Below are 72,089 nucleotides of genomic sequence, written 5' to 3'. Positions count from 1 at the left end.
GTCGAGCAGTTCTCTTCCTCTTTGCTCGAAGGCAAGCCCCGAACGCATGAAACCCCTATGTTTTCCAAACTTGCGCATGCCTTCTGCATCTTGTTTGTGCATTTACGTATAGGAGTTGTTTGCAACCTTAGACGCATGACTTAGTTTTTCCCATGATCTGAACACTAGCTGTTGGACCGGGTAGCTACTTTGCTTAAATAGGAAGCGGTAAAAGTCGAGTGATTTCCTGTCACTCATGAGTTGTAGGAGTTGGTTGTCTTCCTTCTATTACAATTGTAAGGACGATGGAGGGGCAGGGTTTTGGGTAACTCTTTGATGGTCAGTTGATCGCCCCGTCTGTCTATGAAACTTGCTAAGGCCCGATAGTGGTGGTGTTCGTGATCAAGTGTTTGAAAGTACTAACCTCATACTTAGTATGGGATGAGGAAGCCTAGTACCGGATTGAACGTAGACGTGAGCGGTCGCCACATTGTTCTTGGAATGGAGTTTCCCCTGCTAGCTGTCGCACGTGGTGGCAAGCGTGGTCACAGAACGGCAAAGGCCGGGTCTGTGGAGCCTTGCACCAAAGGAAATGGGCCCGACACGGGTTAGGGGATTGATGGGGAAGGCCGACACAGGAAGCGACCTTCGTGGTGCACGGATGTCGTGAGGTTAGGTTCACCATGCATGGTTAAAGAACTCGAATCGATTCGTCTGCCTCTCACAGTTTGAGACTGCTTGATCGCTATGCTACCCTGAGTAAGAAGGAAATATAATGATGACATGATCTTGATGACATATATACCTTTTGGTTGGTTCTATGTTTGCTCGGAGTAAGTTGCTAACTTAGACCGGATAATGAACTTAGAACCTGAGCTAAAACTTGAAAGTAGGGATCTATATAGTGCTTTTGGCAAACAAACCCCTCAGCCAAAGAGCCTTGCATGTCTAGAATTGGTGGAGTAGCTTTACTCCTGTCGGTTAAGTCTTGTTGAGCTTAGTAGCTCAGCCTTGTTGTGGCTTTTCTTTTCAGGTGAAGTTGCTGCTCCCGAGCCTTCTTCCGTTGGCACTTGGCCGCCCCAGCTCCCTCCGGGGTGGACGGTCGAGTGGGATCCCTCCTCGGACGGCGAGGAAAAGGATCACTGACGTCTTGGCTGGCCTCACCAAGGATGTCCGATCCCCTGCGTTTAGCTTCCGCTTGCTGTTTTACCTTCTGTTGTTTTCTTTTGAACCTTGTAAAACTCTGATGTTTGTTTTATAACCAAACTAAATGGTTAAGTTGTTTAACTCGGTGGACTTGTTGTATTCGCTGGAACCGCTCACCTTCGTGTGGGTTTGCTAAATGGTCCTGTTCAAGTGGTTAAATCGGATGAAATCCGATGGTACTTCGTGTTAACTTGGCTTAGGCATGGGTGTCGCATGTTAGGCGACTTAACCCTGTTTAATCAAGTTAATCCGAAGTGGATCCGCCACAGTAAGGCCACCGGCTACACTCCCTTCTTCATGGTATACGGCTCAGAAGCTATCCTACCATCATATGTGGCCTTTGGTGCTCCATCCAGTACTACGAAGAAGACGAGGTAGAAAGAAGTTGGCAAGTTGACATAGACAACCTTGAAGAGCATCGCGTGGTAGCTCTCTGTAACGACCCTGGTTAAATCATTTTAAAATCTTAATTCGAGTCCCCAAATTCCTCTGTCTCAGCTCTTCCCGAGCAGGAGTGCTGCACCCCAGTTCCCGATCCCGACCCCTGAAGACTCCAACTCACCCCGCTACTTCCTTCTAAGTCTCAACAACAGTGTCCCTCTCAATCTGGAGCAGAGGAGAACCCGAGACTGACGGGTGGACCCGTAATCTTTTCGCCGGATCTCCCGAGGCAGACGCACTCAAGCGGCCTGCACCGCTTCAGAGCTCCCCCATCGCGTGGCTCAACTTCTCCGACGCCCGCTGCTTCGCCCAGTCGCCGGCCACGACAGAATGGATTCTCGCGCCCTCCTCCCCAATCGCAGCGGAAGCCCCTCTGCAACCCTTTTCGCAGCGCCTCGTCCCGCTCGCACCCTCACCGGCCGCGCCTTGGTGCTCCGTCGCCGCTGTGGCAGAGCTTTGCCGCCTGCTGTGTCCAAACTGCCTCGCGGCTCGCGCCCATCATCTCACCGGATGCCTTCCGGCTTTTCCGCCGCCTCTCCATAGTCGGGCCGCCCCCGAACTCGCTACGCGACGATTCCTCCACCGCCAACCCCAACTCCGGCCGCGATAGTTCCTTGTCCGCCTTGCTAGAACTATGCCCGGCAAACCGCTGTTTCGCGCTCGCCCGCGCAGCCGCAGCCCGCCTGTCTTTTCACCTGTTGCAACCTCGCTTGTAGCGCCATTCTCCCTGTCACACCCATCAGATCCGCCGCATGATGACGCCTGCCTCCGCCAAACCTCAACCCCAGCAAAATCGCGCCTGCGCCGCCTTGTCTCCTGTGCCCAATAGCCGAGGACGCTATCTCCGAAGTCCTGTTCCGCCGCCCATTGCCGCTCAATCGCTGCCATAGCAGCGCACTCCATCCTTTTCTTCCGGTCTTCGTGCTACTCCAACTCCCTCTCTCTTTCGTGCAGCTATAAAAGGGAATGCCAGAGTCCTACTGGAGATCCCTTCGCCATCGTTGCCTCACCACCTTGTTCCTCTGTTTCGTGCTCGACCGCCACCACCTAAGTTCTTGAGGAACTCTCCTCTCCGCTCAACACCCACCCGTCCCAATCCACCCAGCCGCCTGCTCCTCCTCGCTGTGCTAGAGCTTCCTTATTGCTCACAAGAAGCTCCACCGCCGCCGGAGCACCGCTGGACATCGCCGCCACCAAAGCCTTAGTGCTTAAGACCTTCCGCTCAAGCCTACTCTTTCCCAACCCCAAAGCTTCACCTATAAACCAAAGGTAAGGTGCCGACCCCTGACTTGTTCGCCCGACCCTATCTGTTCGCCCGACCCCTTTTCCGTGTCGCCTGACCCTATCTGTTAGCCGACCCTTATCTGCCTCGCCCGAGGACTCGGCTGTATCTTTTTCCTTGACCCGAGGGTATCTGTGTAAGATTTCGGGGACTTCTCTGTAATAGATCTAAGGACCCCAAACACAGTTATCCCTTAAAGTTTAAGGGTCAAAGCATAAGTTTCTCTCGATCCGACCCTTGGTCTTGTTCTCTATCCACTAAAGCCTGAACCCCCACACTTTTTCCGTAGCTTTGCTACAAGTTTCTGGGCTAAGACTTGCGAGTGTTGCTGTTGAAATAACCGTCTAAACACTAACTCCTGCATTGCATTCGTGTAGAGTTTTGTCTTGCTGACGGCGTCTACGAGCTACACCCGGTGCCAGAAGACGGAGTTGTAGCTGAGCTACCAGTTCCAGAAGCCGAAGTCACCCTAGCTGAAGACAAGTTCTCCTCCCCTCCGCTTGAAGGCAAGCCCCGGAGCATGAACCCCAAAGTTTCCCAAACTTGCGCATGCCTTCTTTCTCATGTTTGTGCATTTACGTATAGGAGTTGTTTGCAACCTTAGATGCATGATATAGTTCCTTTGATCTGAACACTAGTTGTTGGGCCGAGTAGTTTCTATGCTTAATTAGGAAGCGGTAAAAGTCGAGTGATTTCCTGTCACTCGCGAGTTATAGGAGTTGGTTGTTCTCCTTCTGTTACAACTCTAAGGACGATGGACGGGGCCGGGTTTTGGTTAACTCTTTTGGTGGTCAGTTGATCGCCCCGTCTGTCTATGGAATCTGTTAAGGCCCGACAGTGGTGGTGTTCGTGATCAAGTGTTTGAAAGCACTAATCTCATACCTAGTATGGGATGGGGAAGCCTAGTACCTGATTGAACTAGGGTGTGGCTTATACCCCTGCTGTCCCTGGAACGAGGTTCCCATGGTGCATCATGTGGGTGCAAGTGCGGTCACAGTACGGTAGAGGCCGGGACTGTGGAGCATTGCAGGCCAAGGGAAGTTTGGACCTGACACGTGCCTGGGAATTGATGGGGACGGCCGACACAGGAAGCGACCCTTGTGGTGCGCGGATGTCGTGAGATTAGGTTCGCCATGCATGGTTAAGAAACTCGAATCGATTCGTCTGCCTCTCACAGTTTGAGACTTCTTGATCGCTATGCTACACTGAGTAATGAAAGAGTCTGATGATGACATGGTCTTGATGATGAGCTTATATACATGAAGTTGGATCTATGTCTGCTTAGAGTAAGATGCCAACGTAGACTGGCTAATGAACTTAGAACTTGAGCTAAAACTTGAAAGCAAAGACCTGACATAGTTGCTTTTGGCAAACAAACCCCTCAGCTAAGGAGCCTTGCATGTCTAGATGTGGTGGAGTAGTTTTACTACCGGTCGGTTAAGTCTTGTTGAGCTTAGCAGCTCATCCTTGTTTGTGGCTCTCTTTTCAGGTGAAGTCGTAGCTCCTGAGTTTGCTCCTATTAACACTTGGTCACCCCAGCTCCCTCCGGGTTGGACGGTTGAGTGGGATCCCTCCTCGGATGGCGAGGAGAAGGGATCACTGATGTCTTGATCAGCCTCGTCAGGGACATCCGACCCCGGCGCTAGCTTCCGCTAATTTACCTTTCCGCTGCTTTTGAATCTGTAAAACTCTGATTTCATTTTGATGATGTAATAAATGGTCAAACTTGTTTAACTCAGTGGATCTGCTGTATTCTCTGGAACCACTCACCTTCGTGTGAGTTTGCTAAACTCGGTCCTGTCAAGTGGTTAAATTGGAGGAAATCCGACGGCACTTCGAGTTAACTTGACTAAGGCATGAGTGTCGCGTGTCAGGCGACTTACCCGTGCTTTAATCAAGGCAATCCGAGGTGGTTCCGCCACACTCTCTTGTAGCATGCATGCCATGAGCAGCAGATATGGCATTACCATGACCGCAACGTCAAGGAACGGTCCTTCAACGTTGGCGATTTGGTGCTTCGCTGAGTACAATCAACCAGGGACATGCACAAACTGGCCGCCCCTTGGGAGGGCCCCTTCATTGTCAAAGAGGTCATCCAACCTGGCACATACTGACTCCAATGGGCAGATGGATCTGGCGTCCCAAATCCATGGAATATCAAACATGTGTGATGATTCTACCCTTAACATATATAGTATGTACTCTATTTCTTTCTTTCATATTGAATAAATCAGTACCCCTGCGGCCTCTTCTTTTTTGCGTACCTACTGCCATAATGCTTTTTCCTCTCTAAGCTACGCTACACGCTCGGGGGCTGCTCGACTTGCTCAACAGCCTGTGTGCTCTCAAACTTAGGGGCTTCCTCTCACTAACCTCTTGGTCACCAACTCTTCCTTCCTCCCCCTCTTGATGTTTTACAACTAACACATGCGGTCAGCGTCCCAGCTAATGAAACCTAGGGAAACCTTGTGTTCACCCCTCCTAAGCTCAAGATCCGCTCTCAGCAGGACGCTAGTCAGGCAAGGCTAGGTACTCGTGGCTGCAAGCCACGACCACTGATAGTCCTGCCATACATGCCAAAAGCGGGATAGAATTTTTCCATTATCAAAACATAAATAAATTCATTCTAACATAACACAAAAGCAGAATGATACATCTTAATGTTTTATCCTACATGTCAAGATCATTTGCAATCGCCTACGCCGTATCATGATATTCCTTGGCCACCTCTGGAATCTTGTCTTCTTCAAAGTCGGCGGCAATACCACTTGTAACCCGCTTAAAAGGCATCATTGGGGAATGTGAAACCAATAGTGCAAAGGTTTTTTTAAGGCACTCCACGGTGGTGTCCTTTAGCAGCTTCTTCAAATGAACTAGTGCAGCTCGGAGGTGATCAAGAAGAGGTGTAGGCCTGGTCGGGTCAGCATCGGCCTTGATCATATCCATTACATAGCTGGCCGAGTTCCATAGCTCCTCCAACTCCACCTTCAACCCTGCAATTGTATATTGGTCACTCTGGAGGGCACCGCAATGTCCTCTAAGCAGCGCTCGAAGTCCCTGCGGGCATTGGCTTCATATACCAACTTTCGGGATATAGCATACTCATGATTCACTGCTGGATTGTGTTGCTCCTGGAGGCACTCGTTGGCGTCTTCACACTCCTTCAGATCCTATCACAGTTTCACCTCTCTACTCTTCAAAGTTGCTCGGCCAACCAAATTTATATAAGTGCATTAATAATGAAGACGAAGATGGTCTTGCAAATCAACCAAACTTACTCTCCAGCTCCGAGCTGATAACCTCTTTTTCTGCAACGAGGCTAGCCTCGTGGCACACACTAGCATCCTCTCTTTCCTTCATGGTCCACTTCAACCTTGCAATTTGTGCCGAGGAGTCTGCAACACAAATAGATTAACACCTAAGACTGAAAAAACAATAGCTTATCAAGACAATTCAGGGCATCACACCTTTCATCATTGCATCATGAGCTGCCACCTCAATGTCATGGTGAGCTCGCACATTTTGCAAAGCCTTCTTCGCCTGCTCGAGCTTAGCCTCCAACTGTGACACCATCTTACGAAAGCAGTCACAATGGTAGACCATATCTTTTCTTTTTTTGGGCATGCTCAGCCAACCCCTATTCAAGCTCATATAATCAAGAACTCCACAAATGAAAAAGAAGATCTACCATAGATACAAAAGTTGATTGGCATACTTACGCGAAGATACTCCGTGATCTTGACCTCGGCCTCCTGCAACCCAGCAAGAGCTTCCCTATCCTTCTGATCGTCCTTCTCAGCTTTGGCATCAATTTAGAGGACATCGTTAGATCCATGCGCTTGGTGCGCAGGCGGCACATCATGCTGAGGTGGATCATCCCATTGGCGGTTGGCCTTGGTCCCCTCCTTAGCCTCGTCCTCCAACACCATGTTGCCACGTACAGCTACCCGACCTCAGCATCATCACGAGCCACATCCTTGGCCCTGACATCCCCTTGGACTCCATCATCCACTCCGGCAACCCTAAGGACAAACGGAGACTTTACCCCATGATCTTACACATGTTGATGAATTTTAGGGTAAAGCATGTTGTCGGGCCTACACCCCAAGTCCACGAGTAGACCTTGGACAGCCCACCAAGGGACGTACTCGGACAAGATCAGAACAAGGATGGGCGTATCCTACTCGGATTAGTCTTGTATGTTTATGGAAAACTACTTGGGCCATTACCAAGTAGAACTCTGTAATAGTACCCGACTAGGACTCAGACTTGTAACCCTGCCCTCCCGTGTATTTAAGGCCGGGCAGGGACCCCTCTCAAACAGCCCCGAACAGAGAGACATCATCTCAACATACATCAATACAAACCAACACACAGGACATAGGGTATTACGCGATCTAGCGGCCCGAACCTGTCTAAATCGTGTTCCTTGCGTCACCATTGATTCCTTGATTCTCGACAACCCTTACCGTACAAAAGACCACCTAGGGTACTATTGGGATACGAGGTAGGCTACACTAGCGCAAATCAAAAATTTCTACCGCGTAAACCAGGAAAACTACCGTATAAGGATCACGGGATTACCACTTGACGCACTACTGGTGCGGAAGATGTAGATCCGCGTTGATGCAGCGAAGTCGATCAACGTAGTCGTACGTAGTCGATCACGTCAATGTCCAGTAGCTCCTCAGCAGCTTGTCCACGTGCAGCAAGATCTCCCTCGTGCCGCGGCTCATCGTGGCTCGTCAGCGGCACGTCCAAGTGCTGCAGGCGCAACACCTCCAAGGTATCCACACGTGCAGGGAGGAAGCGTCGCAAGCCGGACTGCTAGATCCTGAGTTGCAACAGGCGAGGCGTGGGAGGCGCGGCAGATGAGTTTCGCCAAAAGGTGTAAACCCTGGGGCGCCCCCACCCCTCTATTTATAGAGGTTCCTAATGGGCCTCTGGGTCCAAGGCCCATTAGTATTTCTAAACCTAATCAAACTCGGATCACATCCGAATTGGGCTTCCAGCCCCTTAAATGTGTGACCCTATGGGTTCGGATACGTATAGACATGGCCCGAGTACTCCTACTCGGCCCAATAGTTGGTAGCGGCCTCTAGCAAGACGTGCCAACTCCTATATGCACACGAAGATCATATCAGATGAACGATCACAACATTATATACATGCTATTCCCTTTGCCTCACGATATTTGGTCTAGCTTCAAGCCGACTGCTCTTTCTCGATCCTGTGATTCGGAATCCCTTTGTAGGTTAACTCTTAACCGTACGTAGCATGGCCATGCATTTTCGAATCCGATCACTCGAGGGGCCCAGAGATATCACTCTCAATTAGAGAGGGGCAAATCCCATCTTGATTGACCATGTCTCATAGCATGCTTCTTGACAAACCCGAAAGCTACCTTTATAACTACCCTGTTACGGCGTAGCGTTTGATAGCCCCTAAGTAAGTCGATCCACATCTTGAGTACATGCGACAATCTCAGGTCTAAGGACAAAGCGTATATGTTGTGTAAAGAGAGAACTACTTCTCGTGTTGGGTCAGTCCTAGCACATGTCTCCACATGTGCCCACATTATTAGTTCAACATCTCCATGTCCATGACTTGTGAAACATAGTCATCAACTAATACATATGCTAGTCTAATATTCATGTGTGTCCTCACATGAACTCCGACTAGGGACAACTTTAGAATAACCATACAACTAAAGAGTTTCACACACAATTTACATAATTGCAAATCAATTCAAGTAGCCTTTAATGGATATTCACTGAACACAATATAAATCAAGGATACCAATGGAATGTCATCATCTCTATGATTGCCTCTAGGGCATACCTCCAACAGTCTCCCACTTGCACTAGAGTCAATCTAGAAGGTACGTAATACCCATAGCTCTTACATGCGCATCATGCTTAGCCTGCGGGAGTGGTTTTGTCAACGGATCAGAAATGCTCAGATCCGTGTGTATTTTGCATATCTTGATCTCACCCCGGCTAACGAAGTCTCGAATGAGATGAAATCGCCGCATTACGTGTTTGTTCTTCTGGTGGTTCCTTGGCTCCTTTGCTTGCGCAATTGCCCCATTGTTATCACAGTAGAGATTCAATGGGCTGGACGCATTCGGGAACACACCAAGCTCAATGAGAAAATTCCTTATCCAAACACCCTCCTTCGCGGCTTCCGAAGCCGCGATGTACTCGACTTCTGTCGTAGAATCGGCCACCGTCTCCTGCTTGGAACTCTTCCAACTAACAGCACCACCATTTAGCGTGAACACAAATCTTGATTGTGACTTTGAATCATCTCTGTCAGTTTGGAAACTAGCATCGGTGTAACCTGTTACAACGAGATCCTCCTCACCTCCATAGACGAGGAACATATCTTTAGTCCTTCTCAAGTACTTAAGAATGTTTTTCACCGCTGTCTAGTGACTCTCACCTGTATCAGACTGGTGTCTGCTTGTCATACTTAGCGCATACGAAACATCTAGGCGAGTACTTATCATTGCATATATGATAGATCCAATAGTCGAGGCATATGGCACTCTACTCATGCGATCCCGCTCATCAGCAGTCGAAGGACACTGAGTCTTGCTGAGATGTATGCCATGTGACATAGGCAAGAACCCTTTCTTTGCCTCTTCCATGCTGAACCGCTTCAACACTTTATCAATATAAGTATCTTGGCTTAATCCTATAAGCCTTCTTGATCTATCTCTTTAGATCTTAATGCCCATTATATATGCCGCTTCCCCTAAGTCCTTCATCGAAAAACTATTTTTCAGTGAAGTCTTTACAGACTCAAGCATAGGAATGTTATTTCCAATCAGCAATATGTCATCCACATATAAGATTAGAAATACTACAGAGCTCCCACTAACCTTCTTGTAAACACAAGACTCTTCTTCATTCTTGGTGAAGTCAAACCCTTTGACCACTTCATCAAAACGAATGTTCCAACTCCTAGATGCTTGCTTCAATCCATAAATGGATCTTTGAAGCTTGCATACCTTTCCAGCATTTTTCGGATCGACAAAACCCTCAGGCTGTATCATATACACTTCCTCAGCTAGGTTTCCATTCAGGAAAGCTGTCTTGACATCCATCTGCCATATCTCATAATCGAAATATGCAGCTATAGCTAGAATAATCCGAATGGACTTAAGCATCACTACGGGCGAGAAAGTCTCATCGTAGTCAACTCCTTGAACTTGTCGAAAACCTTTTGCGACAAGTCATGCTTTATAGATGTGAACATTTCCATCCATGTCCTTTTTCTTCTTATAGATCCACTTGCACTCTATGGCTTTAACACCATCAGGCGGGTCAACCAAGTTCCAAACTTGATTGTCTCCCATGGACTCTATTTCGGATTGCATGGCACTCTACCATTTTTCGGAGTCTGGGTCCATCATTGCTTCTGCATATGTCGCAGGCTCATAATTGTCCAACAATAATATTTCCCGCATTTCGCGGAGCCTTGCCGACCTTCGTGGTTGTGGCGGTGCTTCTCTTGCCATGGGTATCTCAACTTGTTCTGCTACGTTAGCATCATTTATTGATTCTTGCCCGATCGGCTCATCTTGAACTTCTTCAAGATGCACTGTCTTTCCACTCTTTTCTCCTTTGAGAAACTCTTTCTCTAGGAAAACCCCGTTCCGAGCGACAAACACTTTGCCTTCTGATCGGTTGTAGAAATAATACCCCAAAGTTTCCTTTGGATATCCCACGAAAATGCACTTATCCGACTTGGGTGTGATCTTGTCCGACTGAAGTCGCTTGACAAACACTTCACATCCCCAAATCTTTAGAAAAGACAAACTAGGAACCTTTCCAGTCCACATCTCATATGGTGTCTTAACTACGGATTTAGATGGTACCCTATTAAGTGTGAAAGCTGCTGTTTCTAGAGCGTATCCCCAAAATGACAACGGTAGGTCCGACTGGCTCATCATTGATCGAACCATGTCTAACAAAGTTCGATTACGTCGCTTGGACACACCGTTTCTCTGAGGTGTTCCAGGCGGCGTAAGTTGTGGAACAATTCCGCAACTCTTTAGATGATTGCTAAACTCGTGGCTCAAATACTCGCCTCCACGATCAGATCGTAAGGCCTTAATTTTCTTGCCACGCTGATTTTCAACTTCATTCTGAAATTCCTTGAACTTTTCAAAGGTTTCAGACTTGTGCCTCATCAAGTAGACATAGCCATATCTACTAAAATCATCAGTGAAAGTTATGAAGTATTGGAATCCTCCTCTAGCCGTCGTGCTCATTGGTCCGCATACATCACTATGTACGAGTTCCAACAAGTCTACTGCTCTCTCAGGAAATCCTGTGAAAGGCGTCTTGGTCATCTTACCTAGCAAGCAAGCCTCACATGTCTCGTATGATTCAAAATCAAACGAAGTTAGAAGTCCATCAGAATGGAGCTTCTTCATGCGCTTTTCACTTATATGACCCAAACGACAATGCCACAAGTAGGTAGGACTCAAATCATTAGGCCGAGGCCTTTTAGCACTTATGTTACAGACAGGCAAACCATCAAGATTTAAAACAAATAATCCATTCACAATGGGTGCAAAAGTCATAAACATATCATTCTTAGAGATCACACAACCATTGTTTTTACTCGCAAATGAATAACCATCCTTCATCAAGCATGAAGGAGACAAAATGTTTCGACTTAAACTAGGAACGAAATAATAATTATTCAACTCCATAATAAATCCTGACGGGAGGTGGAGTTGCATCGTCCCGACGGTCAACGCAGCAACTCTTGCATTATTGCCCACGCGGAAATCAACTTCTCCTCTTTCCACGCTTCTACTTCTTATCATTCCCTGCATCGAATTGCAAATATGAGAAACCGATCTGTTATCAAATACTCAAGAATTAATAATTGTATCAGCGAGAAAAATGTTGTCTATAACATTAACAACAAGTGTACCTGAGGTAGAAGTACTCTTACTTCCACCATTCTTCAACGAAGCTAGGTACTGCTTGCAGTTTCTCTTCCAGTGACCAGGTTCGTGACAATAAAAGCACTCTTTATCTGGAGCAGGTCCAGCTTTAGCCTTGGGCGCTGGGTTTGGCTTGGACACTCCAGCCTTACCCTTCTTCTTCCAAGAATTGCCCTTCATCTTGAAGGTAGGCTTGTTCTGTACAACCATCACATGGCTGGTACTAGCGCTTTTCTTAATGTCTACCTCTACTGTCTTGAGCATACCACATAGTTCATTCAGACCCTTCTCTGTCCCATGCATATGGTTGTTCGAGATAAAGTTCCCATAGCTAGGCGAAAGAGATGAAAGAATGAAGTCAGTGGCCAACTCTTTGCCCATTGGGAAGCCTAGCCTCTCCAATAGCTGAGTGTAACCAACCATCTTGATTACATGTGGTCCTACTGCTGCACCTTCTGCTAGTCTGCACTCCAGAAAGGCTTTGGACACATTGAACCTTTCAGTCCTAGCCTGTGTCTGGAACATGTCCTTGAGCGCCACGATCATATCGTGTGCCTCATGATTTGTTTCGAACTGCATCTGCAGCTCGGGTTCCATGCAAGCAAGCATAAGGCAGCTTACCTCAAGATTAGCATCAAATGCCTTCTTGTAAGCAGCCTTAACGGAAGCAGATGCATCATCAGCAGGTACTGGTGGTAGTGGGGTGTCTAGAACATCTTCCTTTTTATCGGCCCTAAGAACAATTCTCAGGTTACGGATCCAATCCGAGTAGTTTGTTCCATTCAACTTGTCCTTCTCAAGGACCGAACGCAAAGAAAATGGTGTGGTGTTGCTAGGTGCCATTTAATCTACAACAAAAGTAATGCAAAATACACTAAGACAAATGTATCGATGATAGAGCAAATCACATTAAACTATTTTAACAGAATCTAGTCCCACTAAAATCAATATCCCTCTATTGATACTTAGTGATTCAGGTCCACAACTAACAAGTCTACTAGTGAGCTTTAGCATCACCGCTAGCAAACAAGGTAGATCGGTAAGCAACTTTTGCTAATCATATCACATATGACTCCTGTTGTTGGGTGACATCTCCATGTCTCAGGGCCCAACCTTTATGCCCCAAGGTCCTTAACCGTTAAGTTAACCTTATGCGTGTAAGTGTCCGACACAAACCCGTCTAATCAAGGAAAACTAGTGGCACCCTAATTTCATAGACCCACCACTAATTGTACAAGACATGGGACGGTGCAAGTTTTAGTTGGGAGGGCATACTAACTTAAACTTTATGAGGGATTGTTCTACTTCTAACACACAGCATGCAGAAAGTAAAACATAAACAAAATAGCATTCACACAGTTGTGACACATTATGGCTCGTTTTCATATGGTGATCTCCATCTCCATAGAACCTGTTCACCATGGTGATCTCCATCTCCATGTTCCATGTGCGCCATCCTCCTGGTGAGGAGTCCTCCAAGAACTAGAACATGCTATTACGCCTAATAGCTAGTAAAGAAGCTAGTAATGAAGATTACATAGTTGCTTGGATCATCACAGATTGGTACGCAGACCATTAAATACATTACTGTGACAACACATATGGCTCCTGCCGTGTTGCCGTACGCGCGACACGCACGTCATGAATGAGTTACACACATGCATCACATACACAAAGGGGCCATACTGATCACAAGATACATACATCCTGCAAAACAGAGTAAAGTGTCCTAACGTTCCAAACTTTGGAGGCCCGAAACTTTATCTTCCAAGCTGAATTTGGGAAATTTAATTTCACCAAAAATGGTGAAGCGGTTGAATTTCATGTGTAAGTTTTTCTGTAGATCAATTTTCATATAAAATTCGACCCGATCCGAGATCATACCGAAAAGTTACGGCTGATTTACCAAAGCATACGCACACCTTCATTTTTGGATCCTGGCTTTGTGTCGCCGAAGGCTCGGGATCGTTCCGGCACCAGATCGTCGACATCCAGGAGAAGAAACCAGAAAATCTGACCAGAAAAAACCAAGATTTCAAAGTCGACGAGTTCAACTACGCGTCGGATTCGACTTCGCCCCGGACTACTCCAACCCTCCGCTCAGGGGTCGGGCGCACCCGACCCCAGGACTCAAGGTCGGGGGAGTTCCACCCTCAAGGGGCCGGACGCATCCGACCCCGGGACTCAGGGTCAGGCAATCTGGAGTTTCACACACAAAGGGTCGGGCTCAGCCGACCCCAGAACTCAGGGTCGGACTCGCTTCGGACTCGTCGATCCCAATCAGCATCCAAGTCGGTTTCGACTTCAAAGCGGTTCCCGCACGGACTCCGCAACACAACCAAAGTCCACCAAGGTTTTCTTGCTCGAACCCAAGTCGAACTCGGGCATGACGAAGACGTCAACTCCGACTCATCCTATTCACCAGAGATACCATTATTTGGTCCAGCCCAAGGGTTGGTAATAACTTCGACATCAGAAGGAAGATTCGTCCACTGGCCGGGATTGCAACCACCTCTTCTCAACCGTGACTACGACTCGCGCCTCGTCACCCATATAGACAACCTACCATATCAAGAAGGCGTTCCACTCAACCGCGAGGAAAGTTACATAGAGATTGCAACATCAAGCTCCGGAAGCTACTACTTGGATAGGGAGATACTTGTTATTACTCAGAATAACAACCCAGGTACTAGCTAGAACAGAACCCCCAGGCGATTAGCACAAGTCGACAACATCTCCGAAGATGAATCTACCACTGACGCCCCTCACGGTGAAACCTCCGAGCAGCGCAACCAACGAAGGGCGCGCAATGCTACTCAAGCCGAGCGACGACAATTGATGGCTACAAATATCCCCATTACAAATCTTGAAAGGGCTTTCAACGCAGTTCAGGCTCAAGAGCACAATACTCCACTCACGGCTGTTACCTTCGACGCACGTTGCTAGAACCTCCGTGCGCCCGCTGAAGCCCAGACCTTCGTTAAGCTCTTGTAGACCAGCCGGCAATCTCTCACCTACATCATAACATTTAACTTTCAGCCTTACATGATCCTCATAACTAACCTCGCCAACCTCCCCCATAGTTGTCTCCAAGTCCTTCAAAAATGACGCCGAAGCCCGCCCGCAATCAAAAAATTGAAGCTTCGGCAAAACCACCTCTACATGCTTACCAGATCTAACAGCCTCGGCACTAGCACCTTTAGGATCAGACAAAAATGCGTCCACAAGCTTCGCCTTTTCAACAGCTACCCTCTCCTCATGTTTCTCGGTTGGAACAACAAGTGACTGCGCGCCTTTAACCTTTAAGCTCGTAGAAGAAGGTGCAATCTTGCTACTGGCCCCCGAAGACGCATCGGCCTTAGCACCCGGTACAACAACTCGTGCAAAACGAGGTTTATTAGCCCCTTTCTTAGTCCGAGCGACAGGGCCCACGGACGAAGGCGCATCTGTAGGAGGACGCACAGAAATAGGCACAACATATGCCAGCCTGCTCAAGTCAACAGACGAAGCCATCGACCCAGACGGTAGCATGGCAGACGAAGCTCCCGCAGTAGCATCTTTCCGCTTCTCCGCCTCCAAGTTAAGGGTTTTTTGCTTCGTCTTGGCGGCTGGTTGTGACTCAACAACAAGCTTCGTAGTGCGAGCAGAATCAAATTTCACCTTCTTCCTTTGCTCAGCACCAGCACCCCGACGACGCCTCTTACCCACAACCTTGGGACAAGGCGGCACTGCGATGTCAAGCAGGTCAAAAATCCGATTGACACGACGCCCGTGTCTCACAACAGATTCAAAAGAGCGCCTTTCGGGCTGGGTCACCGGACCCAAAATCTCGTAAGCCATGTCTTCTACTGACTGTATAAACAAGTCCAAGTCGCCAACCTCGTTCTTGTTAAGCTCAAAACAAGGGAACGACATAGTTTTCTCGCTCCAAGATACCTTCTTCTCAACTAGCTTAAGTGGTTTAGCAAAATCAGCAGACAAAGGCCACACTCGGGCAGTGACGTACTCCTCCACAAGATCACACCCAGATATCAAGGGCCCAGCAACCCTATAGGTAGCTTCACACTTCGTCACAATGGCTGTCTGGATGAACGAAGGAGTTGTTACACATCCATCGGCCCAAACTGCGCATAGAATGGAAATCCAGTACCAAGACCGGCCATTTCAACTTTCACATAAAACCAATGCGTCAGCCATGCGTCGTCCCAGTTGTTCCTCTGCGCGAAGGTAAGTTCTACCCTTGGCAGATTCCTCTTAGCATTCTTCCGACGCGGCATGAAGGTACAACATCCAAAATGATTTTCGCAAACACCCTGGCCATCATCAGAATTAGTCCTCTTCTTCTGAATGTGAAGCTCATGTAACCTCATGAACCCCTCCACATCAATGCTTCCACCAAACGTGCGCTGCACCCAATAGAACTTAGACAAGTTCACGATGGCGTTGGGGGTCAACTGATGCAGCCTAACACGATAGCGATCCAATATAACCGGCAGCTGCCTATCGCACAGAAAATGAAGCCCCGTAGTAAACAGATCCCTAAAGACAACAGCCTCGCCGACCTCGGGCGTCGAAACTGCCTCGCTCCCGGGGGCTCTGCCCATTCCCTTAGGGAAAAAGTTGCTCTCCTCAAAAAGTGTAATATCTTGCGAGGTCACCTGGGAGCGCCTAAAATAAAGAGTAGGAACGCACAGAACCTTCCCCCCGACGGATGCCTCGGGCCTCACTTCAACCTCGGCATCCTCCTCCTCCACACCCTCAACCTCGTCGGCATCCTTACCCTCTTCCTCGTTCGAGGATATGGCATGAACCTCGGTTCCCCTTGTACCTTTCGAGACTTTCCCCTTTCCACCTTCGCCTTCGCCACCATCAGAGGACCAATCTGGCAAACTGCTCCCCAAAGATCCCTCTTCTACAGAAACTAGGCCATCCTTGGTATAGATTCGCTTCTTTGACCTTTTCCCCTCAGACTCTCCACTGCTCGCAGACACTAACTGTGAAGTAGGACTACCTCCACCACCAGGGGCAACCTGAAGAGCCAACTCCTCCAAACACATTGTCTGCAGCTCTACTTGGTGCTAACTACCGTGAAAACGAAGTCAACACCCCACCAAGAAAACGGAGCCAACAAAACAGAATGAGGCCGCGTAGCGAAGGCAAAAGTGGCGAAAAATGCAGCTCGAAAGCGACAGCGTAAAAAATGGCCCGCCTCCGCCCGGCAAACCTTATATAGGCATGGTAAAAACCGCCTCGAAACATTAACTGCCACATAGAAAATGACCTTACTACCCCCACATAACGGTAAAATGCCTCAGCCCGCGCCGCCCTTCAGGGTGACGTTTTGAGGGCGTTTTTGGACTTTTCGTGGGATCGGTCGACAGCGCCTCGGACCTCGCCCACGAAGGGGCTGCTGTTGGGGACCACCCCACAACACACCCTGAACGGCGCCGGCGGGGACCCTCTCTCAATCGACTCCAATCTCATCACCTTCCCCCTTACGAGGTCAACAGTTAACCGAAGTCAACTATCACGAAGGTGTCCACTCTGTTGTTTTCCAAGAAAGGACTCATGAAGTTAAAGCCCACACGGAGCTCTCGGTGGTTTGGCTTCAGGAAGATTCCATGACCAGAAGCTAAAGTTAACTGGCTTCGACTAAGGAAGGCAGGAAGTTTATGAAAGCTTGCTCGATGTCGACGAAGCTTGCGAATGAAGAAGAAGGCAATCGAGACATCCCTGGGACCACTCAACAGCAGGATGGCATTGTAATAAGAATCTTGTAAAAGGTTGAATGTGTAGTTCTACCATGAAAGTGACATTTTGGGCAAGAATCAAGTTACCATCCTGTATGGAATATTCTTAGGATGTAGTGGTTGGATATGGGTATAACGGGGATGCGGAAATGTAACTTTATGGCCCTATAAAGGGAGATGAATTGTCCCCCCGGGAAGGGCATTTATCACTGATAGGATAGCTACTGTAATGTTAGTCTGAACAGCTTCTACCTTCGTTTGTCAGAACGCTCTTTCTTTTGCTTGGGTGTACTCCAACATAATCCTCTACATGCTATATAAATTTCAGTCTAAATGGACAATGTCTCACCATCCAAACTGGCCTACTACCAAAACTGTTATGTGCTGAAACTGTAGTGCCCTAAACTAACATAACCTCTCTCAAATCTACAAATTAATCCTTTGATCCCCCACTTGTCTTCAGTCCCTTAAGGAAGGGGATTCACCGAATAAGCTTCAATCTGAAGAGATTCTTTGTGAATCTCTAAAGAATAACCGATAAAACCATCTATCCAAACTCAACCCAAACGCAGCCTAAAGAACCATCCACGCATTAATAACCCCTCAGATATACCACGGCGGCTGGTGTGCCTTGGCCACCCGTACATATACGTGGCTTGACGCTCGTATACGTAGGGTGTATACAAGTAGAGGTGTTGTATATAATTGCGTGATTTTTTTAATGTTAAATTTAATGTAAGTTTCATGTAATAAATTTGTTAGTGGTGTTGTAAATTTCATTTGTCGAATACAAGATGGGTGAAGGTAGTGCGAATACAGTTCATGTCAGTGTTTCCAATGCTAGCAAAAAGGAGTACCATCATCGTCTAGGGGAGGTGGTTACATCACTGCAATTGCCAAATGGCGCAAGATGGAACAAGACCTAATTGATTGAGATATCGTACCAGCAACTATTGACTGGCCCAATCAATCGAAAAATTGGTATTACGCTCATGGAGGCAACCTGAGCCAAGAGGATGGAACACTTATCTTCAATAAAACAAAACATCAGAAGGCCAAAAGGCTTATCAAAAACATTGAAGATGCTAAAGTTGGGAGGTTGAAGGTGGATAGAGAGAATGATTAGCTCACATTGGCACTCAGGAATCCCGAGCACCCAGGACATTGCTGAGGCTACAGGATCATTTCGTGGAAGTTTGCTTTCCGAAGGGACATCAACTCATACAGAAGCCACAAGCGAAGAAAGGAACAACAAGAGGAGAGCTGGCGGCGCATGTTAGAAGCTAAAGTGCATTTGCAAGAAGTTAGAATGCAGGAGGAAATAAATCATTGAGTGGCCCTAGCAGTTATCGAGATGGCCCAATCCGGAGCACTGTCGGATCCCAACGTCACCAGCCCTTCTCAACACCAAAGCAGTTGTGCTTTCACATGGGTCCCCAATGAGCAGATGCCAAGATTACCCATGGACTAACACGGCACCCTATGGATGACATCACTCAACACACCTCATGTGAGCTGCATAGACCATTTGGTAACATCACTATTAAGGTATAAATATACATAATTTATGCAATATTCTCAATTGATTCATGTCTTGGGAGTTTAATAACTTCTCTATTTTTCCTATATGTATAGGTGGCGTATGGGAGTGATTTACCAATCTTGCCAGAGCAGACCAGCCATGGCATGGAGATTCCACCTGGCTACTCCAGCGTCATCCTAGAGCAGATTGTTGATAGTCAATATGAAGGCTTAGAAAGTGGTCTTCAAGTTGTACTGTCCCCCAGCTCGAGGATCTACCAGATAAAGATGCTAAAACTATACGAGCAATGCCCTTAGAACAACAAATCAGAGTCATTGGATTTATGCAAGATACAAGTATGTCTCTTGCTGAAGTTCTAGGGCAAGCTGAACTGCCAGCTCCAGAGCCAATTGTACCTAAATGGCCCTTTGTGGTAGGCAAACCTCTAGAAAGGCCTAAATTGGTATGAATTTCATGAATGGTACATGAAGTAGTCTGCCAACGAGAGGCTCATGTTCGCTCTTCGGGTTAAACTGATTGATTTTTTCGGCAAAGGTGAGAAACTCCTGTGGATGGAATTCAAGGATATATATGAAGTGTACCATCAAGATGCCCTTGACGTCTCTCTCATCAATGCCTGGGTTATGTAAGTGTCTGTTTTATTAATATGTAAATTTTGGCTCAAATCATTATCTTTTGTCTGTGCCTCGCCCTACTAACTTTGCCTTCCATTTCATGTAGGATGCTAATTCAGAGGTGCCGCAGAGAAACGTACTTCAATATTGGCTTAGATACGGGATCAGCTAAAGAAAATATTGGAGGCGGTATACAATTTCTTGGACAAACAAAATTACAAGGAATACATACTACTACCATACAACTTTAAGTAAGTATGGGTACCGTCTATTTTCATTTTCTTTTTCCTTACCTAATTAATGTTAGTTAGCTCTAATCTGAATATTTATGTACGCAATTTCCACTAGATCCTCCTAATAATTATGATTGATAGAAGCCATGTCGCTGTGTTCGATTCGTTAAGGAAACCACCGAAGGAGTACCAAGACATTCAAGACATGCTAAATTCATAATAATTCTGGACCTTTATCTCATTGCAAAATTTGGTTTCCTAAATTATCACCTAACATTGTATCATTCATTATTTTAATCCGTATGGAAATGATTCCTTAAGACTCACCGTGGTAACTTCAAAGAAAAACTTACATTCAGAACAGACTTCCCGGTACGTATAAAGTTTGCACATTTTGTACATTTTATAACATGAATATTTCATAACTTGTTTTTTTTCCACTAAAGTGCTTGAGATATGAACAAGGCAATAATCTATGTGGATACTATGTCTGTGAGCACATGGACAGTTTTGTGCATGGCAAGGTGCTGTCATTGCATGATCTAGATGTACATAAAATAACACTATAAATAATTAATTATTTTCTAGCTTCTTATATTTAATTATTTGTGTAACATTCCAAATTACAGATGTATAATATTCAACTAAAACTCTTGGAGAAGAAGAGGATTTTGGCCATATGTGAAGGTCTCATTGGATTCCTGATGGACGAGGTGATAAATCCAGTGGGACAATTTTATTACGACGGACATTGAATAGCTGCATCGAGCAACACCACGGTAGGAGGGTCCTCTGAATAAAGTGGACAAATTATTATACATATAGTAATTGTATAAATACTAGTTTGATTTGTATAATATACTAAGAATTGTATATATATATACTACTGCCATGAAGTATATATATGACTTCCATACAATATTAATATGACTTGCATACAATATTAATATGGAAAAAAATTTTAAAAAAGTCTTAAGGGGTACGTGCAGGCGCGCATGCAAGCGTATGCACGTGCCCTCTTTAGTCCTGGTTGGTAAAACCAACCGTGACTAAAGGGGCGATCAAAACCAACCGGACTAAAGAGGCCGATGCTGCACCTGGTGTGGCCGACCCTTTAGTCCTTGTTGGTTTTACTATCAGGGAGTAGAGGGGGTCGTCCCGGGTGAATGATCTGGGACTAAAGAACCTCCTTTCGTCTCGAAAATTTAATCCTGGATGGATTTTCACTATCTTTGAGCCCTACTAACCGGGACTAATGCCGTGTTTTCCACCAGTGGAGGGCAAAATCAAAATTGGAGTTCAAAACATGAGCAAGGATGCAATAGGCACGAATTAAAACTGCCCTGCGTGAACAACCAGTTCTAGCAGCCTGCAGCCTTAGGACAAAATCAACCTAGCAGGAGTGCAGCACACAGCAGCTTGCTGAAGTCGCAGATAAATAGAGATTGGCTGTTTCTCCGGAGTCAAGCTCGCTTGCTACCAGGATTAGTCTTGCGAATGATGCTATCAACGCATATTAAGTGATTTAGTTTTAGTCCAAAGTAGAATAAGCCTTAATAGGATTTAGTACATGTAATTATAATATAAAGACAATAATCATCAATTTTGCACTTTGATCTTATGCACCATGTACTTGTACGGGCAATTAAACTGAATATATACAACCAACAAAACAAAATGGTCAAGTATGTGTCCTGGTTGCCTTATGTGAGAATAACTCACCGATAAAAAGTCACTAATAGAGTCGTATGTATTAGATATATGGGCTTGGCCCATATAAAAATTCTGAATAAATCTTAAAGGTCCATTAGCGTAAGAGGGGTACATCATCTATTAATCCCGTATTGCTAATAGACCAGTCGTGCTTGCGAATTTACTCCCTATAAATACAACCTACCCCGCCATGGAAAAGATGTACCATAGACTATTATACGGAGAGTACCCCCTAAGATTGGGAATTCCTAAGGTGGTGTATATGAGTTAGGTTTTGCCTCTTCTACACCATTGAGCTGCCACTGTAATCTTCTCCATTCCGTTGCATTAGCGTGCACCGGCAAATGGGAGAACAGGTCTCCGAAATCAGTTGTCCTTGTGATCTTGCACCGGGAGAGGGCAAATAAGGTTTTTGAGAAGCGCTATGCGTGACTGCTCAAATTCGTGAGTATGGATCGTCCTCGATCCAATCTTCATGTCATTGCGTACCGTCACCTTCAACGCCGGCAGCTGCAACCATCCGCAACACCATCGTCATCCCGTCAGCACTGCTAATCACCAAGGCTTCTTCGATACGTGCACCGTGATCTGATCTGGTTTCTAATCATGGTTTTTGAGATCATGATTATATTGTTCCTGTAGCCTAGTATGTTAGAATTTGGCATGCTAGGATTGTCTCTTGTCATGATTTATTTATTTTGGAAATTAATACAACAATTGTCTAATTATCCAACAATCCAAAAATCTTATTATAAGCAATCTGTTGATTTTTAGATGGCGGGTTTTGCTATGTCACTGAGGCTAGAAAAGTTTTCCAGTGTGAACTTTAAGAGATGGCAATCAAAGGTCCATCTCGGGCTTAGTGCGATGCACATCTGGGACACGAGAAAAGACAAACCAGAAGGTGAACTGACTGTTGAGCAGCAAAAGAAGTTCGCGGATGCCAATAATCTTTTCATGGGATGTATCATCAGCGTGCTCTCTGACTATCTGGTCGATGTCTATGTGGACTCGACAGATGCGAAGGAGTTGTGGGATGCTTTGGTTACAAAGTATGGTGCAACAGATGTAGGTAGTGAACTGTACCTCATGGAGAGCTTTCATGAATACACGATGGTGAGCAACCATTCTATGGTAGAGCAAGCACATGAGATGCAGTGCATTATGAAGGACCTTCAACAGCTCAAGTGTGAGATACCCAACAAGTTTGTAGCTGGATGCACAAATGCAAAATTTCATTCCACATGGAGGAATTTCGCAATAACTCTAAAACATAGAAGATAAGAGATATCAGTTGAAAACCCGATAGCATCTCTTAATGTTGAGGAGAAGGCTCGGAAGAAAGATGCTGCAGATAAAGGATATCAAGGCCAATATAGCACCAACATGGTGCTGAAGTTAAACAAGAATAAGGGAAAAATAAGGTCATTAAGACTACTACCTTCACGAAGAAGAAGATGAACAAAGCTGAGTTTTCTTGCTATACCAGCAACGAGCTAGGAGATTTCTCAAAGGATTGTCCAGATCGCGTAGATCGTAAGGATAAAAGGGCTAATCATGGATCTGGATCCAAGGAGGACAAAAGGTTGACCACAGACAACACTGGAGACAGGTATGGTAATTTATTACCTACTGTTCTTTTAGTTTTTCAATCTACTAGTTGGTGGCTTGATACGGGTGCTAATTCTCATGTGTGTGATGACATATCTATGTTCTCTTCTTACCAGGCCACTTAGGATTCATCCATCCTCATGGGGAATGGGTCACATTCTTCTGTTCGTGGAGTTGGCACGGTAGATCTGATGTTTACTTCAAGAAAGATCACTCAATTGAGGAACGTGTATCATGTCCCTACTATCAACAACAATCTTGTGAGCAGGTTGGTCTTATGCAAGGACAACTTTAAGGTAATTTTAGAGTCCAATAAACTAGTCGTGTCTAAACATGGGCAATTTGTTGGTAAAGGCTATGACTACGGAGGATTGTTCCGCTTTTCCCTTGTAGATTTTCATAATAAGTCAATGAACAATATTTGTGGCAATGTTAGTGATGATGCGAGTACTTGGCATTGACTTCTATGTCACGTTAATTTTGGTTTGATGTCTTAGCTTCCAGCATGTGTTTAATCCTGAACTTCACCATTGCCAAAGGTTCTAAGTGCCATACTGTGTGCAATCAAAGCAACCTCGAAAGTTTCATAAGGCAGCTGAGGAGAGAAACTTGGCACCTCTAGAACTCATACATTCTAATCTCTATAAGATGAATGGTGTGTTGACAAAATGTGGAAAGAGATACTTCATGATATTGATTGATGATAGGACTAGATTTTGCTATGTTTATTTGTTGCAAACTCAGGATGAAGCGTTACACTACTTTAAAATCTATAAGGCTGAAGTGGAGAATCAAGAGAAAAGGATCAAGTGTCTAAGGTCAGATCATGGTGGCAAATATTTTCCTAAAATCATTGATGAATTCTATGAGGAACTGTTGACATCGGTTTTTGACCAGAGTCAACCGAAGAAGATAAGGTTCTCATAGCTGATGAAGGAGATAGAAAGGGTTTGTTGACGGCTCAATGTTGACCAAGGCCCACTATGAGCGACCAGATTCCAAAAGCCGATGGAAGACCGAGAGGGATCCGATCCGAAGCAAAATCAACTCCACCAAATAAGGGAAAGCGTGGAGATTTATCATTAGTAGTTTTTAGATTTGTTTGTACTGGTTCATATCGTAACCGATTATGATTCTAGTTTGCTCCAGGGTATAAATATAAACCCGTGAGCCTTGTAATGAATAATCATCAACCAATCAATACAACCTTTCGGCGCCACGCCGCCAAAACCCTAGGAGTAGCAGTAGAGTAGAAACTGGCAAGTTTCTTCTTGCGCGGAGGGCTGCATTGACTTCGATCTCAGGTGAGCCTGTAAATACCATCACCCTATCATTACATTATCTCTATCAGAACTTTCTAGGCATCGTCTAATATTTTGATCTCTTATCATGTGACTAGTTATCAAAATTTAGATTGCAAATAGAACATTCTAGGCTTTGTCCAATATTCTATTTATCTTCGACATTGCTCACAACGATCGAGTTGCCTAGTTTTGTTATGTTGCATTGTATCGATCTCTTAGTTTCATCAATCGCTCACAGTTATCAAACGGCTTAGATTTGATTAGGTTGTCTTTATTGGCTCCTTGATCTTGTTTAAGCGTTCACCAATTATCTGATAGTACGGCTAGCTAGATCTCGCATGCTTTACTTGCTTTACATATGCTAGGTCCGATAGATCTTCACTCCTGCCCCTCGCACTGCTAGCCGTCAAATCCTTAATGTCAAAATGCTACCTGTGAGATTTATCTTTAGTAGTTTTTAGATTTGTTTGCACCGGTTGATATCGTAACTGATTAGGATTATAGTTTGTTCCAGGGTAAAAATATAAACCCGTGAGCCTTGTAATGAATAATCATCAATCAATCAATACAACCTTTCGACGCCATGCCGCCAAATTCCTAGGTGCAGGAGTAGAGTAGAAACCGGCAGGTTTCATCTTGCACGCAAGGCTGCATCGGCTTCAATCTCAGGCGAGCTTGTGTAAGTACTATCACCCAGTCATTACCTTATCTGTATTAGAACTTTCTAGGCATTGACCAATGTTCTGATCTCTTATCGTGTGGCTAGTTATCAAGTTAATTTAGATTACAAATAGAAATGTCTAGGTTTTGTCCAATATTCTATTTGTCTTTGACTTTGCTCATAGTTATCGAGTTTCCTTGTTTTATTAAGTTGCATCATATCGATCTATTAGTTTCATCAAGTGCTCACAGTTATCGGACGGCTTAGATCTGATTAGGTTGTCTTTATCGGCTCCTTGATCTTGTTTAAGCATTCGCTGGTTATCTGATCGTATCCGTCGGCTAGATCTTGCATGCTTTACCTGCTTACATATGTTTGGTCTGATGGATCTTCACTCCTGCCCCTCGCACTACTTGTTGTCAGATCCTTAATGTCAAAACGCTACCTATGAGAGCCGATGCATCGGCCGGGTTTATCCACATCTCCTGGTATTAGGATGACATCATCGAGCTGATGAGTGAGCGTGCGAGGCCTTGCTGCCGCAAATTAGTCTGTTAGGTTGGTGGGTCGAAGTTAATACCCTCTCAGTTGTGTTACCTTGTCTAAGTTCAATACATTTCTCATGACATTAATTAGATCTATTAACTTAATCAGCTCATAAGTGGTGGGCAAAAGGTCTTTTCTGTTGTGCTCTAGTCTTTTAGGTTAACAGACTAAGGTTAATGGCCTCTCAGTTGTGTTGCCTTTTCTAAGTTCAATACACATCTCATGATATTAATTAAGTTCTATTAGTTTATTTTACATGCGCATGGTTGCAAAGACTCTTTTTTATGATTGTTGTTTTATATTGTACCTATCTTAGCCCGTCAGCTCGTATAGCCGATGGCACATGCCATTAATACTTTTGTTTATTTACACCACATGATTACATTGAAAATCTAACTGCTATGGTGTTTATTCAAAGTAACTCCTATCAACAAGCTCGAAGGCTTAGCCGCCTATCAGCTCAGGAATTTAACATTTCCCTTGTCAATTACCAGTCAAATTGGATGGCACGCCTTGCACATTCGCGAGCCGATTTAGAGCCTGCACTGGAGGTAAGAAGATCTCCCAGGTCCTTCGTGTTGTTCAATGCACAAGCCTGAAGTTTAGATTTTGCATCAATAGGAACATGGTATTATTCATGAGAGGATGCCTCCCTATTCGCCCAAATCAAACGGGGTTGCTGAGAGGAAAAACCGCACACTCACTGATCTGGTTATCACCATGTTAAACACTGCTGGTTTATCTAAGGCAAGTTGGGGGGAGGCTTTACCGACTTCATGTCATGTGCTGAATGGAGTTCCAAACAAGAATAAAGAGCAAACTCCATACAAGATGTGGGTTGAGAGAAAACCATCACTTTCTTATTTGCACTCATGTGTGTGCTTGGCGAAAGTCAATGTATAGATTTTTAGTAGTTAAATCAGAGGTACTTGATATGCATGTTGATACTATTATGGAATCTCGTGATGCAACATTTTTTGATAATGTTTTTTGTATGAAAGATATGCATAGCATTTCTATATTTTCCTCTAAGATAATTCATGAACCAATTGCATCTATTGAGTCTTGCGAACAATTTGATGAGCATAAGGAAGTCATTGAGAAGGATGAAAGGAGGCTCATAGAAGGAGTAAGAGATAGAGGATTGCAACATCTTTTGGTGATGATTTCACTGTGTACCTTGTGGATGATACACCCACATTCATTGCTGAGCCATTTGCATCTCCAGATGCAAATGATTGGAAAGAAGCTATCCATAATGAGATGGACTCGAGTCTTTCTAATGGAACTTGGGAGCTCACTGAATGATCCTATGGTTGCAAATCTGTGGATTGTAAATGGTTGTTGAAGAAAAAGCTTAGGCCTGATGGTACTATTAAGAAGTACAAGGCACAACTTTTGGCCAAAGGCTACATACATAAGGAAGGCGAAGATTTCTTTGACACTTACTCAATTGTCGCTAGACTGACCATGATTGGAGCATTACATTCCTTGTCTGCCTCATATGGTCTTATTGTCCATCGCATGGACATAAAGACAACTTTCCTAAATGGAGAGTTGGATGAGGAGATCTATATGGATTAACTTGATGGATTTGTGGTGAAGGGTCAAGAAAGCAAGGTGTGCAACTTATCGAATTCTTTGTATGGCCTGAAACAGGTGCCTAAGCAATGACATGAGAAGTTTAACACAACTTTAACTTCTGCTAGCTTTGTCATAAACAAGGCTGATAGAAGTGTGTGCTATCGCCATGGTGGAGGTGAAGGAGTTATATTATGCATGTATGTGGACGACATACTAATCTTTTGCACCAATATTGATGTGATCAATGAGGTCAAGTCTTTTCTATCAAAGAGTTTCGATATGAAAGATCTGGGATCTGTTGATGTTATTCTATTGTTGGCGCTAAAAGTCAGCCGATTGACCCTCAGCGTCGGACACACGACCCGGGAGAATCTGCTTAGCTCTTGTTTAGGTGATAGCCCTGGTGCACTTCACGCGGCGTGCCAACCAATCTGACCTGTTGATTGGCAAGGAAGAAAACGTGTCAAATTCTAGGGGTTCCGATCGGCTAAGGTTCCGATCTCGAAAAGCGTATCAGCGAATCCGCCGATTTGCTATATAAAGATAATCGGCTATGATACAACCGACAATCACGTAGCGATTGCGAAGAAAACTACTAGAGTAAACTAGACAAAGCTACGAAAGCAACACTTGAAATAGATCTAATCGACTATGTGATAATGATGAATGAAAAGTAACAAAAATAGAGCCGATAGTTCAAATCTCAAGCTGGATAACTGATGATAAAACTAGAACAATAGATAAAACCTATAATTCTAGTAAATATCGATAACTGCTGAATAAATCTAAACGAAACAACAGCGATGCGCCCGAAGTTAAAGCTTAGATATTACTCGATAAACAGAACTTACAGAATTAGCCAGAGATCGTGTTGATGCAGCCCTACTAACCCATACGAACTCGTGAAAGAAAAAAAGTATTGGCGAAGTCGCCGACTTGAAAGTAAAGTGCGATGAAAAAGTAGATCTGTTTGTATTGATTGATGTGTTGTTTACAAATATTCTAAAGATGGCTATTTATAGCATGTTACAAACAATTTCCTAACCGATTAGGATCTATCTCTAATTTTAAATGAAAACGAATATTTACAAACACAACTCGTATCGGAGTTGGTTATCGTACTCCCACGGGTCAATCTTTCTCTATCTTCTTTCTCTGATCCTCCTTAAGCCCATATTGGCCCAATCGCTCTAGCCTTCCAGTCGGCCGATCTCCACCAACTCCATCCGTCAAAACACTGTAGCGCCAATCGGCTGATCTCCAACTGTAGCACCAATCGGCCAATTCCCAATCCTGACCTTTTAATCCCCCATATCAGCCAATCCTCTCTTCTCTTGACGTCGATCCCATACGTGTCAAAATCGGCCAGTGCATCAATCTTTCTCGGTCCCAGATGGAGAGAAATGAACCTTTGGTGATGGCAACCTCCTACTTCTGGTCCGACGCTCTCAATGCGTTCCTTTTTAGATATGGACCCACGACCCCCACTCTGGCCGATGTTGTGATGTTGACCGGCCTTAACATTTCTTCCCCCGATACTCCCTTTCACTATCTGGTCAAGCCAACCCATCGGCTGGAATCAAAAGGAATCGGCGGGTGGAAGGGGTACATTAAAAACAACATGAAGACCGGGACAGTTTCAGAGAGAGAATACGCGGCCTTCTTGATGATGTGGCTGGAGAAACATCTTTTCTGTGGCAGGGCAGTTGGTCCGTCTTCCAACACACAAGCTCTGGCCGAAGCACTATCAAGAGGAGCCTCCGTCCCCCTCGGGAAGCATCTACTAGGATCGGCCTATCACATGCTGCACCAAATCAGCGTCAAGCTATCAAATGGAGAGCCGATTGGAAACCCAGGTGGCCCTTGGTGGTTCATCAATCTCTGGCTCAATTTGTATATGAGCAAGATCTCACAGCATCGGGTGGAGCACATGACATTCCCCAACATTGAGTCAGAAGAAAACCCCACCGTACGTCGCCGATGCACCTCTTTCAGCGAAGCAGCATCAATCTTCCCTGGTTGCATGCTCACCGCCACCAAAGTAGCCGAATACTTTAGATGTTTTTACAACAGCTTCAGTGAAGAAACCACCAACTGGTACCCATATCAGAGGACAGAGCCGCTTTTTGAGCTCCCCTTCTGTTACAATTCGACGTCTAACACCTTTGATAATGATCTCACGGACGTCTTGATCAAACCAGGGATTTTACCGGCGAACTTTTTCTCAGGGAAGGATGCCCCTACTTACGAGTTTTACAATCCATCAGTTGCGGCATGGCAGTTTGGCCTAGGTCAGCTGTGGATTCAAGTCTACTTCGCCGGTCGCGTGAAATTTCGAGACGAGCTCACCAAGGGTCTAGACTATAGTCAGTTGTGCGTTTGAGTGTCTGATTCCAGCACCATTGATTTGAACAACTGGATAGTAGCTCCTTTTGCCGTCCAACCATTCAAATTATGGTGGGCGGAATGGAAGCAGCATCTGTTTTGTGCGTCTCCCGCAACATATTGCAATGATCTGGACCCCGAGAACATCGACCTGAATGCAGCGGTATTACTTTTCCCTCAACCGATTTCGATGCCATTTTCCTTCTTATGCTACAAATTTTGTCGCTAACTCTTACTTTCTTTTATAGTCCGAGAGTCGACTTCCTCCAACGCGCAGTCGGAGTGGCAGGCCGATAGAGCCGCTACCCATATACGGAATTCCCACTCATCGGCCATCGTGCCCCAAGCATTGATGACATCACCACCAGCCGATTGAAACAGACGCCGAAGAAAACATTCAAGAAGACGAGTCGTCGAGTGCGTGCCCACACAGAATCGGCCGATCAGTCGGTGACGGCATCGGCTGAATCTTTGGCTGCGCCGATACTTCCGGTCATCGAAGAAGTTGACCCCCAAGCCGCTACATAAGCTGGAGCGGCCGCTGCATCATTGCTACTAGAAGCCATTCAGGTAACCTCGTGTTCACATCCTCCTGAGTATTTTCTTGATACTGACTTCTTCTTTATATTAGGCTCACAAGTGTAACAACTCTATCTAAATTAAGTGCTTTTAACTATAAACCAGTGATAAATCCCTAATTAAAGAAGTGAAATGACCTTTATAACCCTAAGAAGCTCTTTTTGGAGTTTGAAATAAAGCCTTAAATTTTATATGCAAACTTAAGTTTCTGCCCAAATAAGAGTTGTAAAACTTTTTAATTCAAACAACTTTTGTTAAAGACCCTTTGACTAATTCGGAGTGGAAGGGAGTCAAAAATAGCAATCCAAAACCGGTTTACTAAAGGACCCTAAAAATCTCTTAAGTCCTGGAATTCGAGTTTTCCTCCATCTTTGCAAGCTTTCATCTTCCGATTTCCTATCTAAACTCAAGTCAGGGCCTGAATGAAAGTTATAGTACCTTGAGTGTGTTCCAACTTTGTTACACTAACCCAGATCCAAATCGGGCCCGAACCTGTTCAAAACCCCGATCAAAGTAAGGTAAAACAGTCAACTCACCCCTGATGCATTAAAATCCTAAGTCTGGAATTTCAGATTTTTGGCTAACTTTGGCATGAAATAACTTTGAATCCTGTCACAATCTAAACCAACACCTTAGAAAAAGTTCGAAGAACATCCAGAGTTGAGCAAGTTTGTTTAAAAGAGTTTTGGAAGTTGTGTTGGAAAATCCGGAGAAAGATCTCCCAAAAGCTGGTCGGGCTTGCTGCCCGAAGAGAGCCTCGACGCCCGCGCCAGAGCATGTTCGCTCGCGCGCCGCGCACCGCGTGGCCGCCGGCCACCGGCAGCTCGCCGGCGCCCTATCACCAGCGCGACAGTGACAGGACGAGAGCCACGGTGCCCAACCCGCACCCGCGACAGGACGGAGCGAATGCCGGGCTAGCCAACCGCTGGCCACGCGCATGTCGCCTTCCGCCTGCCACGGCTCTGCTCCGCCAACCCTGTTTCGCCCGTCCACCGGGAAAGCTGCCACGCCCACGGCATCCCGCACCTCCGCTTGCTCGCCCAACCCCCACGGTAGCCCTCTGCCTCGCCCGCCCGACAGACCGGAAGCCCCAGACGCGTGCCGCCCAAGGCCAGTCGCCGCCGAAGACCACCCGGAGCTCCGCCTCCTCTGCCCAATGGTGCCGCCGGCCAATGGCCGCCTTGCCCGCGCACTCGGCCTTATCCTTTCCCCACCGGAGCCCCGCCTCGACCCTCCGTCCCACCACGGCCCTATAAAAGGGACCCCCTCACCGGCAATGCCACCCCTCGCCACCGCCCGCACCCGTGCCACCGCTTTCTCCTCTGCGCCGCCGCTGAGCTTCCGTGGAGCTCACCCCTTTACGCCACCCTACACTCCGGTGACTTCGCTGCCACACTCTTGAGGAAGTTCCCCTCTCCGCTCTAGCCGCTTCTCCCAACCCACCAGCTGCCTGCTCCTCCGCACGGTACTAGAGCTTGCTTGTGCCCACAAGAAGCACCGCCACCGTCGGAGCACCGTCGAAGCACCGCCGTCGCCTAAGCCTTAGTGTGTACGACCTTCCGCCCAAGGCTACTCCTTTTCGACCCCCAAGGCTTCACCGGTAGACCTGGAGGTAAGCCGCTGACCCCTTTTCGTTCGGTTCGCCCAACCCCTCTCTGTTCGGTTCGCCTGACCCCTTTTGTTTCGGTTCGCCCGACCCCTCTCTGTTCGGTTCGCCCGACCCCTTTTCATTCGGTTTGCCCAACCCCTCTCTGTTTGGTTCGCCCGACCCCTTTTCATTCGGTTCGCCCGACCCCTCTCTGTTCGGTTCGACTGACCCCTTTTCGTTCGGTTCGCCCGACCCCTCTCTGTTCGGTTCGCCCGACCCCTTTTCGTTCGGTTCGCCTGACCTCTTTCTGTTCATCTCGCCCGACCCCTTTTTTCCTTTCGTCTCGCCCAATCCTATCAGTTTCACCGACCCTTTCTCCGCCTCGCCCGAGGGCTCGACTGCATCTTTTTCTTTGACCCGAGGGTATTGGTGAAATTTTTCGGGGATTTCTCTGTGTTGAGTCTGAGGACCTCGGTACGGTTTTTCCTTAAATCTGAGGGTCAGACCATAAGTTTCTCCCAATCCGACCCTTTTATCTTGTTCTCCACCAACTGAAGTTGGACTCCTCCACCTTTCCTGTAGCTTTGCTACAAGTGTCTGAGTTAAAACATGCGAGTGTGTTGAAATAACCATCTAAAATGTTTAACCCCTGCATTGCATTTCCGTGTAGAGTTGAATCTCGCCGACGGAACATACGAGCTTCACCCGGCACCGGAAGAAGACCCCGCCAAGGAGCTGCACCCCTTCGAAGGAGAGCCCGAACCGGAGCTAGACCCCGAGGACCCACAAGCTTTTCCTGAAGGCAAGCCCTGGAGCATAATTTCCTATCTTGAGTTCATGCAATATTATTGATTACTTGATTGCGCATTTACGTTTCCAGGAGTTGTAATGAAACCTTAGATGCATAAACTTAGTACCTTGTCTGAATACTAGTTGCTAAGGTCGAGTAGTGCAATGCTTAATAGGTCTCGGTAAAAGTCGAGTGATTTCCTGTCACTCGCAAGTTATAGGAGTTGAATGTTTCAGTTATGTTGCAACTATAAGGACGACGGACGGGGTCAGGCTTATGTTCGATACTTGGTGGATTGCCTCGTCTGTCTAAATGAAAATGGACTAAGGTCGAAATGTGTCGGCGTTCGTGATCAAGTGTTTGAAAGTACTAATCTCATACCTAGTATGGGATGGGGAAGCCTAGTACCTTATTGAACTGGGACGTGGCATACCCTCCGGCTGTCCTTGGAACGTCGTTCCCATGGTGCATCATGTAGGTGCAAGTGCGGTCACAGTGCAGCAATAGGCTGGGACTGTGGAGCATTGCACGCCAAAGGCAGTTGGCCCTGACACATGCCTAAGGGATCGATGGGGACGGCTGACAAATGAAGCGACCCTTCGTGGTGCGCGGATGTCATGAGATTAGGTTTGCCATGCATAAATTCGAATCGATTCATCTGCCTCTCACAGTTTGGGACTACTTGATCGCTATTCTGCACTGAGTAACGATGAAACATGATTATGAGATTAAGTTGATGCTTGTTAAATAATTGCTTGGAAATCATGCTTGTTTACTATAAGTTGCTAATCTAGACTGGATAAAGAACATAGAACATGAGCTAAAATGTTGAAAGTAAGGACTGACTTTAGACGCTTTGGCAAAGAAAACCCCAGAGCTAGAAGGCCTTGCATGTCTAGGTCTTAGTCGTGTCTTCCGATGGGTCAGTCTTGCTGAGTACTAGTTGCTCAGCCTTGTTGTGGCTAATCTTTTTCAGGTAATGTCAATAGTTTGGTCGCTGGTACCACTTGGCCGACCCAGCTTCCTCCAGGCTGGACAGTCGAGTGGGATCCCTCCTCGGACGGCGAAGGAAGGAATTTTTGATGTCATGATCAGCTCAGTCGTGATGTCATATATCGACGTTTAGCTTCCGCTGGTTTTATTTGACTTTCGAACCTTGCAATTTCAGTCTGAATTTTGAAAACTCTGATGTAATAAAATGTTGAACTTGTTGTCATGATGGAATGTTGTAACCTCTGTGCTACTCACCTTCGTGTGAGCGATGCTTCTCGATCCTATTTATGTGTTTAATCGGATGAAATCTGACGGTCGACCAAGTTGACTTGCTTAAAGTGCATAATCGCATGTCAAGCGACTTCGATGCATTTTAGTCAGGTTAATTTGGGCGGTTCCGCCACAACTGGCATCAGAGCTCGAAGCACGGTACGGAGAACAACAAACCTTAACACTCTTTTTCTGACTAAAATTTGCAAGAAGTAAATCGAGAAGTTCATAAGTTCGCTAAGGATGAGTTTAGTTCGAGGAGCCCTAGGGGATTTTGGGGTTGTTTTTAAGGTGGCTAATAGTTATTCGTTATCTTCTAACTTCCAGCACTTGTTGCCACGTCTATCATACATGTGCCGAATCCGCATCGCGAGTATGCAAAGGGTGATGGGAATTCGATTCCAACGAGCCTATCATCACGGTTGTTTCGCCCATGTCTATTATACGTGCGCAGGTTCCGTATGTTAATGCATGCGAAGGATGGTATGGTTTGATTCCAGCGAGCCTATCATCACGGTTGTTCGCCACGTTTATTATACGTGTGCATGATTCCGCATCACGAGAATGCGAAGGGTTATAGGATTCCATTCGAAGGAACCTATTTCCGCGGTTGTTGCGCTGTCCATACAACGTTAAACGTATGGGTGTCATTTCTATAGTGAACGGTAATGATTGTGGACGCTTTCGTGAGTGCTGGCACGGAAGGTTCAAGCTGTGTTGTGTTTTTCTGCAGGTACACTAACAACGTTGCGTTCGAAGCGATGCCTAGTAACTCAACTAGTTATTATAGTGAGAGCCGTATTGTTGCCTTGCCACCGGCACTAACCACTTAAGTCCAAAGATTTTTGGAAATTATTTTTGGTTGAGAGGACGACTAGGACGTGCATGCATTAAGAAATAAAAATCCCAACCTAAGGAAATAAAACTGAACTCGAGTGCGTCGTAAAAGAGATGCACCGCGTTAAGGATTGTCTAGCTGTCCTTCTTCCGCCATGCTCGGTAAAATGAATCTTTCATGTGGATCCGCATGATAACTCTAGAAACTTTATATAAGAAAGTTGTGTTAAATCTCCCAAGTAAACTGCTGAAAATTTTTCACAAGGTACTACCATTTGGGTTGAGAGTTGTGATCAGTTTTATGACCCCCTGTTGGCTGTTAGCCCTAAGTGCACACCAGCAGAGTTTCTGCTTTTTCGTCCACTTTAAGGACCTTTTATGCTAGTAGTCCTTTAAGCAAAGTTTTTCAGAACTTATCAAAGGACTTACTGGTAGAGTTTCATCTTTGTTAAATCTCTGGTTTGGAAGTTATGTTCAGTTTATCTTGACTCAGTCTGAAAAATTCCAGCAGGTACACTTGATGGTAATCTGAGATTATCACCTTGCTAGGTTCTGTTCTAGCCTTACCTTTGAATACCAAACTTGTTACACACTATCTAAAGAACATACTGGTAAAATTTGAGAAGTTTTGGAGGAATACTTGCTGAGTTACGAGCTTTTCTCTAACTGCCAGAAATCTGTTTGATTTCCAAGTGTTAACTCTGTTTCTCACTTGACCTTTGGTTACAGATGGCGCAGCCCGTGCACGTTGCAGTCGGTACGGATGGCACCACCTACTCACGGTGCCTTCACTACGAGGGTTTTCTCGCTGTGTTGGGGGACTCCCTGCGCTCTTTCGGGTACCAGTCGCCGCCGGTCTATGCGGGACGTGCGTACCAGGACCACGGGATTCCGTAGAGCCGCGTGCACGTGCGGGTACCCATACCTCCCGCAAGCATGACTCCATATGGGTTATAGTAGACCGACTAACCAAAACGGCACATTTCCTTCCAGTACACACCACTCACACCATATAGAAATATGCAGAACTGTACCTTGATCGGATTGCTTCCTTGCATGGTGTACCTAAAATGATCATCTCTGATCGAGGTAGTCAGTTTGTAGCACGCTTTTGGGAACAGTTGCAGTTTTCACTTGGCACTAAATTGATTCGTAGTTCCACATATCACCCCCAGACCGATGGGCAAACTGAAAGGGTTAATCAGATTTTGGAGGATATGTTACGCGCCTGTGCTATTCACTATGACAAGAACTGGGACAAGTGTTTGCCATTAGCAGAATTTTCCTACAACAATAGCTACCAAGGTAACCTGAAAATGGCACCTTTCGAGGCCTTGTATGGACGTAGATGCCGAACCCCACTAAGCTGGTCGCAACCCGGAGAGCGAACGGTTTATGGACCTGACCTGGTCCTGGAGGCCGAAGAAAAAGTGAGAGTTATCCGCGAAAATCTCAAGGCCGCCCAGTCTCGACAGAAGAGCTATTCCGATCAAAGAAGAAGACCCATCCAATTTAAGGTTGGGGATTTTGTATACCTATGGGTTTCACCGACCAAAGGCGTACAACGTTTTGGAGTAAAGGGAAAGTTAGCTCCGTGCTATATTGGTCTCTATGAGATCGTGGAGGAGTGTGGACCTGTAGCGTACCGAGTTAAACTTCCATAGAAGATTGTAGCGATACACGATGTTTTCCATGTCTCACAACTCAAGAAGTGCATCAGGATTCCAACTGAAATCATTGCCCCCGGAAGAATTGGAGATCGAACCCGATTTATCATATAAGGAGTATCCAGTTAAGATCCTCGACCAGAAGGAAAGACATACTCATCGGCAAATGGTCAAGATGTACAAAATTCAGTGGAGTAACGATACGAAAGACGAAGCGACATGGGAGACGGAAGAATATCTCAACGCTAACTTCCGCGGTTTTCCTTTCGATCAAGGAGGTAAGTTGCACCAGCCACACTAGTTCTTTCTACACTTGAATCTCGAGGCGAGATTCCCTTAAGGGGGTAGGCTATAACAACTCTACCTAAATTAAGTGCTTTTAACTATAAACCAGTGATAAATCCCTAATTAAAGAAGTGAAATGACCTTTATAACCCTAAGAAGCTCTTTTTGGAGTTTGAAATAAAGCTTGAAATTTTATATGCAAACTTAAGTTTCTGCCCAAATAAGAGTTGTAAAACCTTTTAATTCAAACAACTTTTGTTAAAGACCCTTTGACTAATTCGGAGTGGAAGGGAGTCAAAAACACCAATCCAAAACCGGTTTACTAAAAGACCCTAAAAATCTCTTAAGTCCTGGAATTCGAGTTTTCCTCCATCTTTGCAAGCTTTCATCTCCTGATTTCCTATCTAAACTCAAGTCAGGGCCTGAATGAAAGTTGTAGTACCTCGAGTGTGTTCCAACTTTGTTACACTGACCCATATCCAAATCGGGCCCGAACCTGTTCAAAACCCCGGTCAAAGTAAGGTAAAACAGTCAACTCACCCCTGATGCCTTAAAATCCTAAGTCTGGAATTTCAGATTTTTGGCTAACTTTGGCATGAAATATCTTTGAATCCTATCACAATCTAAACCAACACCTTAAACAAAGATCGAAGAACGTCCAGAGTTGAGCAAGTTTGTTTAAAAGAGTTTTGGAAGTTGTGTTGGAAAATCCGGAGAAAGATCTCCCCAAAGCTGGTCGGGCTTGCTCCTCGAAGGGAGCCTTGACGACCGTGCGCCAGAGCATGTTCGCTCGCGTGCCGCGCGCTGCGTGGCCGCTGGCCACCGGCAGCTCGCCGGCGCTCTATCACCAGCGCGACAGCGACAGGACCCTTTCTCCGCCTCGCTCGAGGGCTCGGCTGCATCTTTTTCTTTGACCCGAGGGTATCGGTGAAATTTTTTGGGGATTTCTCTGTGTTGAGTCTGAGGACCTCGGTACGGTTTTTCCTTAAATCTGAGGGTCAGACCATAAGTTTCTCCCAATCCGACCCTTTTATCCTGTTCTCCACGAACTGAAGTTGGACTCCCCTACCTTTCCTGTAGCTTTGCTACAAGTGTCTGAGTTAAAACATGCGAGTGTGTTGAAATAGCCATCTAAAATGTTTAACCCCTGCATTGCATTTCTGTGTAGAGTTGAATGTCGCTGACGGAACGTACGAGCTTCACCCGGCACTGGAAGAAGACCCCGCCGAGGAGCTGCACCCCTTCGAAGGAGAGCCCGAACCGGAGCAAGACCCCGAGGACCCACAAGCTTTTCCTGAAGGCAAGCCTGGAGCATAATTTCCTATCTTGAGTTCATGCAATATTATTGATTACTTGATTGCGCATTTACGTTTCCAGGAGTTGTAATGAAACCTTAGATGCATAAACTTAGTACCTTGTCTGAATACTAGTTGCTAAGGTCAAGTAGTGCAATGCTTAATATACGCGTTTCCCGGGGCGCATCGGCCGATTTTATACGGCCCTTCCCAAGTGGGTGACCATTTACCGAACTTGGGATCCTTAGACCCTATCAGCAGCACCAACTTCTATACCAAATCTCCTTGGGATAATTGCTTGACTTTGACCTTCTTGTCGTACCACCTGGCCGCCCTCTTTTTATTCTCCTCAATGCTGATCAGGGCCCTTAATCGTTGACCTACCAAATCGTCGAGCTCTCCTTTCATGAGTAGGGAATAGTCATCGGCCGTCAACTGATCTTGAAGCGATGTGCATCTTGACCCCGTCCTTAATTCCCAAGGCAACGCTGCCTCATGACCATATACCAATTGATAAGGAGATATTTTAGTGGCCCCGTGGCAGGCCATCCTGTAAGCCCATAAAGCCTCGGTCAAACACAAGTGCCACTTTTTTGGTTGTTCCTCAATCTTCCTTTTGATCAACTTAATTATCCCCTTATTGGATGATTCAGCTTGGCCGTTAGCTTGAGCATAATATGGAGAAGAATTCAACAACTTGATTCCCATATCGGCAGTGAACTCCACAAACTCTCCTGAAGTGAACATCATCCCTTGATCAGTTGTGATGGTCTGAGGGATACCGAAATGATAAACAATGTGGTCCCTTACGAAATCGACCATAGCGGCCGATGTTACGGCCTTCAATGGGATAGCCTCCACCCACTTGGTGAAATAATCGGTGGCCACTAATATGAACTTGGGTCCCTTGCTTGATGGAGGATAAATTTGTTCGATAAGGTCTATTCCCCAACCCCTGAATGGCCATGGCTTGATTATTGGATTCATAGCTGATGCTAGCGCGCGTTGCACGTTGCCAAACTTCTGACAGTCCTAACACCCTTTATAATATTTAAAGCAGTCTTCGAGAATCGTCGGCCAATAATATCCGTTATTTCTAATCATCCACTTCATTTTATGAGCCGATTGGTGAGCTCCGCACACGCCTTCATGGATTTCTCCCATCAGGATCTTTGCCTCTTCCGTCCCTAGGCATTTGAGCAGAACCCCATCAATCGTTTGATAAAACAAGTCATCTTCGAGTAGTACGTATTTTGTGGCTTGAAAACGCACTTGCCGATCCACTTTCTTGGATGGATCCTTTAAGTAATCGGCGATCTCCTTTCGCCAATCGTCGGCCGCGAGTTCCAGAGTCATGGCACCTTGAATCGGCCGATATCTGGACGCGTGTGGGGCAAGCCCATTGGCCTCTTCATTATAGTTTCTGGGAATATAATCAATAACCGCGGACTTGAATTCCTTTAAAAGTTGGTGGCAATCCTCGTAGTAAATTCTCAAGACATCGTCTTTACATTCAGATCTTCCTGTTAATTGGTCTACGATGAGCATGGAATCCCCAAAAATCTCCACAGCGTCGGTTTTGATCTCTCTCAATAATTGAATGCCTTTTAGGATGGCTCGGTATTCCGCCTGATTATTGGTCGCGGATGCTTCTATCGGTAGAGAGAAATCATAACTTGCCCCCCGAGGCGATATGAGAATGATGGCGATTCCTGATCCGGCCCCACATGACGAACCATCAAAGTATAGAATCCATGGAACTGGCTCAACGACAGCGACTTCTGGTCCACAATGCTGAGCTATGAAGTCGGCCATGACTTGACCCTTGATAGCTTTGGCCGTTTCGTACCTTAGGTCAATCTCTGACAGAGCTTTGATCCACTTCCCAATCCGCCCTTTCAAAATCGGCAGCGATAGCATGTATTTCACTACGTCATCCTTGCATACGACTATGCACTCTACCAATAACAGATAGTGCCTGACCTTGGTGCATCAGAAATACAGACATAGGCATAACCGTTCTACCGGGAAATATCTTGTTTCGCCACCTAGGAGTCTTCTGCTGACATAATATATACCCCATTCTTTTCCTTCGAACTCTTGTACCAGCGCCGACCCGATAGCCCGCTCATCGGCCGACAAGTATAGTTTGAACGGTTTGTCAGCTTGTGGTGGGACAAATATAGGTGGCGAGACCAAATATTGCTTGATGTCTTCTAATGCTTTTCGTTGTTCTTCTCCCCACACGAACTCCTGGTCGGGCTTCAACTTTAATAACGGCGTGAAGGCTTGAATACGCCCGAATAAGTTGGATATGAATCTTCTGATAAAGTTGACCTTGCCGATTAGGGACTGCAACTTGGTTTTATTCTGTGGGGCCACGACCTTGTTGATAGCCGCTATGATTTTCCAGTTGACTTCTATCCCACGCTCATGAACCAGGAATCCCAGAAATTGCCCGGCCGACATGCTGAATGCACACTTGTTCGGGTTCATTTTCAAACTATGCTTCCTTGTGCACTCTAATACCTCTCGCAAATCAGCCAGATGTTGTTGATGTCCTTTTGATTTGACCACGATGTCGTCGATGTAGATTTCCACCAGTACACCAATAAGATTGTGAAATATATAATTCATAGCCCATTGATATATAGTGCCGGTGTTTTTTAATCCAAAGGTCATTACTACCCACTCGAATAAACCGAGGTGGCCCGGACACCTGAAAGCCGTTTTTGAAATATCTTCTTCAGCCATTAATATTTGATTGTACCCGGCGTTACCGTCCATAAAACTGATGACTTTATGTCTTGCGGCTGCATCTATTAACACATCGGCTGTCGGCATTAGATACCCATCATCGGCATAGCCTGATTAAGGTTCCTGAAGTCAATGCACACGCGCAGCTTTCCGTTTTTCTTGTATACGGGTACAATATTGGAGATCCACTCAGCGTAACGGCACTGCCGAATAAATTTCGCTTCAATCAGTCTCGTAATCTCGACCTTTATATTAGGTAGAATTTTAGGATTGCATCATCGTGCGGGCTGCTGATATGGCCAATATCCTGGTTTTATAAACAACCGGTGTTCAACAATGGATCGGTCTAGGTCAGGCATCTCATCGTATTGCCGAGCAAAATAATCTATAAATTCCTTTAATAAGTCTGTCAATTTACACTTGTATTCGGGATCCAAGTTAGCATTAATGTACGTCGACCTTGGTTTGGTGCCATCACCTAAATCTATCATCTCTAATGAATCGGCAAACATAAACCTGTGCCCCAGCTTCCCATCTTCTCGGACGAATTGATCCATCTAATTTGAATCTTCAGAGCCGACTGCTCGGATCAGCTATAGGCCAAAATCAAATACTTTCAGGAAATCGGTGTCCCTAGTTCTTTCGAATATGCACTTGACGTGTTCGCAGCTCCACTGCTGCGTATCGGCCGCAGCAACACTGTAGGCGGAATCGGCGGTGACTATCTCGATATTGTCGCCGACCCATTGTATGAGGTATTGGTGCATTGTAGACGGGACGCAGCAATTTGCGTGTATCCAATCATGTCCGAGCAACATATTGTAGGACCCTTTGCCATTAATGATAAAGAAAGTAGTGGGAAGGGTCTTACTGCCAATGGTGAGGTCGACGCAGACTGTCCCGCGCGCAGGAGACACGTTGCCCTCGAAGTCCTTGAGCATCATATCCATCTTGGTCAGATCTTCGTCGCTTTTGCCCAGTTTCCGGAACATGGCATACGGCATGATGTTGACTGCAGCGCCTCCATCTACTAGTAACTTGGTGACAGGTCGACCGTTGATGTGTCCTTTGAGCAATAGTGCCTTGAGGTGTTGCCGTTTTCATCTTCGGGTTTCTCAAAAGTGGCTGTCATTGGTTCTAGAGCCAATTGTGCCATCTGTTCTTCCATGTTCATCGTGTTGTCCCGATCGATGGGAGCCATGAACTCCATCGACAAGATGAACACCATGCTGATGTCAGCTGCCGACTCCTGGTTGCCATCTTTCTCATTGTTGTTTCTTTTGGGGCACCAAACCCGAGATCTGTCATCCTTCTTATCCACCATCCGTTGCTGCTCTTCTTCCTATTATTCCCATTGGCGCAGACATTGGATCCTTCATTTTTGGGATTTAGTCAATCCATCGGGGCACCATCTGTGGTTCACCGGTTTGGCCGGCGGTCTGGTGCGTTCCCAGTCCGGTTCCCATCCTAGGGGTTTTTCATCTGACACCTTGGCGTCGACCATCTCCTCTAGCCAATCGTGCGTGCTGACTCTGCCCCCTGGTCGCTTGTGCTGGTCAAACCTGCCCTTCGGCCAATCATACTGTTCAAGTCTGCCTCTTGGCCGATCATACCGTTCAATTCTGCCCCCCAGCCAATCACGCACTGAAAGGTGCCGATACTCTTGCTCGCGCCAGTTTCTGCTGATTGGCTCTGACCCTCTGTCCCTGGAGCGAGACCTCTTGAACGGGCGATTGTCACGGTATGGACCGCTACATTCTGGGCAATTGTCAGCTGATGACAACCTGAGGTTGTTTTCCCAGCAGTGGATGAAGAACGGACACCACCAATGATCTTCGTGTTGTCGCATTATTTCTTTGCGATATCTCGAACTTTCCTGCTGCCGCTGATATTTGTTGAGCAGGAATTGGGAGGTAATAGGTCTACACGGTCTTTCCGATCCTTCATCCTCATCGTCAACCCGTCTCTTCCCCTTGTCGTCTTCGACCGTAGCTTGATTTCTATGGTCCACGGCGCCACTCTTTTTAGCCGATTCCGACGTCAGCACCTTGGTTTGAAGCACGTTTCTTCCCAAATCAACCATGTTAGTGGGTAAAGGATGCTGATCAATCTTCATTTGGCTTTGCTGGCTTTGTTGGGACCTTGAACTTGAGCCTGCCTTCCTTGATGGTTGATTGTATCTGCTGATGGAAGATTTTGCACTCGTTTGTGTCGTGGGACATGGCATTGTGCCATTTGCAATACTTCATCTTTTTTAGCTGCTCGGCCGATGGGATCGTATGATAAGGTGAGAGTTTGATCTGCCCCTCTTGGAGAAGTAGGTCGAAAATTTTGTCGACCTTTGACGTGTCAAAACCGAATGCCTCTGGTTCCTTTTTCCCGAAAGGACACGATATCGGCTTCTTTCCCTTAACCCACTCTGCTAGGCCGATTTCCGCTTCCTCCTCAGATTCAAATCCCTCCAAGTATGCCACCTTCTTCTGAAAATTTCTTCGCTGATCAAAGGGGCGTACTTCTTGACCGACCAATCAGTGGACGATTTGACTCAGGCTCTCGAATTCCTAGGAGGCGTACTTCTCTTTGATGTGTGGCAGGAGGCCTTGGAAGGCGATATCGGCCAGCTGCGCGTCGGTCAGGACTAGGGTGTAGCATTTGTTTCTAACCTCTCTGAACCTCTTCACATAATTGGACACTGGCTCATCGCTCCTCTGCCTGAGGCTGGTCAGATCCAAAAGCTTCATCTCGTGAACTCCCACGTAGAAATACTTGTGGAATTGCTTTTCCAGATCGGCCCAAGTAACAATGGAGTTGGGTGGCAAAGTAATGAACCACTGGAAAGCCGACCCAGACAGGGATGATGAGAACAGACGCACCTGCAGAGCATCCTGTGTAGCTGCCTCCCCGCATTGGATGATGAATCTGTTTACGCGTTCCACAGTTGAGGTGTCATCCAGCCCCAAAAACTTAGTGAAGTCGGGAACTTTGTACCGAAGGGGAAATGGCAGTAGATCGTAGGCAGGCGGGTATGGCGTTTTGTACATGTAAGTTTGTACCTTTGGCTTCAACCCGAATTGATCTTGAATCACCTCTGCTATCCTTGCCGTTCAGTCTACTTGCTGCTGATGAATTACTGGCTGGGGAATTGGCACATGTTGGTGGATTGGCGGCGGGATGACTGGGTGATGAATCAAAGCGTGCGGTGGATTCTGCGGTAACATGGCCGGTTCAGGGGTTGACATTTGATGGCGCAGCGAACCGGCCATCTCATCGTACAGTATCATCGGTGCCGTACCTCGGAGTGCCTCGGCAGCGTCTGTCCCCCTGTCGATTTCTGATGTGGCTGGTTGATACTGTGGAACCATCGGCCGGGTGGCCGATTGGAATGGTGCCTGCATCGGAGAGCTTCCATAGCCATCCGATTGATCCAGAATGGCCGCTGTCGATGGTGCCCCCGAAGGCACTGAGTTTGATGGCAATGATTGCATGGAGGAAACTTGAGCAGGCTGCGGCGGTGCTTGTGATTGAAAGCATGGTGCACCGTTGTATCCTGGATGCATTGAAGGTAGTGAAGTGTTGTGTCCTCCATGCTGTGTCGGTATCGGCTGAGGAGCCGATTGCGATGTACCCGGTAAGCTCCTGACTGGGGCTACAATGGGTGGGGCGTATGCTGGCCCCTGATATCCTTGAGACACCCCGTTAGCCAGGGAGCTAATGATGGCATTGTACACCGTGTTGGCCATCATCGGAGATTGATCGATGAAGGCCTGATAGATAGACTGCTAGATCATATCGGACATCTTGGCCGAATCCTCAGCGATGGTGATTTGGCGAGGAGTTGGAAAAGGAGCTTTCTTGACGGTCTCCCCACTCCTGGTACGACTAAAATATTGCAAGCATGTTTTCTTGTATTGTTACATTTGCTTTGCCAACTCTTCTTTCTGGTGTGTTGGCGCTAAAAGTCAGCCGATTGACCCTCAGCGTCGGACACACGACCCGGGAGAATATGCTTAGCTCCTGTTCGGGTGATCACCTTGGTACGGTTTGCGCGGCGTGCCAGCTAATTTTACCTGTTGATTGGCAAGGAAGAAAACGTGTCAAATTCCAGGGGTTCGGATCGGCTAAGGTTCCGATCTCGAAAAGCGTATCAGCAAATCGGCCGATTTGCTATATAAAGATAATCGGCTATGATACAGCCGACAATCACATAGCGATTGTGAAGAAAACTACTAGAGTAAACTAGACAAAGCTATGAAAGCAACACTTGAAATAGATCTAATCGGCTATGTGATAATGATGAATGAAAAGTAACAAAAATAGAGCCGATAGTTCAAATCTTAAGCTGGATAACTGATGATAAAACTAGAACAATAGATAAAACCTATAATTCTAGTAAATATTGATAACTTGTGAATAAATCTAAATGAAACGACAGTGATGCACCCGAAGTTAAAGCTTAGATGTTACTCGATAAACGGAACTTACAAAATCAGCCAGAGATCGTGCCGATGCAGCCCTGCCAACCCGTACGAACTCGTGAAAGAAGAAAAGTATTGGCAAAGTCGCCGACTTGAAAGTAAAGTGCGATGAAAAAGTAGATTTGTTTGAATTGATTGATGTGTTTCAGTGCTTTTTGCTGTTCTTCTCCCCATACGAACTCCTGGTCGGGCTTCAACTTCAATAACGGCGTGAAGGCTTGAATACGCCCGGACATGTTGGATATGAATCTCCTGATAAAGTTGACTTTGCCGATTAGGGACTGCAACTTAGTTTTGTTCTGTGGGGCCACGACCTTATTGATGGCCGCTATGATTTTCTAGTTGACTTCTATCCCGCGCTTGTGAACCATGAATCCTAGAAATGGCCCAGCCGATACACCGAATGCACACTTGTTTGGGTTCATTTTCAACCCATGCTTCCTTGTGCACTCCAATACTTCTCGCAGATCGGTCAGATGCTCTTGATGTCCTTTTGATTTGACTACGACATCGTCCATGTAGATTTCCAACAGGACGCCAATGAGCTTGTGGAAGATGTAATTCATATCCCGTTGATATGTAGCGCCAGCGTTCTTTAATCCGAAGGTCATTACTACTCACCTGAAAGCCGTTTTCGAAATGTCCTCTTTGGCCATTAATATCTGATTGTACCCAACATTACCGTCCATAAAACTGATGACTTTATGTCCTGCGGCGGCATCTATTAGCACATCGGCTGTCAGAATTGGATACCCATCCATTGGCGTAGCCTGATTAAGGTTCCTGAAGTCGATGCACATGCGCAGCTTTCCGTTTTTCTTGTATACAAGTACAATATTTGAGATCCACTTGGCGTAACGACACTACCGAATAAATATCGCTTCAATCATTCTCATAATCTCGGCTTTTATATCAGGTAGAATTTTAGGATTGCATCACCGTGCGGGCTGCTGATACGACCGATACCCTAGTTTTATAGGCAACCGGTGTTCAACAATGGACCGATCTAGGCCAGACATCTCATGGTATTCCCAAGCAAAACAATCTTTAAATTCCTTTAATAAGTCTGTCAATTTACACTTGTATTCGGGATCCAAGTTAGCACTAATGTACGTTGGCCTTGGTTTGGTGCCATCACCTAAATCTATCATCTCTAATGAATCGGCCGACGTAAACCCATGCCCCAGCTTTCCATCTTTTCGGACGAAATGATCCATCTAATCTGAATCTTCTGAAAGAAGTGGCAAAGTCGCCGACTTGAAAGTAAAGTGTGATGAAAAAGTAGATCTGTTTGTATTGATTGATGTGTTATTTACAAATCTTCTAAAGATTGCTATTTATAGCCTGTTACAACCAATTTCCTAACCGACTAGGATCTATCTCTAATTTTAAACGAAAACGTATATTTACAAACACAACTCGTATCGGAGTTGGTTATCGTACTCCCACGGGCCAATCTTTCTCTATCTTCTTTCTCTGATCCTCCTTAAGGCCATATTGGCCCAATCGCTCTAGCCTTCCAGTCGGCCGATCTCCACCAACTCCGTCCACCAAAACACTGTAGTGCCAATCGGCCGATCCCCAACTGTAGCACCAATCCACCGATTCCCAATCGTGACCTTTTAATCCCCCATATCAGCGAATCCTCTCTTCTCTTGACGCCGATCCCATACGTGTCAAAATCTAGGGTCAACATCTATAATTAAGCTGATTAAGGATGAGAATGAGATTATTCTTTCGCAATCCCATTATATGGAGAATATCTTCAGTCATTTTGGCTACATGGATAGCAAGCCTTCTCAAGCTCCTTATGATTCTAGTGTGATACTTCAAGAAAATAAGAAAATTGCAAAAGATCAACTGAAAATACTCTCATATTATCGGTTCACTCATGTGTTTAGCTAGCGCAATGAGACCCAACATATCTTTGCTGTGAGCAGACTAAGTAGGCTCATGTCAAACTCAAGTTTTGATCATTGGAAATGCACTTGAAAGGGATATGCGCTACATGATGGGTACTATGAGTTATGGGATTCAATATTCTAGGCACCCTACTGCGCTTGAGGGATACAGTGGCTCGAACTGGATTTCGGATGCTAATAAGCTTTATGCCACGAGTGGGTATGTGTTTACCCTTGGAGGTGGTGCAATATCATGGATGTGTTGGAAGCAGACCATTTTGACGAGGTCAACCATGGAGGTAGACTTACAGCTTTAGATAAAACCATTGTTGAGGCAGAGTATCTGCATGATCTTTCGATGGACTTAGCTATGGTTGAAAAATTAGTGCTGGCCATCCTTATGAACTGTGACAATCAAACTATGATAGTCAAAGTGAAAAGTGCTAAGGATATTCCGAAGTCATCAAGACATGTCAAAGAAACGACTAAAGTCTATTAGGAAATTGAGAAACTCCGGAGTAACAAGTGTGACTTATATTGAAACAGATAAAAAGCTGGCATATCTCTTTACAAAAGGGCTATCACAAAATGTGATAGAAAGTACATCGAGGGAGATGGGTATGAGACCCGTTTGAGTTGCCATAGTGGTAACCCAACCTATATGATCTGAGATCCCATGAATTAGGATCTAAGAAAAACAAGCTTTTGGTTAACTGAACCCTCTCTAAGTGAAAATGCAATACTCTCAAATGACGTAAGGCTGGTATGTTGTAAGGTAGGTTTGCTGAACCCTCTCTAAGTGAAGATGCAATACTCTCAAATGATGTAAGGCTGGTACGTTGTAAGGTAGGTTTGCTGTAAGGTAGGCTATATGCCTTAATGTGATTCTATTGACTTTGATAAGCGAAGGTACATTCCTACAGAGCATTCTTAAAAGAAAGAACACACCTATATGAGTCTAGCTGTTGAACGATCACAGTATATGAGACTTGGATGATCTATAGTAAGCTCATGAAAGAGATTAGGGAGTACGATGTATATGCTCCACCCACAGGGAAGGCTACTAGCAGCTAGGTACTGGTCATGACTTTGAGTGAAACTTGTCCACACAAAATTAGCAATTCAAGGCATAGTCCATTGTCTAGTTGTGGATGAGTATAGCTGGAAGCTCTAGACAAGTGTTCAACTTAACAGTGCTTGCTGAAACACTGGTATATCAGACAATAGTGAGAAACATGCAAAACACCTAAATGGGTATTTGAGATCTTATGGGGATTGATAGATATATGGACTTGGCCCATATAAATAATTCTGAATAAATCTCAAAGGCCCATTAGCGTAAGATGAGGTACACCATCTATAAATTCCGTATTGCTAATAGACGAGTGTGTTTGGGGTTATCCTCACTATGAATACGGACCACCCCCTCATGGAAAAGGCGTACCATACACTATTATATGGGGAGTCCCCCTTAGATTGGGAATCCCTAACGTGGTCTATACTGTTAGGTTTAGCCTCTTCTACACTGTTGCGCTGCCACTGCAGGCTTCTCCATTCCGTTGCATCAGCGTGCACCGGCTCATAGGAGAGCAGGTCTCCAGAACTAGTTATCCTTGTGATCATGCACCAGGAGAGCGCAAATAAGATTTTTGGAAAGTGCTCCGCGCGACTGGTCAAGTTCGTGACTACAGCTCGTCCTCCATCCAATTTCATGTCGCGGCGTACCGTCATCTTTAACGCTGGCTACTGCAATCCGTCCACAACACTGTCGTCATCACATTAGCACCGCTCATCATCACTGCATCTTGGTACGTGCGTTGTGATCTGATCTGATTTTTAATTATGTTTTATGAGATCATGATTATGCTATTCCTATTACCTAGTATGTTAGAGTTTTGCATGTTAGAATTATCTCTTGTCATAATTTATTTATTATAGAAATTAATACAATAATTATGTAATTATCCAACAATATGCATCTCATGGCATTGGGCTAAAAGATTTAATAACACTAGTAGAGAATTGGCTTTCGATGCGCCCCCTTTTGTCCCGGTTTATAGTTGGCCCGGGACAAAAGGGGGTGCGCCATGGTAGGTAAAAATGGAGGGGAGAGTTAGTCCCGGTTGGTAATTGCCATTGGGACTAAAGGCCCCCCTTTAGTCCCGGTTGCAACGGCTAGTTCTAGGGCGTCGGTGGCGGCACCCTTTTGTCCTAGTTGGAGGCTCCAACCGGGATCAAAGGGTGGACCTTTTATCCCGGTTGAAGCCTCCAACCGGGACAAAAAGTTTAGTCCCAGTTGCAGCTTCCAACCGGGACATTGTCCCGGTTGGAGGCTCCAACCGGGACTAAACTTTCAACAGGGACAAAAGGTGATCCTTTTTTGTCTCGGTTGGAGTTTTTAACCGGGATAAAAACTCATTCCCATTATATACCAAGACAGAGGCCTTTCTTCCTCCTCCAGCTCGACCTAGTCCAGCACATAGACAGAGAGCTGAGCTTCACCTACTCTCCGGTGGTGCCGAAGTAAGGGAGGTGCTGCCCAAAGTTTTTTCCCTCATTTTCGTGGGAATTTCACTCAGCCAACACAAGTGTTGTAAAGGTTTGCTACTTCATCCTTGTGTTATACTTTGATTTATGCTTTGGAGATGGAAAGATTAATTGCTAGAATGTGATGAAGTAGAAAATAAAGAGGTATTTTGAGCTAGAATGTGAGGGAGATTGATGTGTCATATATAATATGTATTCTTGCAGTGGTTTAAGAATGATGCTATCTTGTCTAGACGGTTTATCTTACAAATTCAATAAGGTTTTTCAAATCCATACTTGTTGAACTTGCATAAGGTTTTTCAAATCCATACTTGTTGAACTTGCATACCGTGTTCATCTCTGCGAGGATGTTCTCCGCCGAGCATCAACGTATGTCAAGAAGGAGGTTCGATTCTATGAGAAAGAGTGGATACGGACATCGTGACCGTGTCCCCTTTTCTGTAGCATCGAACCTCTTTCATGACGAAGTGCGGTGCCGCCCATTCGAGAACATGCTTGTGAGATGATCATGGTCTTCAAATTCAACAACTTCTGCAGTGCTAAGGAAAGAATGTTTTACATAGATGGCTTCTGCTACTTGTTGAACTTATCAAATTCAATATGGTTTTTCAAATCCATACTTGTTGAACTTGCATACTGTGGTCATCTCGCAGAGGATGTTGTCCGCTGAGCAGCAACGTATGTCAAGAAGGAGGTTCGATTCTATGAGAAAGAGTGGATATGGGCATCATGATCGTGTCCCCTTTTCCGTAGAATCGAACCTCTTTCATGACAAAGTGTGGTGCCGCCCAGTTGAGGACATGCTCGCGAGATGATCATGGTCTTCAAGTTCAACAACTTATGCAGTGTTAAGGTAATAATTTTTGTACATAGATGGCTTCTGCTACTGGAGGAAGTGGCGATAGTGGGGGCCATCGTGGTTCCTCTTTCGGCAAGGGAAAAATCATAGTTGGCCCTCAGCATAAGCCGAAGAAAATGAGCACGTTGGAAAAAGCAATGCTTCGTTATTTGCAGCAACATCATGAAGAAGCGGTTACCGCGGGTCAGGAACCTCCTTTTGGTGGTCGTTATGCTCCACCCTCAGTCCCGGGTGTTTCACGTCCACTTAGTACTACCGTTTCAGGTGGCACAAATAAACCTAAGGATGAGGCTGGGTCAGCGGAACCTTCGTCTTTACCACCCAAGGATGCTTAAAGTCCTCCTAGATAATAACCAGTGGATGGCTTGTTGTATTGTATCATGTTGTTTGGATCTTTAATTTAAATATGTGTATTTGGATCTTCATGTTGTTGTATTGTATTGTGTTGTTTGGATCTTTAATCAAATTTCACATGTAATCCATTGTCAAGTGTAATCCATTTTCATGCGTAATACGATGCAGATGGACTGGCAATGGATGTATAATGCAGACAGGCAGAGCAAGGTGTTTATTGATGACTTGCATTATTTTCTCGAAGTGGCCAAAGCGAACAAGCCAGAGAATGGGTTCGTATGTTGTCCATGCTTCCAATGCAATAACAAGAAGGAGTATTCAAAGAATTCCTGGGGGACTATTCACAGCCACTTGTTTAAATACGGTTTCATGCCTAACTATTTGGTTTGGACCAAGCACGGTGAACGAGGGGTTGTAATGGAAGATGGCGAGGAGGAGGAGGAAGATGACACCATTCCGGACTGGGTTGCAGGCCAAGCTTTTGCAGGTACTACAATGGGCGAGGCTGATGAAGATGAGTTTGCAGAAAATGGCCCTACTGATGACCTTGGTTAGGTGATACGAGATGCACACAGAGATTGCGAAACTGAGAAGGAAGCAGCAAAGTTGCAGCGCATGATAGATGATCACCAAAAATTGTTGTACCCAGGTTGCCAGTAGGGCCATAAAAACTAGGTACGACACTAGAATTTGTGCAGTGGAAGGCAAAAAATAGTGTGTCCGATAAGGCATTTTAGGGGATGTTGAACATTGTTAAGAAGATTCTTCCCAAAAATAATGAATTACCGTCCACAAGATATGAAGCTAAATAGATTATTTGCCCTCTCGGATTGGATGTTCAGAAGATACACGCATGCCCTAATGACTGTATCCTCTATCGTGGTGATGAATACGAGAAATTGGATGCTTGTCCCGTCTGCGAAGCGCTGCGGTATAAGATCAAGCGAGATTATCCTGGTGATGTCAAGGGGCAGTCTCCCAAGAGGAGAGTTCCCGTGAAGGTGATGTGGTATTTCCCTATAATACCACACTTGAAGCGCCTGTTCAGGAACAAGGCAAATGCTAAGTTGATGCGATGGCACAAAGAAGAACGTATGGAAGATGAGATGCTGAGAGACCCCGCAGATGGGGCCCAGTGGAGATGAATTAATAGATCATTCCCGGACTTTGAAAGTGAAGCAAGGAACATAAGGTTTGGTTTAATTACTGATGGATTCAATCCATTCGGTGAGTTGAGTAGCGGCCATAGTACTTGGCCTGTGACCCTATGTATGTTCAACCTGCCTCCTTGGCTGTGCATGAAGCGGAAGTTCATTATGATGCCGGCGCTTATCCAAGGCCAAAAATAACCCGGCAACGACATTGACGTGTACCTAAGACCGTTGGTTGATGACCTTTTACAGCTCTGGAAAGAAGAAGGTGTACGTGTGTGGGATGATGATAGACAAGAGATCTTTAATCTACGAGCATTGTTGTTCGTAACCATCAATGATTTGCCTACACTGAGTAACCTTTCGGGACAGACAAATAAGAAATTTCAAGCATGCACCCACTGTTTAGACGACACAGACAACACGTATTTGAAGTACTGTAAGAAGATCGTCTATATGGGTCATCGTTGATTTCTCCCTGCTCACCACCAGCTAAGAAAGAGCGGGATGCATTTCAAAGGGGTGCCAGACCATCGTAAAAAACCTGCACACCATAATGGAAAGCGTGTCTTCGAGATGATGAAGGATGTAAATGTAGTCTTTGGAAAAGGTCTTGGTAGTCAACCTGTTCCGAACGACGATAACGGACATGCAGCCATGTGGAAGAAAAGTTAATATTTTGGGAGCTACATTATTGGGAAATCCTAGAGGTTCGCAACGCAATAGACGTGATGCACCTGACGAAGAATCTTTGCGTGAACATGCTAGGCTTCATGGGTGTTTATGGGACCTCAAAAGATACATTGGAAGCACGACAGGACCTAAAAGCCATGGGGCAATGAGATGACCTACATCCAGAAAAGCGAGATAATGGACAGCACTACTTACGTCCTGTCAGTTACACTCTCAGCAAGGAAGAGAAGGATAGCATGTTTGAATGCTTGAACAGTATGAAGGTCCCGTCTGGGTACTCCTCGAATATAAAGGGAATAATAAATATGAAACAAAAGAAGTTTACAAATCTCAAGGCCCATGACTGCAACATGTTGATGACCTAGTTGCTTCCGGTTGCACTGAGGGGTGTTCTACTAGAAAATGTCCGGTTGCCGCTCATAAAGCTATGCGCGTTTCTCAATGCGATTTCGCAGAAGGCAATCGATCCATCCAAGCTATCAAAGCTACAGAATGATGTGGTGCAATGTCTTGTCAGTTTTGAGTTGTTATTTCCACCATCCTTCTTCAATATTATGACGCACTTATTGGTTCACCTAGTAAAAGAGATTGGTATTCTCGGACCTGTATACCTGCACAATATGTGGCCTTTCGAGAGGTTCATGCCAGTCCTAAAAAACTATGTTCTTAATCGTGCCCGTCCGTAAGGAAGCATCGCCAAGGGATATGGAACAGAGAAGATGATCGAGTTTTGTGTTGATTTTATTGATTCAATTGACTCGATTGGGGTTCCAACTTCACGCCACGAGGGGAGGCTCCGAGGAATGGGAACCCTTGGAAGGAAATAAAGTTTTAGCAATGATACTAATTTGTTCGACAAGGCACACTACACTATTCTACAACAGTCATCCTTTGTGTCTCCGTATATCGAGCAGCACAGGCATATGGTAGTTTCCAAAAACCCAACCAAATCCGATGCTTGGCTTACCCGTCATCACATGGAAACTTTTCCCTCCTGGTTGCGCCAACAACTTATGGGTAACTTTGAGATTCACCCACAGCTTGCTTGGTTAGCCAGGAGACCTACTGGCACAATCGTGAAATTCCAAGGCTGTGAGATAAATGGTTATACATTTTACACATGAGCCCAGGACCATAAAAGCACGAACCAGAATAGTGGTGTCCGCATAGATGCCATAGATAGAAATAATAGCAAGGAGTCGTATTATGGTTTCATACAGGAGATATGGGAACTCGAATATGGACCGCTGTACATCCCTCTATTTCTTTGCAATTGGGTGAAGCTAACTACCGTAACCAAAGATTAGTACGGAATGACAATAGTAGATCTGAGCAAGACTAGATACAGTGATGACCCATTCGTACTTGCCAATGATGTGCATCAGGTGTTCTATGTGAAGGACATGTGTAGCAGACCCAAGAGAAATCCAAAAGAGACATGAGAGCTAAAGTGCCACATAGTTCTTCCAGGTAAAAGAAAAATCGTGGGAGTCGGGGATAAAATAGACCAATCAGATGATTATGATCAGTTTGATGGCATGCCTCCATTCGTAGTTGAAGTTGATCCAAGCATCCTGCTATCCAAAGAAGAGGCTCCGTACTTACGCCGCGATCATGATCAAGGAACTTTCGTGAAGAAGAAATTTTACAACGTTGTATTGTAATGCGCTAAATTTACATGACCTTTGTGTAGTACTTGATACAATTTTTAATTTACCCTATGTATGATTTCATGTGTTCTTAAATTTGTTAGGTAAAGATTTATTAGATAAACATGAACAATGTTAACCACATACATACATGGATTTTTTTGCGCGTTGAAATTATTTAATTAAATAATTTCTTCATCATAGCGATGCAGTAAAATAAATATTTTAGAGACTAAACGAACTGGTATAGAATTAATGACTAAATCACACTTATTGTCAATATACTTGCTAATTAAATATATTTTTGCATGTACAAAATATGTGAAGTTTTTTGTTTTTGCATCCCTACAGTGAAAACATAAATAAAATCCTTTTTCCAAAAAACATGCGGGAGATGAAAGTATGGGAAAAAGACCTTTTATCCCCAGGTGCCAATTTAAACCAGGACAAAAGGCCCCCATTTTATCCCGGTTGACAACTGCAACCGGGATAAAAGCGTAGTTTTCGATTCCTGCCGGGACGTACCCTTTTATCCCGGTTACAGTTAGCAACCGGGATAAAAGGGGGGGTCCTTTTATCCCGGTTGGTGTTAGCACCTGGGATAAAAGGTTAGGCGTCCAGTCCCTCCTGGTGGACGTACCCTTTTGTCTCGGTTCCTATCACCAACCGGGATAAAAGGGGGAGGGATAAAAGGCACTGTAGCCTCTTCTACCCCCACGCCAGTTACACTTAGCCAAAATTTCACCAAGATCCTGCGCTTTGCTCCGTCATCGCCCGTCCGCCTCCCTCGCCGGCCGCCATCGTCGTCGTCCCCCATTGCCCCGGCCATCGTCGTCACGCCGCCCGACCGCCTCGCCCGCGCCTGGACCGCCTCCTCCTCCATCGCCTCGGCCTGCCTCGATCCTCCTCTGTTGCGCCCCCTCGACCTCGTCGCTGTTGGGTTACGAGGTAGGCTACGCTAGCGCAAATCAAAATTTCTACCGCGTAAAACCAGGAATAACTGTCGTATAAGGATCACGGGATTACCACTCGACGCACTACTGGTGCGGAAGATGTAGATATGCGTCGATGCAGTGAAGATGATCACGTAGTCGTACGTAGTCGATCACGTGCAACAAGATCGCCTCCGGTGCCGTGGCTCGTCGTCGGCTCGTCGTGGCTCGTCGGCGGCTCATCGGCGGCTCGTCCAAGTGCTGCAGGCGCAACACCTCCAAGGTATCCACACGTGCAGGGAGGAAGCGTCGCAAGCCGGACTGCTAGATCCGCGAGTTGCAACAGGCGAGGGTGTGGGAGGCGCGGCAGGTGTGTTTCGCCAAAAAGGTGTAAACCCTAGGGCGCCCCCACCCCTCTATTTATAGAGGTTCCTAACGGGCCTCTGGGTCCGAGGCCCATTAGTACTTCTAAACCTAATCCAACTCGGATCAGATCCGAATTGGGCTTCCAGCCCCTTAAGTGTGTGACCCTATGGGTTTGGATACGTATAGACATGGCCCGAGTACTCCTACTCGGCCCAATAGTCGGTAGCGACCTCTAGCAAGACGTGCCAACTCCTATACGCACACGAAGATCATATCAGACGAACCATCACAAGATAATATACATGCTATTCCCTTTGCCTCATGATATTTGGTCTAGCTTCAAGCCGACCGCTCTTTCTCGATCCTGTGATTCGGAATCCCTTTGTAGGTTAACTCTTAACCGTACGTAGCATGGCCATGCATTTTCGGATCCGATCACTCGAGGGGCCCAGAGATATCACTCTCAATCAGAGAGGGGCAAATCCCATCTTGATTGACCATGTCTCATAGCATGCTTCTTGACAAACCCGAAAGCTACCTTTATAACTACCCTGTTACGGCGTAGCGTTTGATAGCCCCTAAGTAGGTCGATCCACATCTAGAATACATGCGACAATCTCAGGTCTGAGTACAAAGCGTATATGTTGTTTAAAGAGAGAACTACTTCTCGTGTTGGGTCAGTCCTAGCACATGTCTCCACATGTGTCCACATTATTAGTTCAACATCTCCATATCCATGACTTGTGAAACATAGTTATCAACTAATACATGTGCTAGTTTAATATTCATGTGTGTCCTCACATAAACTCCGACTAGGGACAACTTTAGAATAACCATACAAGTAAAGAGTTTCACATACAATTCACATAATTGCAAATCAATTCAAGTAGCCTTCAATGGATATTCAATTAACACAATATACAAATTATGGATACAAATGGAATATCATCATCTCTATGATTGCCTCTAGGGCATACCTCCAACAGTCTCCCACATGCACTAGAGTCAATCTAGAAGGTACCTAATAACCATTGCTCTTACATGCGCATCATGCTTAGCCTGCGGGAGTGGTTTTGTCAACGGATCAGAAATGTTCAGATCCGTATGTATTTTGCATATCTTGATCTCACCCCGGTTAACGAAGTCTCGAATGAGATGAAATCGCTGCATTACGTGTTTGTTCTTCTGGTGGTTCCTTGGTTCCTTTGCTTGCGCAATTGCCCCATTGTTATCACAGTAGAGATTCAATGGGCTGGACGCATTCGGGAACACACCAAGCTCAATGAGGAAATTCCTTATCCAAACACCTTCCTTCGCGGCTTCCGAAGCCGCGATGTACTCGGCTTCTGTCGTAGAATCGGCCACCGTCTCCTGCTTGGAACTCTTCCAACTAACAGCACCACAATTTAGCGTGAACACAAATCCTGACTGTGACTTTGAATCATCTCTGTCGGTTTGGAAACTAGCATCGGTGTAACCTGTTACAACGAGCTCCTCCTCACCTCCATAGACAAGGAACATATCTTTAGTCCTTCTCAAGTACTTAAGAATGTTTTTCACCGCTGTCCAGTGACTCTCACCTGGATCAGATTGGTGTCTGCTTGTCATACTTAGCGCATATGAAACATCTGGGCGAGTACTTATCATTGCATACATGATAGATCCAATAGCCGAGGCATATGGCACTCTACTCATGCAATCCCGCTCATCAGCAGTCGAAGGACACTGAGTCTTGCTGAGATGTATGCCATGTGACATAGGCAAGAACCCTTTCTTTGCCTCTTCCATGCTGAACCGCTTCAACACTTTGTCAATGTAAGTATCTTGGCTTAAACCTATAAGCCTTCTCGATCTATCTCTATAGATCTTAATGCCCAGAATGTATGCCGCTTCCCCTAAGTCCTTCATCGAAAAACTATGTTTCAGTGAAGTCTTTATGGACTCAAGCATAGGAATGTTATTTCCAATCAGTAATATGTCATCCACATATAAGATTAGAAATACTAAAGAGCTCCCACTAACCTTCTTGTAAACACAAGACTCTTCTTCGTTCTTGGTGAAGTCAAACCCTTTGACTACTTCATCAAAACGAATGTTCCAAACTCCTAGATGCTTGCTTCAATCCATAAATGGATCTCTGAAGCTTGCATACCTTTCCAACATTTTTCGGATCGACAAAACCCTCGGGTTGTATCATATACACGTCCTCAGCTAGGTTTCCATTCAGGAAAGCTGTCTTGACATCCATCTGTCATATCTCATAATCGAAATATGCAGCTATAGCTAGAATAATCCGAATGGACTTAAGCATCACTACGGGCGAGAAGGTCTCGTCGTAGTCAACTCCTTGAACTTGTCGAAAACCTTTTGCAACAAGTCGTGCTTTATAGATGTGAACATTTCCATCCATGTCCTTTTTCTTCTTATAGATCCACTTGCACTCTATGGCTTTAACACCATCAGGCGGGTCAACCAAGTTCCAAACTTGATTGTCTCCCATGGACTCTATTTCGGATTGCATGGCACTCTGCCATTTTTCGGAGTCTGGGTCCATCATTGCTTCTGCATATGTCGCAGGCTCATCATTGTCCATCAATAATATTTCCCGCATTTCGCGGAGCCGTGCCGACCTTCGTGGTTGTGGCTGTGCTTCTCTTGCCATGGGTATCTCAACTTGTTCTGCTACATTAGCATCACTCATTGATTCTTGCCCGATCGGCTCATCTTGAACTTCTTCAAGATGCACTGTCTTTCCACTCTTTTCTCCTTTGAGAAACTCTTTCTCTAGGAAAACCCCGTTCCGAGCGACAAACACTTTGCCTTCTGATCGGTTGTAGAAATAATATCCCAAAGTTTCCTTTGGATATCCCACGAAAATGCACTTATCCGACTTGGGTGTGATCTTGTCCGACTGAAGTCGCTTGACAAACACTTCACATCCCCAAATCTTTAGAAAAGACAAACTAGGAACCTTTCCAGTCCATATCTCATATGGTGTCTTAACTACGGATTTAGATGGTACCCTATTAAGTGTGAAAGCTGCTGTTGCTAGAGCGTATCCCCAAAATGACAACGGTAGGTCCGATTGGCTCATCATTGATCGAACCATGTCTAACAAAGTTCGATTACGTCGCTCGGACACCGTTTCTCTGAGGTGTTCCAGGCGGCGTAAGTTGTGGAACAATTCCGCAACTCTTTAGATGATTGCTAAACTCGTGGCTCAAATACTCGCCTCCACGACCAGATCGTAAGGCCTTAATTTTCTTGCCACGCTGATTTTCAACTTCATTCTGAAATTCCTTGAACTTTTCAAAGGTTTCAGACTTGTGCCTCATCAAGTAGACATAGCCGTATCTACAAAAATCATCAGTGAAAGTTATGAAGTATTGGAATCCTCCTCTAGCCGTCGTGCTCATTGGTCCGCATACATCACTATGTACGAGTTCCAACAAGTCTACTGCTCTCTCAGGAAATCCTGTGAAAGGCGTCTTGGTCATCTTGCCTAGCAAGCAAGCCTCACATGTCTCGTATGATTCAAAATCAAATGAAGTTAGAAGTCCATCAGAATGGAGCTTCTTCATGCGCTTTTCACTTATATGACCCAAACGACAATGCCACAAGTAGGTAGGACTCAAATCATTAGGCCGAGGCCTTTTAGCACTTACATTACAGACAGGTGAACCATCAAGATTTAAAACAAATAATCCATTCACAATGGGTGTAAAAGCCATAAACATATTATTCTTAGAGATCACACAACCATTGTTTTCACTTGCAAATGAATAACCATCCTTCATCAAGCATGAAGGAGACAAAATGTTTCGACTTAAACTAGGAACGAAATAACAATTATTCAACTCCATAATAAATCCTGACGGGAGGTGGAGTTGCATCGTCCCGACGGTCACCGCAGCAACTCTTGCATTATTGCCCACGCGGAAATCAACTTCTCCTCTTTCCACGCTTCTACTTCTTATCATTCCCTGCATCGAATTGCAAATATGAGCAACCGATCCGGTATCAAATACACAATAATTAATAATTGTATCAGCAAGAAATATGTTGTCTATAACATTAACAACAAGCGTACCTGAGGTAGAAGTACTCTTACTTCCGCCATTCTTCAAGGAAGCTAGGTACTGCTTGCAGTTTCTCTTCCAGTGACCAAGTTCATGACAGTAAAAGCACTCTTTGTCTGGAGCAGGTCCAGGTCCAGCTTTAACCTTGGGCGGTGGGTTTGGCTTGGACGTTCCAGCCTTGCCCTTCTTCTTCCAAGAATTGCCCTTCTTCTTAAAGCTAGGCTTGTTCTGTATAGCCATCACATGGCTGGTACTAGCGCTTTTCTTGATGTCAGCCTCTGCTGTTTTAAGCATGCCACACAGCTCATTCAGACCCTTCTCCGTCCCATGCATATGGTAGTTCGAGATGAAGTTCCCATAGCTAGGTGGAAGAGACGAAAGAATGAAATCAGTGGCCAACTCTTGGCCCAGTGGGAAGCCCAGCTTCTCCAACCGTTGAGTGTAACCAACCATCTTGATTACGTGTGGTCCTACTGCTGCGCCTTCTGCTAGCTTGCTCTCAACAAAGGCCTTAGACACATTGAACCTTTCAGTCCTGGCCTATGTTTGGAACATGTCTCTAAGCGCCACGATCATATCGTGCGCCTCATGGTTTGTTTCGAACTGCATCTGCAGCTCGGGTTCCATGCAAGCAAGCATAAGGCAGCTTACTTCGAGGTTAGCATCACATGCTTTCTTGTAAGCATTCTTAGCAGTAGCGGGTGCATCATCAGCAGGTTCTTCTGGTAGTGGGTTGTCTAGAACATCTTCCTTTTTCTCAGCCCTGAGAACAATTCTCAGGTTACGGATCCAATCCGAGTAATTTGTTCCATTCAACTTGTCCTTCTCAAGGACCGAACGCAAAGCAAACGGTGTAGTGCTGCTAGGTGCCATTTAATCTACAACAAAGTAATGCAAAATACACTAAGACAAACGTATCCATGATAGAGTAAATCATATTAAACTATTTTAACAGAATCTACTCCCACTAAAATCAATATCCCTCTATTGAAACTTAGTGATTCAGGATCCACAACTAACAAGTCTACTAGTGAGCTTTAGCATCACCGCTAGCAAACGAGGTAGATCGGTAAGCAACTTTTGCTAATCATATCACATATGACTCCTGTTGTTGGGTGACATCTCTATGTCTCGGCGCCCAACCTTTATGCCCCAAGGTCCTTAACCGTTAAGATAACCTTGTTAAGCAAACCAACCCTTATGCGCGTAAGTGTCCGACACAAACCCGTCTAGTCAAGGAAAACTAGTGGCACCCTAATTTCATAGACCCACCACTAATTGTACAAGACATGGGACGGTGCAAGTTTTAGTTGGGAGGGCATACTAACTTAAACTTTGTGAGGGATCATTCTACTTCTAACATCACAGCATGCAGAAAGTAAAACATAAACAGAATAGCATTCACATAGTTGTGACACAGTATGGCCTGTTTTCATATGGCGATCTCCATCTCCATAGAATCTGTTCACCATGGTGATCTCCATCTCCATGTTCCATGTGCGCCATCCTTCTGGTGATGAGTCCTCCAAGAACTAGAACATGCTATTACGCCTAATAGCTAGTAAGGAAGCTAGTAATGAAGATTACATAGTTGCTTGGATCATCACAGATTGGTACGCAGACCATTAAATACATTAATGTGACAACACTTATGGCTCCTGCCGTGTTGCCGTACACGCGACACGCAGGTCACGAATGAGTTACACACATGCATCACATACACAAAGGGGCCATACTGATCACAAGATACATACATCCTGCAAAACAGAGTTAGGCGTTCTAACGTTCCAAACTTCAGAGGCCCGAAACTCCATCTTAGAGGCCGAATTTGGGAAATCTAATTTCGCCAAAACCGACAAAGTCAGTCATAATCATGTGTAACTTTTTTCTGTAGATCAATTTTCATATACAATTCGCCTCGATCCGAGATCGTACCGAAAAGTTATGGCTATTTTACCGAAGCATACGCATACGACAAAAATCCCGACCTTGGCAGTAGATCTCATCTACTATTGCACATCTAATGCGTCTGGCGTATGACCCTGGATTTCGATTCGACCAATCATATTGATCTTCTCTCAGTGCAACTGGATTTACGTGTATCACTTAACTCCGATGGCGGAAACCGACCTGTAGGAGTATGTCGTTACACTACCATTGCAGCAAGGGCACGAAATCAGGACATAGATCAAACGAAAACTCGCATATCTCCATATGCACACATCCCGAATCCAAAACTAAGCAACTACGGCTCTGATACCACTGTTGGGTTACGAGGTAGGCTACGCTAGCGCAAATCAAAATTTCTACCGCGTAAAACCAGGAATATTTGCCGTATAAGGATCACGGGATTACCACTCGATGCACTACTGGTGCGGAAGATGTAGATATGCGTCGATGCAGTGAAGACGATCACGTAGTCGTACGTAGTCGATCAACGTAGTCGTACGTAGTCGATCACGTGCAACAAGATCGCCTCTGGTGCCGCGGCTCGTCGTCGGCTCGTCGTGGCTCGTCGGCGGCTCGTCCAAGTGCTGCAGGCGCAACACCTCCAAGGTATCCACACGTGCAGGGAGGAAGCGTCGCAAGCCGGACTGCTAGATCCGCGAGTTGCAACAGGCGAGGGCGTGGGAGGCGCGGCAGGTGTGTTTCGCCAAAAAGGTGTAAACCCTAGGGCGCCCCCACCCCTCTATTTATAGAGGTTCCTAACGGGCCTCTGGGTCCGAGGCCCATTAGTACTTCTAAACCTAATCCAACTCGGATCAGATCCGAATTGGGCTTCCAGCCCCTTAAGTGTGTGACCCTATGGGTTCGGATACGTATAGACATGGCCCGAGTACTCCTACTCGGCCCAATAGTCGGTAGCGGCCTCTAGCAAGACGTGCCAACTCCTATACGCACACGAAGATCATATCAGACGAACCATCACAACATAATATACATGCTATTCCCTTTGCCTCATGATATTTGGTCTAGCTTCATGCCGACCGCTCTTTCTTGATCCTTTGATTCGGAATCCCTTTGTAGGTTAACTCTTAACCGTACGTAGCATGGCCATGCATTTTCGGATCCGATCACTCGAGGGGCCCAGAGATATCACTCTCAATCAGAGAGGGGCAAATCCCATCTTGATTGACCATGTCTCATAGCATGCTTCTTGACAAACCTGAAAGCTACCTTTATAACTACCCTGTTACGGCGTAGCGTTTGATAGCCTCTAAGTAGGTCAATCCACATCTAAAATACATGCGACAATCTCAGGTCTAAGGACAAAGCGTATATGTTGTTTAAAGAGAGAACTACTTCTCGTGTTGGGTCAGTCCTAGCACATGTCTCCACATGTGTCCACATTATTAGTTCAACATCTCCATGTCCATGACTTGTGAAACATAGTCATCAACTAATACATGTGCTAGTCTAATATTTATGTGTGTCCTCACATGAACTCCAACTAGGGACAACTTTAGAATAACCATACAAGTAAAGAGTTTCACATACAATTCACATAATTGCAAATCAATTCAAGTAGCCTTCAATGGATATTCAATGAACACAATATACAAATCATGGATACAAATGGAATATCATCATCTCTATGATTGCCTCTAGGGCACACCTCCAACAGTCGCCACCGGCCGCCTCCATTGCGGGGCCTCGTCGCTGCCTCTGTCGCGCGCGCCGCCTCGTCGCCCCTCGTCGCCGGCCGCCTCCGCCCAGCATTTGCTTCACTCCGTCCTCGCCTCTGTCGTCCCGCCGCCCTGGCCACCACCGTCCCGCCACCCCGGCTACCTCGTCGCCCGACCGTCCTCGCCTCTGCCGTCCCACCGCCCCGGCCGCTACTGTCCCGCCACCCCGACTACCTCGTCGCCCCGGCCACCGTCGACCGCGCGAGGTCCGCCTGCACTTGCGCCGGGAGTACCGCTCTTGCTGACGCAAGTCCACCGGCTTGCGTCAGCAAGGACCTTTTTTAGTTAGAAAATAAATAGAAATGAGTAGTAATTAGTTAGAAAATCAATAGATATTTGTATATGAGTTAGAAAATCAAATTAGTGAAAATTAGTAGTAATTAGTAGTAATTAGATAGTCCCGGGTTACGAAGGGCTCCGCCTAGGTTAGAAATTAATCGTGTTTCGTCGTGGTTCATTCCTTCGCATAGGAGACGGTGGCTAATTCCAGAGACGTTCGTCCTCGCCTCCGCCTAGGTTAGAAATTAATCGTTGCCGCGGCCACCTCGCTCCGTCCCCGCCTCCGCCGTCCCGCCGCCCCGGCCGCCGCCGTCCCAACCTAGGCACCGTCGACCGCGCGAGGTCCGCCGGCACTGGCACCGGGAAGGAATTAGTTATAAAATCAATAGATATTTGTATATTAGTTAGAAAATCAAATTAGTAGGAATTAGTGGCAATTAGTAGTAATTTGCTAGAAATTCCAATAAATATGTATAAATTAGTAGAAGTTTGGTAGAAATTCGTACAATGTACTACTAATTTGTTGAAATTTGTATAAACATTCCGGGCTTTGTGGGATTTATGTTATTGTAAAATTAGTAGGAATTAGTAGTAATTTTCTAGAAATTCCAGTAAATATGTATAAATTAGTAGAAATTTGGTAGAAATTCGTACAAAGTACTACTAATTTGTTGAAATTTGTATAAACATTCTAGACTTTGTGCGATTCATGTTATTTTATGATTTCATGTGTATACCCTTATGTACATATAACTAAGGCGATTTCTGTGACTGTCATGTATGATTCCATATATGTTTCAATCAATAGTTGAAATGGCAGACGACGAGACCGCAAGGTATCTCATGGATCAGATAATCGCTGGTGATGGTAGTGGCGACAACCTTTCACTATCATACACCAATGAAGAGGGCACCTAGGCGGATATGTTCCTCAACATGTCCGCCGATGGGAATGAAGAGCATGAGCCCTAGCAACACCTTGCCATGGGGAAAGGTTCCGGCGAGGTATATATAACGAATCTTGTATTGTTTCACGCCACCGTTACTACTACATACTAATTAACGAATCTTGAACTGTTAGCCCTCTGGATCAACGCAAGGGCAAAAGACCCGAGGTCGCACAAAGGTGATGGAAGGGAGGCTTGTCATCATGGAAGTGACAGAAGAGGGTAGGCCGGTTGCTCCCGAGAAAGTAGCAAAGAAGTACGTGAGTCAGATCAGGGCAATCGTCCGGAACAACGTGCCTATCAGCATCAGAGAATGGAAGGGCAGAAGCACTAATCCGTACGCCCTCCCGAAGATAGAAAAGAATAAGCTGTGGGAAGACGTCAAGAGACATTTCACATTCCCCGAAGGATATATTGAAAAGGATGTGAAAGCGTGGACGCTGAAGAAGATGGCTACACAATTCCAGACATTCAAGAAGATGCTGCATGCCTACTACATTAAGAAGGGCCGAACTCCAGACTTCAACGCGTGGCCAAAGTTGAGGGAACACTGGGAGGCATTTGTTGAATATAAGAGGAGTGAAGATGGTGTGAAAAAGATCCTGACCAACACTACAAATGCTGGTCAGAAGGGGTACCATCATCATCTAGGGTGACGTGGTTATGGCACAACAATTCCCAAATGGTGGAAGATGGAACAAGATCTGATCAAACAGGGAATTGTACCTGCAACTCAATGGCCCGAACGATCAAAAAATTTGTATTACGCTCATGGAGGCTCCTTGAGCCAAGAGGATGGGACGTTGATATTCAATGACACAATACGTGAGAAGGCCGAACGTCTTATGAAGAACATTAAAGATTCTAAGGCTGGGAGGTTGAAGGTGGACCGAGAGAATTATGAGCTCACATTGGCCCTCGGTAATCCCGAGCACCCAGGACGTTGCCGAGGGTTCGGGGTCATTTCGTGGAAGTTTGCTTTCCGAGGCGACAGCGCATCGTACAGAAGCCGCAAGCGAAGAAAGGAACAGATTGAGGAGAGCTGGCGGCAGATGCTAGAATCCAAAGTGCAGGCACAAGAAGAAAGAATGTTGGAGGAAATCAATCATCGAGGGGTCCACGCAGTTGCGGAGTTGGCCCAATCTGGAGCATTGCCGAATCCAAACTACGCCGGCCCTTCTCAACGCCTCTTGAGCAGTTGTGCTTCTATAGGGGTCCCCGATGTGCAGACGCCTAGGTTACCCGTGGAGGAGCAACGGTTCTCCGTGGATGACATCATGCAACGCATCACATGTGAGCTGCATGCACCGCTCGACAACCTCACTATTAAGGTATACTTATACATAATATTTATGCAATCTTGTCAATTGATCCACGCCTCGTGATCGGAGTTTAATAACTTGTTTACTTCTGCTATATGTACAGGTAGTGTACAGGAGTGCGTTAGCAACCCTGGCGGGGTAGAGTACTCATGGCATAGAGATTCCACTTGGCTACGCCAGCGTCCGCGTAGAGCAAATTGTTGATAGCCAATATGAAGGCCTAGAGCTCGACCTCCCGGGAGGTGACGGGGAAAAGACACTGGCAGATGCGCTTCCCGGTACGCAGACTTACATTGTATGAAGTCTAATCCGCAGCGCATGGAAATAATTCATAAGGACACACAAAGGTCCATTCAAAGAAAAACTTACATGGAACACAGACTTCCCGGTACGTATGAAGTCTGCACATTTATTACATTGTATACCACGAATATTTCATAACTTATTTTTTTCCGCACTGAAGTGCTTAAGATAGGAACCTGAGAATAATCTATGTGGCTACTACATCTATGAGCACATGCACAGTTTTATGGGACCCAAGGGACTAAAGATGACGCCGCACAACTTTAAAGTACGTAAAATAAAACTATTACTAGTTAATTATTTTCTAGCTCCTTATATTTATTTGTTCGTGTAACATTCACAAATTTCTAAATTATAGATATTAAATATTCAACAAGGACTCTTGAAGGAAGAAAGAGTAGCGGCAATATGTGAAGGTCTCATTAGATTCCTAATGGACGAGGTGGTAAATCCAAAAGGAGAATTTTATTACAATGGCGACAATTAGACGCTCCGAGCAGCAACACCTCGACGGGAAGATTGTAGATATATAGTTTGATTTATTTGTATATATAATACATGCTAATTATGATCGATTTGTACTAGTTGAATTGTGTATATGAATTGTGTATATATAGAGTAATTGTATAATTACAAAATTCATTCGTTTAAATACTAGTTGATTTCATTCTAAAAAAATCTCAACTACTAAAGGTTAACAAAAGGGCCGCGGTACTACGTACATGATGCATGAAAATTTCAGGCGCCTCGCAGGGTGCCATGCATGGCGCCATTTAGTCCCAGTTGGGAAATCTAACAAGGACTAAAGAGCAACCCTTTACTCCCGGTTGGGAAACACAACCGGGACTAAAGGGGCACCCTTTACTCCCGGTTGCTTTTACCAACCGGGAGTAAAGGGCCTGTCCCGCGCCTGGCGTGGCAGGCCCTTTAGTCCCGGTTGGTGACACCAACCGGGACTAAAGGGTGACCTTTACTCCCGGTTGAATGACCCGGGACTAAAGACCCCCCTTTTGTCCCGGTTGGTTTATCCCGGATGGATTTTCGGGAGATATGCACCCTACCAACCGGGACTAAAGGCTAAATCTCTACTAGTGTAAGATGAATCGTGGACGCCACCAAAGTGCAAATTCTTCGTGTGGCTAATTACACAAAACTGAGTTTGGTCAGCTGATCGTTTGGCCAAGCACGGTTGACCTCACAACACCACTTGGGCTCTGTGCAGATGTACTATGGAGACTAGCCACCACATGTTGGCTGAGTGCAGGTACAGAAGGAGAGTCTGGGATCTAACGGTGACATGGCTGGCGTAGCCTAATTTAAGGCCTAATGCATGGCGACCCTCATCCAACGCTCTGGAATGGTGGACTTCTATCACTACAACACCGGATTCACCACGTAAGGCCCTAAGAAGTCTCACTCTTCTAATCATGTGGGAGGTTTGGAAAGAACGGAATGCACGTATTTTCAACAGGCACGAGACCTCACCAACAACATTGATGGCGAAAATTAAGGATGAAGCCTCAGCTTGGCTCTTGGCGGGGGCCAAAGATTTAGCGTTACTTCTAGCACGCAAATAATCCCGTAAGGCTCCTCTTTTCTTTTACCTTCTCAGTTTTTTATTTCTTTCCTGTACACTGCTGCTCTATCAATGAAATAGGCACTTTTTCGTGCCCGTTCGTTAAAAAAAAAAGATGATGCGCATGGCTGCTTGCTGATTCCTGGTTTTGAAACTAGTTTTCGGATAACTGGGAAGCAACGGTTTTCAGTTTTCCGCAACTCAACGGGAAATAGTAGAAATAATGATGGTAAACGACGTAAGTTGGAACAGGAATTTCCTGCCTCCTTTCACTCCCCTAATACTACCCACACTATCTCGATTTGACAGAAATTTTGCATCCCATCTTCACCCTATTGCTACCCGCAGCCACACAGGTTGCCACCACCGCACAAGCGCCCCCTTCGATGCTTGCGAGATGGAATCTGGTCATGGCAGAGAACGAATAGCGGACTCAAAGTTACACAAAAAATTTAGCATACCATAATTCCTCTCAAAATAAAAATATTTACGTAGATAGGAGGAACTGAAACGGGAGTAAGGCTTGTTGTTTTTACTAATATAAGCCCGAAATTGTACAGCACTTGTTTTTTCAATGTCATTATTTAAAATTTCTTTGGCATGCAGTACACACTATCTTAGGAATCCCACCACCACAAAACACAGAAGATCTGTTTAATAATTGGCATAAACAAGGAGGTCGAGAGCATAATATTTTGTTATTGACAGGCGCTGTATCTATTTATTGGTAATATGGCTCACAAGAAACGATACCGCATTAAACAATGGTAGACTAAAATCTTATTTGCAGGTGATATTCAGGGGACACATTAGCTTCGGTTCTGAGCATTGTTGTAGCGCACTTTCGATCGGGGCGGCTTGTCAAGGCTTGCCAGTTTTTAGAGTCTAAAGTTATGCATTTTTTGCATCCCATAGATGGTTCGGTCAATAATGTTAAACACGGGGTGGCATGAGCTCTACGTGTGTATATAATAATAGCGTTATGATACCCTTCTCCTGAAGGTTCTGAAGCTGGAACTTTTCGATTATCTAAAATAAATTTTGATTTAGGATAAGACTTAGGTGATCTTTGTACCAACAATGCAAACTCAAACGTTAGTGGAAAACAGTAAGGAATCATTGTGATTGTTTGGTTCGCATCATCTTATGAGGTAACGAAAAGAGAAAACGCTGGCTCATCACTAGCCCCGTAAACTGCTCGTCCTCGCTGTGTTGCTGGTTTCTCCATGAACGCAGCTTCTTGATCCTTCCACCCTTTCCACGCAATACTCAAATGGGTCCCTGAAGGCCTGAACTTGTTTGACTCCTGCTTCAGTAGCCCAGCGGAGAAGACATGTACACGAGCAATCGCTGAGAATAGATGGTGTCGTCGGAGTCAAGCATGGTCGTGGCATCTTCCTGCTTGGCCCTCTCCTGCTTTCCATGGCTGTGGCAGATGAGGACATCATCATGGTGGATACACACGAGCCACGCCCTTCACCAAATTGCAAGTCTTCACCAACTTGGAGATTGTGTTCGGTTCGGAGTTAGTTGACTACCATGCATGTAAATGGCGATATCTCCTTCATAGGTCATCGGAATGAGACGTTCATTGATGCATTGGAAAGCTAACGACGAAAGTTGTCTTTTGGTTCTTGTCCTAGCTCCAGAAGCTATGTGCATCATTCCGTGCAATCACAACAAGATGTTACATCACCACTTTGGGTCGTGTCAGCCTTGTACCATGTCGGGCCTTAGGCTCATGTTGTCGGCGCCCCTCTCTGGCCGCCCCTAACCCTAGATCGCCCCTTTTCATATAAACTCAATAGCTGCTGCTTGAGAGACTCAGGTTTTGTTTAGTTCTAACTGTGCCGATAAATCCTTTTGCTATGAATCAAGGCCATTGGCGATTAGTCCTTTCATACCAACAACTATAACTGCATATTCATCTTCAGTTCGTATACATCTGCAATTTCATATTCGTGTTTTCACTTTTTTACTGGTGTTGTTCAATTCACTTGCAGGGAAAACTTTCATGACGAGGTCAATCAACTTGTGCTCGGTTGATAACCAACAGAGCAACGGTGTAGTGGTCGCAAGGGTTCGAATCATGTTTAATTACACTGGTAGAAAACTGACTATTAGTCCCGGTTGGGAAGGAGCATATCTCTCCAATGCCCAACCGGGATTAATTTATCGAGACAAAAGGGGGGTCCTTTAGTCCCGGGTCATCCACCCGGGACTAAAGGTTCACTTTTATCCCGGTTGGTAATACCAACCGGGATAAACAATGTTTGAAAATAATAAAAAAAAGCTCTGTCGTCCGCCCCGCGCCTCCTCTCCTCCCTGCCGGCCCAGCCCCCTCACCTCGCGCCTTCTCTCCTCCCCGCCGGTAGCCCCGCGCCTCCTCTCCTCCCCGCCAGTCCGGCCCCCCTCCACCTCACGCCGCCTCCTCCCCGCCGGACGCACAGCAGGTATGCTTCTCCAAACGCCACACGGGGCTCTTCCAGAAGGCCAACGAGCTCTCCATCCTCTGCGGCGCCGACGTCGCCGCCGTCGTTGTCGGTGTTTTAGACCGGCAACCCGCCTAGGGGTACCCTAGGTGGTCTTTTATGCGGTAAGGGTCGTCGAGAATCAAGGAATCAATGGTGACGCAAGGAACACGATTTAGACAGGTTCGGGCTGCTAGATCGCGTAATACCCTACGTCCTGTGTGTTGGTTTGTATTGATGTTGGGGATTGATGGATTGTGTTTGAGGGGGGTCCCTGCCCGGCCTTATATACCCGGGAGGCAGGGTTACAAGTCTGAGTCCTAGTCAGGTACTATTACAGAGTTCTACTCGGTATTGGCCCAAGTAGTTTTCCATAAACATACAAGACTAGTCCGAGAAGGATACGCCTATCCTTGTTCTGATCTTGTCCGAGTACGTCCCTTAGTGGACCGTCCAAGGCCTACTCGTGGGCCTGGGGAGTATGCCCGACAAGCCCCCGAGTACTTTGTAGTCGTGCGCCATAGTCTTGGGCACTGCAGGCATTACCCGAGTAGTTTTGTAGACTGAAGTGCTCGAGTACTGTCGCGTGGCTGGAAGGTACTCTTTCTGTAGCTTCGAGTTGTCTCTGTTCCTGAGTAATTCTATATGGTAGTGCGATGTCAATCGCACTCCATATGGAGTAGCCCCCGAGCCTTAGGTTGAGTCGAAGAGTCAGGCTTAGGGTCAAACCAGCTTTTGCCCATTTTACCCTCGGAGATCTTGAAAAAGAAAAAACTGACCAACGGGTACGGTACCCGCAGCCCCCGAGCATTTAGGCGATTCCTGTCGTTGAAGTGGTCAGCAGTCCGTTGAATGGAGTAGCCGTTGGGTGTTTAATGCGATTAATACGCGATTAATCTGTCCGTTGCGCAACTGACGCATCGAAACCGGAGCTGGCGGAGATAAATCTAAAAAGCCCCTTTTCAGTTGCTGTTACGCCGCACGGGCATTAGATCTGTTCTTCCTCCTCCTCTGCACCTCCGCTCGATGTTTCGCTACCGCCAGTGTCGCCACCTCCGTCATTTGCCGCTTTTTGGGAAAGATCCGAGTGTGAGCCCCCTCTTATCTTGAGGTTGAGTTCATCGAATGCGCACCAAGAAGATGGGCAAGAAACTCGAGAAGATCCAGGGCAAGGCTCCGGCGACGGGCAAGGTCAAATCCAAAAAGGGGAAAGAGTTGGTGCTGCCGGCGCCGAAAGTGGGGCGGACGGACCAAACTGCGCCGCCGCCACCTGGGGTGACTTGGCAACACTCGGTGATGAAGGAAGAAGCTGTTCAAGCGCTAGTTGATGCCAAGCTCCTTCAGCCGAAGGAGATCCTTGAGTGGTGCCCCGCGTTTCCCAATGCGTGGTAGTTTGAGGAACATCCTGCTGAGACGGTGATGCTTGCGCATTTTGTGGAAAGGGGACTGGTGGTGCCCACCTCCGACTTCTTCAGAGGTATTCTTGAGTACTACCAACTTCAGCTCGTCCACTTGAATCCCAATGGTGTACTGCACATGTCTATATTTGTGCATCTGTGCGAAGTTTATCTGGGAGTACCTCCAAGTCTCGAGTTGTTTAGGAAGTTGTTCCGTTGCA

Source organism: Setaria italica, chromosome IX (genome assembly GCF_000263155.2).
Source record: "Setaria italica strain Yugu1 chromosome IX, Setaria_italica_v2.0, whole genome shotgun sequence".
Lineage (NCBI taxonomy): Eukaryota > Viridiplantae > Streptophyta > Magnoliopsida > Poales > Poaceae > Setaria > Setaria italica.
The sequence above is the reverse complement of the archived record's forward strand: the minus strand, read 5'-3'. Positions refer to the sequence as shown.